The sequence below is a fragment of the Rutidosis leptorrhynchoides genome, chromosome 7, assembly GCF_046630445.1.
Source record: "Rutidosis leptorrhynchoides isolate AG116_Rl617_1_P2 chromosome 7, CSIRO_AGI_Rlap_v1, whole genome shotgun sequence".
Lineage (NCBI taxonomy): Eukaryota > Viridiplantae > Streptophyta > Magnoliopsida > Asterales > Asteraceae > Rutidosis > Rutidosis leptorrhynchoides.
In genome coordinates, this window is record NC_092339.1 from 142,787,188 (window position 1) to 142,859,276 (window position 72,089).

The following is a 72,089-nucleotide window of genomic DNA, read 5'->3' on the forward strand; positions in this document are numbered from 1 at the left end:
GTTCTATAACTTGTATCTTCATGTAATCTTGGTTACTTCCATCTTTTGTTTGATGAAGAACCAAGAACAAGAATCTAAACTTGTTAGTTTATGGTTCTACACTTAAATGTTATAAGATTTAAAGTTCATAAACTTTAAAATCATACTTGTGTTCATGTTTTGTAAACTTAAATTCTTAAGATCCAAGCTTGACTTGAATCTTCTTAAGTATGAAACAAACATGAACATAATACTTGTAACTTTAGTTTATTTCTTTCTTTTGTAAGTACTTTAAGTTGTGATGTTGTTAAATTTGGTCAAGTATTACTAGTTAAGCTTGATCTCATATTTCTTGAAACTAAAGTTAACTTTATAAGTTCAAGAACATGGAAGCATAACTTTTTAGTTATAACTTCATACACTTGTGTTGGATCTAAGTTTCTATAGCTTATGGTTGATAATGCTAAAAACGAACATATATTTCATAGCATTATCCCTCAAGAAAGACAAGCTTTTAGTTGCAATTGTTCTATTTACAAGGGATATTCGTTTAAATAATAAAAGGTGAAGACAAAAGACAGATTCGACGATTTGAAGACGCAAATGATCAAAAAGCTAAAAAGTACAAAGTACAATCAAAGTGGTTCCAATTGTTGATAAGAAACGTCTAAAAATTACAAGAGTACGAGCCGCAAAACGCAAAGTACAAGATATTAAATAGTATGAAAGGACGTTCGAAAATCTGGAACCGGGACATGAACCAACTATCAACGCGCGACGCAACGGAGCTAAAATTACAAATCAACTATGCACATGAATATAATATAATATATATATAATTATATAAAATTATATATATATACATATATATATATATTATATATATTAAATAAATATGTCGACAAGCTAGGAGCCAAAAAGTATGTGACCAGGAAATGATGGCCATGCGATCGCATGGCCAGAAAGCACAAAACTCATGCGACCGCATGAGTTACTGTAGCAGGCCACATTCTTTAAATACAACGAATTCTGGCTGAATTTTTACTCATAATTTTTCAATCTCTCTTACTCTCAATATATATATTTATATTTATAATTTTAAATTTTAATATTAAGATTAATAACAATAAGGTTATGTTAGCAAATGTTTTAAGTTTGTAAGTAGAAATTCTGCCCGTGTAACGCTACGCTATTATTAATCATTGTAAGTTATGTTCAACCTTTTTAAATTAATGTCTCGTAGCTAAGTTATTATTATGCTTATTTAAACCGAAGTAATCGTGATGTTGGGCTAAATATTAAAGACGGGGTTATTGGGCTTTGTACCATAATTGAGGTTTGGACAAAAGAACGACACTTGTGGAAATTAGACTATGGGCTATTAATGGGCTTTATATTAACTAAATGATACCTCGTTAATTTAATATATAGACTTATAATTTGACATATTTATATATAACCACATACGCTTGACTGGGTACAGTGGGTGGGATATCTATAAATACCAATAATTATTCATTTGACCGGACACGGGAATAGATTAATAATCAATAGACTCGTTGAAACAGGGGTGAATTACATACAAGGGTAATTGGTGTAATTGTTAACAAAGTAGTAAAACCTTGGATTACACGCAGTCGATAACCTGGTGTATTCATTAAACAAAGTATTAAGACCTTGTTATAGTTCGAATCCCCAATTAGTTGGAATATTTGACTTCGGGTATAAGGATAATTTGACGAAGACTTTCGCACTTTATATTTATGACTGATGGACTATTATGGACAAAACCGTGTGGATATATCGAATAATCCAGGACAAAGGACAATTAACCCATGGTAATAAATTAAAATCAACACGCCAAACATCATGATTACGGAAGTTTAAATAAGCATAATTCCTTTATTTTATATCTCATCGTCATTTTATTTATCGTCATTTTAATTATCATACTTTTTAATTATCGCAATTTTATTTACTGTCATTTTATTTATCGCACTTTTAATTATCGCACTTTAATTTATCGCACTTTTATTATCGTTATTTACTTTACGCTTTAAATTAAGTTATATTTATTTTTAATATTTTACATTAGGTTTTAACTGCGACTAAAGTTTTAAAATTGACAAACCGGTCATTAAACGGTAAAAACCCCCTTTTATAATAATAATACTACTTATATATATATATATATATATATATATATATATATATATATATATATATATATATATATATATATATATATATATATATATATATATATATATATATATATATATATATACAAATATAGTTTTAAAAATATAGCGTTAAACTTGGCTAGTTCCCTGTGGACGAACCGGACTTACTAAAAACTACACTACTGTACGATTAGGTACACTGCCTATAAGTGTTGTAGCAAGGTTTAGGTATATCCACTCTATAAATAAATAAATAACTTGTGTAAAATTGTATCGTATTTAATAGTATTTCGTAGTAAAAATATAACTATTTCATATACACCTCTACGCACATCAAGTATTTTTGGCGCCGCTGCCGGGGAAATTCATCAACGCCGAAAGCGAAACGCTATTTAAAAAAATATATTAGTTTTTAAGTTATTTTTGTAAAAATATAATTTTATATAAGTTTTAAAATACAAAAATATAAAAGAAAAATATATTTCTATTTAAATTAAAAAGTCTATATTTTTGTTTTTCTTTTGTTAAAAATTAAAACTAATAAGTATTTTTTTTTAAATATAAGTTTTTATTTATTTTATATACATACTTTATATAATATAAATCAGGAAAAAAATATATGAAACTTTAAACGGGTCGTACTGTAGCAGCCCAAGATCAGAGCTGGATCCAGAAGTCATGCGATCGCATGACCCGTATGCATAAAACTCATGCGACCGCATGAGGGTTGCTGACAGGTCTGATCCCAGCATTAATTATGCGTAGGGTTTTAATTAAATTATAATATTAATTAGGGTTTAATTATAATATTAATTAGTTTAGTTTTTAGTTTTAATTTGTAATTTATGTTATAATTAGTTTTTTTAAATATATAAATTAATACTTTTATAAAATAAATAATATAAAAATAATATTTTTATAAAAAAATTGTATTTTTATAACATTAACCCTATTTTTATATTTTGTATATTTTTAATCGTTAAAGCGTAATTTTTCGTTCGTAATTAGTTCGTAACTTAGTATTTTGCCGTAGTTATTTTTATTTCTAGATTTTTAGGCTTTGCCGTAAAATCCCTTAAGTGCTTTTTCTTTAGATTAAGACTTAGGCGCTTTAGAATTTTGCGACGCCATTTTAAGATTTTAGTACTTTTTAAGTTATTGCCGTTTTAGATATAGAATTCTTTTTAAGCTTTAGTACCTTTAGACGCAACTTTTAATTCTTAGTTTTTAGACTTTTAAGTTTCGACGCGCTACGTTCTTTTTATTATTTTTCGACCTTTTATTTTTTCGACATTTTTCGTCGCGCTCTTTTTCTTTCTCATTTCTCGACGCTCTAGTGTTTAGGACATAGAATTTTCTATTTTTTCTCTAAAATTTCTTTAAACTTCGACGAAAAATTATTTTAAGCGGTTAAATTGATAGACATCCTAAATTTTCTGATTCGTAGTAATAGTTGGATTTGTTAGTGGCGAGTTGTGGGCTTCCGATTTAAAGGGTCCTGGCTACCTACTGCATCTATTGGCTATTCGAAACGTGGGCAAAATCAGAAAAGTCTATTAATTTGACAGCTTATATAATTTTTATCTTTTATAACTAATAGGATATTCAGTGAATGCACCGAGCAAAACGTTCACCACCTTTTATACGTTCACCACCTGTAACTCGATCAAGACATCTAGCCTCTTTAGAATCGTCATCTAGTCGACCAAGTACTCCAATTCAAATTTCCGATAATCCATTTTTTGAACCCGACCTCACAATTGAGAATCCGGAGGATATTCAGGGACAATTCAGAGATCCTGAACCACTAATCATTCCTCCTGAACCACAAATCACTCATTCAGAGATTGTCGAGGAAGAAACCATTAAGTCAGAATCCTTTAGTGATTCAGATTCAACAAATTCAATCATGGAAAATCTGGAACCTCTAAGTATGGAAGACCGAATGAGAGCTAAACGCACTGGCCAAGGTCACGCAAAACGAGCAATCAAACAAACTAAAGCGCTAACGTTATATTACTTAGTAAAGCAACCTTTCGCGCTAGGCGCTCACTCATGCTCCTTTTGGGTTCTTTAAATTCCGTAGGCGGAGTAGCTACCGAGATCAATGCAGTCAATTATGTGTCTCCTAGAAGTTGGTTATATGAAATCAAAGGACAAATCCTACACATGGTAACTAATCAATGCCAATTTAGTGGTGCGCCGAAGGAAGATCCAAACGAACATCTTCGTACCTTTAATAGGATCTGTACTCTATTTAAAATCCGAGAAGTGGAGGATGAACAGATATATTTCATGTTATTTCCCTGGACTTTAAAGGGAGAAGCCAAAGATTGGTTAGAATCGTTACCTGAAGGGGCGATTGATACATGGGATGTCTTAGTTGAAAATTTTCTTAAACAATTCTTTCCGGCATCTAAAGCCGTGAGACTTCAAGGAGAAATAGTTACGTTCACGCAAAAGCCAAATGAAACTCTATATGAGGCGTGGACAAGATTTGGAAAGTTGTTAAGAGGATGTCCGCAACATGGTTTAGACACTTATCAAATAGTACAAATATTCTACCAAGGATGCGACATCACTATAAGAAAAGACATCGACATAGTAGCTGGTGGTTCCATTATGAAGAAAACCGCAACTGAAGCTTACAAAATTATTGATAACACTGCTTCCCACTCACATGAGTGGCATCAAGAAAAAGATATCGTTAGATCATCTAAAGCAGATAGAGGTGATTCTAGCCATGACTTTGATTCCATTTCTGCAAAGATAGATGCTGTCGAGAGACGAATGGAAAAGATGACTAAGGATATTCACTCAATAGGAATTAGTTGTGAGCAGTGTGGAGGACCACATTTGACAAAAGATTGTCTCAGTATTGAACAAACAATGGAACAAAGAGAGAATGTTTCATACATTAACCAAAGGCCTGGAAATAATTATCAGAATAATTATCAATCGCCAAGACCAATCTACAATCAAAACCAAAATTATAACCGAAATGTTCCATAAAACAATCAACAAGGTCCTAGCAATCAACAAATATCTAACAATACTTACAATCAGCAAAGACCTATTTTTCAAAACAAACCACCACAAACCGATGATAAAAAGCCAAATTTAGAAGATATGATGTCGAAGCTAGTTGAATCTCAAACTCAATTTTACACATCTCAGAAACAAACCAATGAACAAAATGCTCAAGCATTTAGAAATCAACAAGCTTCTATTCAAAATCTGGAACAAGAAGTAAGCAACCTAGCAAGGTTGATAGGTGAAAGAAAACCGGGAAGTCTACCTAGCGATACAAATGCTAACCCTCGGAATGAAACAGCTAAAGCCATTACCACAAGAAGTGGTATTACACTTAAACCACCTGAAATACCTGTAATTTCTGATGATTCTATTCCTACTCCACAAGAATCACAGCCTGAGCAAGAGAAGGAAACAGAACCGGTAGTTGAAAAGGTTAATGAAGATAACACAGTTAAGGCTAAACCTTATGTTAAACCATACCAACCACCACTTCCTTACCCGAGTAAAATGAGAAAAGAAAGACTTGAAGTCGAGCAATCCAAATTCTTGGATATGTTTAAACAAATAAATGTAAATCTTCCTTTCATTGATGTGATTTCAGGAATGCCTAGATATGCTAAATTCTTGAAAGATCTAATCACAAATAGAAAGAAAATGGAAGAACTTTCGGCTGTAACTATGAATGCTAATTGTTCTGCAGTGCTGTTGAATAAGATACTAGAAAAATTATCTGATCCAGGAAGTTTCACAATTTCATGTTTTCTGGGTAGTCTTAGTTCAATAGAAGCATTGGCAGATTTAGGTGCTAGTATAAATTTAATGCCGCATTCATTATACGCTAAACTAGACCTCAGAGAATTGAAACCAACACGAATAAGCATACAACTAGCCGATCGATCAGTAAAATATCCTAGAGGGATAATGGAGAACATGCTAGTTAAAGTTGGTACTTTAGTATTTCCAGTAGATTTTGTTATTCTGGATATGGAAGAAGATTCTCGAGTTCCTCTCATATTAGGAAGACCATTCTTAAACACGGCTAAAGCAATAATAGACGTGTTTGGTAAGAAACTAACCCTAAGTGTAGAGGACGAGAGTGTTACCTTTTCTGTTGATAGAGCCATGCAACAACCGCAATCTGCAGATGATACATGTTATTATATTCAAACTATAGATTCACATGCAGAATTGTTAGAAGAATTTCCAGAATTACAAGGAACAGGAGAATGTTCTTTAGGAGAAGGAACTGAACCAATTGATGAAGCTGAAATGTTAGCCGCACTCATGGCTAATGGATATGAACCAACAACAGAAGAAATTCAAATGTTAAAAGAAGAAGACAGATATCGATATAAATTATCGATAGAAGAACCACCGACATTAGAGTTAAAACCACTTCCAAACCATTTGGAATACGTTTATTTACATGGTGAATCTGAATTACGTGTAATAATATCGTCTTCTCTTACGAAAAATGAAAAATCTCGACTCATTTCTGTGCTAAAAGCTCATAAACCAGCTATTGCATGGAAGATTCATAACATTAAAGGTATAAGTCCTTCGTATTGCACACATAAAATCCTTATGGAAGAAGGTCATAAAACGTATGTGCAACGCCCACGAAGACTAAATCCTAATATGCAAGATGTTGTTAAGAAAGAAATTATTAAACTGTTAGATGCAGGTTTAATTTATCCAATCTCTGATAGTCCATGGGTAAGCCCAGTTCAATGCGTACCTAAGAAGGGTGGCATGACTGTCATCACAAATGAGAAAAATGAGCTTATTCCTACTAGGACTGTAACAGGATGGCGTGTCTGTATTAATTATAGAAAATTAAATGACGCCACCAGAAAAGATCACTTTCCCTTACCTTTCATTGATCAAATGTTGGAAAGATTAGCCGGAAATAGTTACTATTGTTTTCTTGATGGTTTCTCCGGATATTTTCAAATCCCAATAGCACCCGAGGACCAAGAAAAAACCACATTCACGTGCCCTTATTGTACTTTTTCTTACAAACGCATGCCATTTGGACTTTGCAACGCCCCTGCAACCTTTCAAAGGTGCATGATGGCGATTTTTCACGACATGATAGAAGAATGCATGGAAGTTTTCATGGATGACTTTTCAATCTTCGGCGATACATTTGAATCATGTCTAGTTAATCTTGAACGAATGCTTATTAGATGCGAACAATCAAATCTAGTTCTTAATTGGGAAAAATGTCATTTCATGGTTAAAGAAGGCATCGTTCTTGGTCATAAAATTTTAAAGGAAGGAATTGAAGTGGATAGAGCTAAAGTAGATGTAATTGCTAAACTTCCACATCCCACCAATGTTAGAGGAGTTAGGAGTTTTCTAGGGCATGTCGGTTTTTACCGACGTTTCATAAAAGATTTTTCTAAAATTGCCACTCCTATGAATAAACTCCTAGAAAAGGATGCTCCATTCATATTTTCAGATGAATGAATCAAATCTTTTAATATTCTTAAAGAAAAACTCACAAATGCGCCGATCATGATAACTTCAAATTGGAATCTACCGTTTGAACTCATGTGCGATGCAAGTGATTTTGCAATGGGAGCCGTTTTAGGACAAAGGATTGAAAAACGATTTCAACCTATTTATTACGCTAGTAAGACGTTACAAGGAGCACAAACGAACTACACAACTACTGAAAAAGAACTCCTTGCTATTGTCTTTGCTTTTGACAAATTTCGTTCATATCTCGTTCTAGCAAAAACGGTAGTCTATATGACCATTCTGCTCTTAGATACCTATTTTCGAAACAAGATGCCAAACCACGATTAATCCGTTGGATCTTACTCTTACAAGAGTTCGATATTGAAATCCGAGACAAAAAGGGAGCAGAAAATCTCGCCGCTGATCATCTTTCTCGTCTTGAAAATCCCGAATTAGATGTTCTAAATGAATCGGCCATACAAGATAACTTTTCTGATGAATATCTATTAAAGATAGATTATAATGAAATTCCATGGTTTGTAGACTATGCAAACTATTTAGTATGTGGATTCCTTGAAAAAGGGTTATCGTACCAAAAACGAAAGAAATTCTTTAGTGATATAAAACACTATTTCTGGGAAGATCCACATTTGTTTAAAAGTTGTCCAGATAGAATAATACGCCGATGTGTATTCGGGGATGAAGCCAGTCAAATCTTAAATCATTGTCACACCGGACCAACAGGAGGGCATTATGGGCCTCAACTCACAGCAAGAAAAGTCTATGACGCTGGATTCTATTGGCCTACAATTTTCAAAGACGCACACCTTCTTTGTAAATCCTGTGATGCTTGTCAAAGGGCCGGAAAAATAAGTCAACGTGATGAAATGCCACAAAATGTCATTCAAGTATGTAAAGTATTTGACGTTTGGGGTATTGACTTTATGGGTCCATTTCCAAAATCTCATAATAATCTCTACATTCTCGTTGCCATTGATTATGTATCTAAATAGGCGGAAGCACAAGCTCTCCCAACTAATGATGCACGAGTTGTAGTCAACTTTTTAAAACATCTTTTTGCAAGGTTTGGAACACCGAAAGCTTTAATAAGTGATCGGGGCACTCATTTTTGTAATAATCAACTTGAGAAAGTTCTCAAAAGATATGGAGTAACTCATAAAATCTCAACCGCTTATCATCCACAAACAAGTGGACAAGTTGAAAATACCAACCGAGCTTTAAAACGTATTCTAGAGAAAACCGTAGGATCAAATCCGAAGGAATGGTCCATGAAATTGGAGGATGCACTCTGGGCTTTTAGAACAGCCTACAAAACTCCAATTGGAACCACACCTTTTAGACTCGTTTACGGAAAAGCATGTCACCTTCCAGTAGAAATTGAGCACAAAGCATTTTGAGCTTTGAAGACATGTAATCTTGATTTACATGAAGCCGGACGTCTACGGTTAAGTCAACTAAACGAATTAGAAGAATTAAGACATGAAGCATACGAAAATTCATTAATCTATAAAGAACGAACGAATAAATGGCATGATAAAAGAATCAGAAGTTCAAAAGAATTTAAAGAAGGAGACAGAGTTCTTCTTTTCAATTCACGATTCAAGCTATTTCCTGGAAAATTGAAATCAAGATGGTCTGGACCATTCATAGTCAAAAGAGTTTTCCCATATGGAACAATAGGGTTAATAAATTCAAATGGGATTGAATTTAAAGTTAATGGTCACAGATTTAAATACTACATACATGATCCAATGGAAGTTGACAACGAAGTTAATCACAATTTCGACACCACAGCTAACTAAGTGTGGGGAGAATCAAGTCTTTTTAAGGGTAATAAGTATTTCTGTGAGAGTTAGATATTCTGTTTTCGTGTAGTTCTCGAGAATGGAATCCGAATGGTCTTTCCCTAGCAGACCCTAAAGAACTAGTCTTCTCCCTCCATTCTGAATTTTTATTTTTATTTTTAGGTTTTACGAGATGAAGAATTCCTTTGATTTGAACCATGGTCTAATGCTACACGCTTTGATTACTAAACGTAATAATGACACACTCCCGAGTGACCTGGTGTCAGTAATAAGAGGCAGATGTGACAAATTAAGGAAAGAACTCAGGAAAGATCATCATAACACATATTTTGGTAAAGGAAAATCAAAATCCGCAACAAAAAGAAGAGCACGACACCTTGAAAGATGTCATAAATGCGGAAAATGGTCACAAGAAGGTAAATGTTCAAAAAATCAAACATATTCAAATACCGAATTTGTTACTCTATGCAGAGATGGACCGTTCATATATTTAGAAGAAAAGATATTGAAGAATCGAGGTTACACTTATGTAGCTATGGAAAACTAAATCACACGACTCTCCTATGAGTCGGCTAAAGCAGGTCTCTGAGAATTCTATCTCACAGGTAAGTATGTACAGTTTTTATTTTTGTTTTTATTTATTGCTTTTAACCTTTTGATAATAAACGCTGAATCGTTCGCTATAAAGTATTAAATTGGTTTTCAATAAAATTAGGTATGCGTAACCGAATTTATTGATATCATACAAAAATTTATTACATCACTGCGAAATTTACCGTTTATTCTTAAGGTATAAATATTTTTAATCAATCAATCCAAAAATATTTCAGAAATTCGTCAGGAGTAAAACTAGGTTATGGAACCGAAATTACTTTACCGAAAAGAGGGGCGTATATTTTTGATAATATTTGATTGATTAAAGTGGAATAAAAGATCAAAAAGATTTTTAATTTTAATTTTTACCTTGTTTTTAAAATTAATATATAAATATAAAATTATTAATGTAAATTTTTAAAATTAATATATTTAAGTTTTTAAATATTTTAAAAATTAATATTTTTAATATAAGTTTGTAAAATTAATGTATATAAAAATTAATGATATTTATATGAATTTTTAATTTTATGCATTTTAAATTTAAGTTTGGTGTGAATTTAAAAACAAAATTTTACTTTATTTCATTAAATTAAAAATATGATTTCTAAAATTCGTCGTGAGTTGAAAACTAGGTCGTTGAACAGAAATTACTTTACCCAAGGGAGGGACGAGAAATTTTATTATCATTATTTTTAATCTTATTGATCTAAAGTATGCCAAAAACATTAAAAAAACCCAAAAATCTTTGCTTTTAAAACAACGCTTTAAAATGACAAATTTTAAAATTTTTGTCGAGGGACGGACTAGGTAAACGTACCGAAACAACCTCGTCCTAAATAAAAAGGAAAACAAAATTTTAAATTTAATAAATTGTTTTAATAAATAAAGATTTTATATAAAAAAATAATAATAATAAAAATATTATGTATGTTTGTAGTTTATCTCATGTACAAAACAGGATAAAACAGCGCACTTTCAAAGACTGGCATTAAGTTCAGCAAAAGCTATTAATTTTGACGACAAAATGAAAAACAAGTGTGATGTAACAACAGACGTAATGAACAAATGATGTGCACCATTTATCATTCAACACAAACAACAATATGTTTGGAAACTTTGGTAAAATTTAATCATTTTTCTACGCTAATCACCCTCAATATTTTAAATTGTACTGATTTCTTGCAAATGAGGGCATTGCAAGATCTTAAGTGTGGGAAGGGGTTAAATTCTTTCGGATTTTTAAATTTTTTAACTTAAACACTTGGTTACCATTAAAAAATACTAGTAACGCAGTAGTTGTATTAGAATCTAGTGCTCTCTGATAATAAAGAACAGCCCTAATCTTATATACTGACTACCCAATTCTAGTAAAAATTTTCAAAATTTTCAAATAAATGAATTCAAAATCATGTTTATACAAATTTATGAACGATAAAACTATGTGTTAACACCGAAATTATTGTTACCTCGGAGGAAAGGACATAAATTGAGAAACAACGCAAAATGTTAGAATTCATTTAAAATGGAATAGAGAAAAATAAAAAGGCAAAGAAAGGAAAATAAAAGCCAAGTGTGGAAAAAATTTACCAAGTTATTTAGAACATATATCACATATTTTTGTACAAATAATTAAAGATACATTTGTTTTGGACGATATTAATCAGTTTTATCCAGTTTATTGTAATATAAATAGAATTTATAAGGAAGTAAAGTCTTCCGAGAGAAAAAGACACGCTCTTCTTGATTTAGGTCAGGAAGTTGTCATCCAGACCAGTTGTAGAGTCTACGAAAAACCTTGAAAAGTTTTCTCGAAAATCAGCTAGAAATCCACGAAACTCAGCATCAAACAGGGTCGCCATGTGGTCAGAATTATCCTAACCATGAGAGGATCTGTCTCGCACAATGGGGGGCACCGTAAAAATTAGCTTATAAGACTAATGAATCAGATCCCCAGAAAGGATAATCTCCTTAAAGATCAAAAATCAGCTTTTAAGACTGATATTACTCAATCCTTGGGATTGACCTTAAAGATTGAGAATTACAAACCCATGGAATTCGATGATATCTAAACTAGAGCTTGAACGAGAAAATATTTTAATCAAAATTACAAACCGATTTGTTTTCTGAAAACCTATTTTTAATGCGTTCATTACCATTGAACGTAAAATCCTAGGAATTCACCTGGAATTCATTAGGTCACCTGAACCAAATCGGGTGTCAACCGTAAGAACGGTGGTTGCATAGCATGGTCGAAGAAAGGACCTTGTGCCAGACCGAAAAACTATAGGGTGATCTTTACTATTGCTCCTACAAAGGATAGTAATTGCATCCGACACGATATAGACCATAATCAAAAGCATGTCACGGAACATTGCCTCAACAGTTGCTTGTTCAACGCTTTCCTTTACAACCGGCCGGTAGTTTACCAAAAGGTAATATACGGAGCAAGTAAACTGGACGTGTTGCTTTTCCAATACAAGGTTAGCAAGTGGGTGACACAAAACCGCAAGTTTTAAGCTAAAATTTTCAAATCTCAAACCCACAAAACCCACAAACATTTTGCAAACACCGGTGAAGGGTTATTCTGGAAAACTTATCTAGGGTAAAAGCTAGATTGAATTTTAAAAAGATCAAATATTTTCATAAAGATCCAATTTTCTAAAGGATCTAAATTTTCATAGTCATGTGGGACTGTAAACCACAACGTTACTATCATTGTTCATACCGCCGTATTAAAATCACTGATGTACAAAGTGTGAAGAATAAAGAAGTGATTCTAGTATTTTTATTTCAAAACTATATTGCTTGAGGACAAGCAACGCTCAAGTGTGGGAATATTTGATAATGCTAAAAACGAACATATATTTCATAGCATTATCTCTCAAGAAAGACAAGCTTTCAGTTGCAATTGTTCTATTTACAAGTGATATTCGTTTAAATAATAAAAGGTGAAGACAAAAGACATATTCGACGATTTAAAGACGCAAATGACCAAAAAGCTAAAAAGTACAAAGTACAATCAAAGTGGTTCCAATTGTTGATAAGAAACGTCTAAAAATTACAAGAGTACGAGCCGCAAAACGCAAAGTACAAGATATTAAATAGTACGAAAGGACGTTTGAAAATCCGGAACCGGGACATGAACCAACTATCAACGCGCGACGCAACAGAGCTAAAATTACAAATCAACTATGCACATGAATATAATATAATATATATAATTATATAAAATTATATATATATATATTATATATATTAAATAAATATGTCGACAAGCTAGGAGCAAAAAAGTATGTGACCAGGAAATGACGGCCATGCGATCGCATGTCCAGAAGGCACAAAACTCATGCGACCGCATGAGTTACTGTAGCAGGCCACATTCTTTAAATACAACGAATTCTGGCCGAAGTTTTACTCATAATTTTTCAATCTCTCTTACTCTCAATATATATATATATTTATATTTATAATTTTAAATTTTAATATTAAGATTAATAATAATAAGGTTATGTTAGCAAATGTTTTAAGTTTGTAAGTCGAAATTCTGCCCGTGTAACACTATGCTATTATTAATCATTGTAAGTTATGTTCAACCTTTTTAAATTAATGTCTCGTAGCTAAGTTATTATTATGCTTATTTAAACCGAAGTAATCATGATGTTGGGCTAAATATTAAAGACGGGGTTATTGGGCTTTGTACCATAATTGGGGTTTGGACAAAAGAACGATACTTGTGGAAATTAGACTATAGGCTATTAATGGGCTTTATATTAACTAAATGATACCTCGTTAATTTAATATATAGACTTATAATTTGACGTATTTATATATAACCACATACGCTTGACTGGGTACGGTGGGCGGGATATCTATAAATACCAATAATTATTCATTTGACCGGACACAGGAATTGATTAATAATCAATAGACTCGTTGAAATAGGGGTGAATTACATACAAGGGTAATTGGTGTAATTGTTAACAAAGTAGTAAAACCTTGGATTACACGCAGTCGATAACCTGGTGTATTCATTAAACAAAGTATTAAGACCTTGTTATAGTTCGAATCCCCAATTAGTTGGAATATTTGACTTCGGGTATAAGGATAATTTGACGAAGACTTTCGCACTTTATATTTATGACTGATGGACTATTATGGACAAAACCGTGTGGATATATCGAATAATCCAGGACAAAGGACAATTAACCCATGGTAATAAATTAAAATCAACACGCCAAACATCATGATTACGGAAGTTTAAATAAGCATAATTCCTTTATTTTATATCTCATCGTCATTTTATTTATCGTCATTTTAATTATCGTACTTTTTAATTATCGCAATTTTATTTACTGTCATTTTATTTATCGCACTTTTAATTATCGCACTTTAATTTATCGCACTTTTATTATCGTTATTTACTTTACGCTTTAAATTAAGTTATATTTATTTTTAATATTTTACATTAGGTTTTAACTGCGACTAAAGTTTTAAAATCGACAAACCGGTCATTAAACGGTAAAAACCCCCTTTTATAATAATAATACTACTTATATATATATATATATATATATATATATATATATATATATATATATATATATATACAAATATAGTTTTAAAAATATAGCGTTAAACTTGGCTAGTTCCCTGTGGACGAACCGAACTTACTAAAAACTACACTACTGTGCGATTAGGTACACTGCCTATAATTGTTGTAGCAAGGTTTAGGTATATCCACTCTATAAATAAATAAATAACTTGTGTAAAATTGTATCGTATTTAATAGTATTTCGTAGTAAAAATATAACTATTTCGTATAAACCTCTACGCACATCAATGGTCTTCCAAATTTGTTGTAAACCAGAGCTTATAAGCTTATATACATTTTACAAGTTGAAAATCTAAGTTTCATAACTTTTGGTTTCATTAAAGTGAAGATCCAAGTTCTATAACTTAGGATCTAACTTAAGAACACTAGATCTAGACTTTCTAGTCTAGGATCTTTAAGATCTAACTAAGATCTAAGTTCTACCACTTAAGATCTCGTTTATTTAGTTTACTATCAAGTTTGTAGCTTAATATTACTAGTAGAACTCATGTATGTGTCGAATCTAAGATCTTGATGTAACTTTGGTTCATCAAACTACTTACAACCCTTAATTGAGTTGTGCTACATATCTTAGACTTACACTAGTGTTATGATGGTCAAAATTTGGTTAGGATGATGCAAACACATCAACAAGTTATACACTTGAAGCTATAAGCATCAAGGATGAGAACCGTGATGAACATCAAGCACCAAGAACCCACCGGAACACCTTACTTAGTATTTTCTGGAGCTGATCAGTAACCTAGGCTACTGGAAAAGTTTATTTCCAGCTAGTTCGGTTCGAGTAGATGATTTTCTGTTTAGACCTCGTCTTAATTCGAGTTACGGTTTAGGATTTATGGCCATCCGAAAGTCACTACACCCTTTTAACGTTGTGCGGAAATTTCTGACCTACTCGCACTTAAACTGTCGCCACGGTCAAAAGAAAACGAGTTTGGTTCTGGAAATTGGTCAACATCTAGGGGACTCATATACGGAGCGATGGTCACTGGTCTCACCTCATTTCAGTTTGTATAGAGGTCGTGGCGACTGAATGAAGTCAGCCTTTATTTCAAACTCTATTCTCGATTAAAACTTACTTTACACTTTTTGATTAATAATGAATGATGATGATACTTAAGATCTAATTTACATACTTTTAAACCTTTGGGAAATATTTACTGACTTAGTAACTTTTGACTTAGGTTGAGGACCTTCCGGACCAACCACTTGCTTACTATTTCCCGCGTATCGACTTTACTACTTTTCACTGTGAGTTATAGCATCCTTTTTTACTTTAACTATTTTTGAGACTGAGAATACATGCGCTTTTTATGTTTTTATTTACTAGGCACGAGTAATTAAACTTTATATATGTCTGGGTGATATAACGGCATAAACTTTCCCCTTAGCTCGGTAACGTTTAGTCATTGGTTTTTGAACCAGTGAACGCGAATCTTAGATATGGATCCATAGCGTTTGAAATCCCCACTCGAGCTAGTCGCGCTAGCATTTAACAGGTGTTTAATACTTCGTAAACTTTCGCACTCGCCAAGTGTACTTTTAGGGGGTGTTATTTACGTTAAGTTAGTTACCAAGTGCCCACGGTTATACATATACTTTTCATACTGTTTTGAAACACTGAAATCTCGTGGCCTACCTTACATTACTGTTATACTTAAACTATAGCTCACCAACCTTTGTGTTGACGTTTTTAAGCATGTTTTTCTCCGGTGCTTAAGGTTTGATTGCTTCCGCTGTAGTTGCCATGCTTTGTAGACTCCCGCTGCGCTTATTAGAGATGTCTTCGCATGAAACGTTTATTTTGCATTCAAACTATGTTACTTTTGAAACAATGAATTTGTAACGACCATTGGGTCACGTACTATTATTATCGCCTTCTATTCGTAGAGACACCTTATCGTATGTTAAACATTTGGCGTTGGTTATGACGTCACCTTTTCTTATGAATGCAAACTTATTTTAAAACAGCATATAGTGTTTGACCTTGTAATGATCCTGTTGTTGATGATCCGTACACGATGGTTTTGTACGGGGCGTCACATGTATGAACCTTTTCATGCTATGTGTTACAAGTTGGAGTTTCATCAACTCGTATTTGGACTACTTCAATATATGCTTATGATACTTGGTCAATGCTTAATATGTCATAATCTAGTAATCTTAAAAGATAATGAATCATTGACACACATAGGTTTGCTTAAGTCTAAAATCAAGTTTATGAATGGATTTGACTTGATTTAACTTGATGTCCTACAACATGCTTAATTGTTATTACTTCCTTAAATTGTTAAGACATCACTAAGTCACTTAATTAATTCACAAACAAGTTTAAATTTGAATACTAGCATGCTTTGTGATTAAAGTAGGTTGTTGTGATCAATGACATGTTGACCAACCAATAGGGGTTTAGCAAATGTGTTAATTACAAACAAAAGATTATGACAAAACTGAGATTACCTCAAATGATTATCATGACTTGTATCCAAGAATGTTAGATTTTTCACTTTGAGCATGACAAGTCACTATCAAGGCAATACATCCAAGATAAATGAACATTTAATGCATATAGTACTTGTATTGGATGTTGGATATCTTATGCAGGTGTTAAATGAAGTAAAAAGTCCAAAAATTAATGTTCAAAGCTGATTCAAACGGCTATAAAATGGATAGGTGTTTTGGACTGGATCGCGTGCGGTCGACCCACGATCGACCGTGGTCCAAGCCGCAGCAACGACTAATTTTTTGTCTCTCCATATAAATAGCAAGACTTGGAGAACTTTGAAGACATGGACTTCTTGCATGCTACAACTCAACATCATCAGAGAATCACAAGAACATAACACTTATACATATGTTTGTGATTAGCAAGAGAAGTTCTATAATCTCATAGATAATAAAAGGGGTTGTGTAAACTTACTTTCAAATCACTATCTTTGTGAGTTTACATAGTGTTGTATTAATCCTTAGAATTATCATAGGATTTTCATCACTAGAAAGGGTGAGTCTTTGTACTTTGTAATTAGAAGCATATGCTAGCTTAGCTATCATCTTCCTTAAAGGGAACTAGGGAGTTGATAAATCCCATTGGGGCTTAATACTTGTCCAAGGTGGAGACAAGTTGATCTAAGTTGGAGGTAATCTTTCAAAGGGATAGAAGGATTAGATTTGTTGTCTAAAGAAGAAGTACAAGGCTTGTAAATCGAATCTCCACCAGATTTGGAGAAAAGTGCTTAGTGAAGCAAAACTCCCGATTAGTGAATCGGGGAGTGAATTAAGGTGGATTAGTTAACATCCACTCGAACAATTATGAATCCTTGTGTTTATGTTCTTTACTTTATATTCCGCATTACTACAAACATAAACACATCACACATTGGTTTGAGTTGATTAAAGCGATCAAGGATTGTTCAAATCTTGTTGATCATCGAAAAAGTTTTAAAAATCGTATTAAGTAACTATTCACCCCCCTCTAGTTACTTACACACTGAAAAAGTGGGACCCGTGTACTCTTATTTTGTAATTTGCATATAATTAGTTGTGGATTTTATATTTTAGGAGTATATTTGTAGGTATTATTACTGATAGATTGTGAGATTTTGGCGAACGGGTATTGAAGGAAATGTTTCAAGGTTGGTGCTGATGTGACGCTGATGTGAAGTAGAGAAATTTAGTTAAAAAAGATTACGATATAGAATGGCCTAAGTCACTCCTTGGGATTTGCGCACCCTTTATCTTGGTGGTGTGTATCTTTGTTAAAAGATGGCTAGCATCAACTCTACCACTTTAACGTGGATAGGGAGTGACCCAAGTGTATTAAGTCAAAACAAAATATGACATCATTCTTATTGGTTCGAGTTCAACTCAGGTTGGAACTCGACTTAAAATTTGAATTGTCTCCTAATTTAAATTTAATGTGGTATCTTAGCTAGCTGTAAATTTTACAACTTTGAGTTCAACTCATAGTCAACTAGTTTACTTATATACTTCTTCCGTTCTAAAATAACATTCTGTTTGACTCTTTAAAGTCTTTTTTTATTTTAATTTTAACTTAAAATATTTTTATTTATGTTATATAGTATTTAATAAAAATTATATGATGAGTTGCATCTTAAAATATGTTTTCATTAACTTTCAACAAACATTATATAACATGAATTTTGGGACGCTAGAGTATTATATTATATGTTGCAAATTATAGTGATAATGAACAAAGAGAGTCTACGCGTTAATGGGGTAAAGTTATTGTAGTATTCATTTTGAGCGGTTTAGGGAGGTTCATATAATTATAATTATATTATATAATTAAATTATATATATCGTATTAGATATTTATTTAAAATAATGTAACATAGTTTTTCATATATAATCGATTATTTTAGTAGACAACATGATTGATTATGCAGGTGTTTAGATAGTTCATTTTAGAACATTCATATATATATATATATATATATATATATATATATATATATATATATATATATATATATATATATATATATATATATATATATATATATATATATATATATATATATATATATATATATATATATATATATATATATATATATATATATATATATATATATATATATATATATATAACCCCCCATAATCAACAACCTCCCAATTAATATTTTTAGTAACGTTTAACTCAAAATTGCAACACTAAAATGTAATTAACTAGAATTTGGTCCATCGCGCGAAGCTGCGATACCCGTGTACTTTATTCATGCTATGTGCAGTAATCATCTCTAAGCCAATATGTACATATAACATATAGTACAAAAGATTGCTGTTTGATATACTAACAACAAAAGATATGATTGCCTTGTATATATCATTTTATAAAGGTCATATAATTAATACATGATACATAGATATATACAGTAAATGCCCCTACAGGAAGCTTAAGAATTAAGTTACAGTGATCAATGATATATGCAGGAAGGGTACATGATAATGCTAAAAATGAACATATATTTCATAGCATTATTCCTCAAGAAAGACAAGCTTTTAGTTGCAATTGTCCTATTTACAAGTGATATTCGTTTAAATAATAAAAGGTGAAGACAAAAGACAGATTCGACGAATTGAAGACGCAAACGACCAAAAAGCTCAAAAGTACAAAATACAATCAAAGAGGTTCCAATTATTGATAAGAAACGTCTCGAAATTACAAGAGTACAAGATTCAAAACGCAAAGTACAAGATATTAAATTGTACGCAAGGACGTTCGAAAATCCGAAACCGGGACCAGAGTTAACTCTTAACGGTCGACGCAACGGACTAAAAATTACAAGTCAACTATGCACATAAATATAATATAATATTTAAATAATTCTTATAATTATTTATATATTATATTTATTTAATTAAAACGTCGACAAACAAGAAAACAAGAATTTTGAGCTGTCACCTACCACCATGCGATCGTATGGCCTGGAGGCACAAAAGCCATGCGATCGCATGGCCAACTTTTTCAGTTCACAAGGCCTATAAAACACGAGCTCTGGTGTACCATATATCAATATCTTTCTCTCTATCTCGTAAACATATATATATATATATATATATATATATATATATATATATATATATATATATATATATATATATATATATATATATATATTATAATTTTAATTTTAATTTTAATTTTAATTCTAATAATAAGGGTATTTTAACGAATGTTGTAAGGGTGTAAGTCGAAATTCTGTCCGTGTAACGCTACGCTATTTTTAATCATTGTAAGTTATGTTCAACCTTTTTAATTTAATGTCTCGTAGCTAAGTTATTATTATGCTTATTTAATCCGAAGTAATCATGATGTTGGGCTAAAAATATTAAAATTGGGTAATTGGGCTTTGTACCATAATTGGAGTTTGGACAAAAGAACGACACTTGTGGAAATTAGACTATGGGCTATTAATGGGCTTTATATTTGTTTAACTAAATGATAATTTGTTAATTTTAATATAAAGATTTACAATTGGATGTCCCTATAAATAACCATATACACTCGATCGGACACGATGGGCGGGGTATTTATATGTACGAATAATCGTTCATTTAACCGGACACGGGAATGGATTAATAGTCACTAGAATTATTAAAACAGGGGTGAAATTATGTACAAGGACACTTGGCATAATTGATAACAAAGTATTAAAACCTTGGGTTACACGCAGTCGATAACCTGGTGTAATTATTAAACAAAGTATTAAAATCTTGTTACAGTTTAAGTCCCCAATTAGTTGGAATATTTAACTTCGGGTATAAGGATAATTTGACGAGGACACTCGCACTTTATATTTATGACTGATGGACTGTTATGGACAAAAACCAGACGGACATATTAAATAATCCAGGACAAAGGACAATTAACCCATGGGCATAAAACTAAAATCAACACGTCAAACATCAGGATTACGGAAGTTTAAATAAGCATAATTCTTTTATTTCATATTTAATTTCCTTTATTTTATATTTAATTGCACTTCTAATTATCGTACTTTTATTTATTGTTATTGTATTTAATTGCACTTTTAATTATCGTACTTTTTAATTATCGCAATTTTATTTTATCGCACTTTTATTTATTGCAATTTCATTATCGTTATTTATTTTACGCTTTAAATTAAGTCTTGTATTTATTTTTAATATTTTACATTTGGTTTTAACTGCGACTTAAGTTTTTCAAATCGACAAACCGGTCATTAAACGGTAAAAACCCCCCTTTATAATAATAATATTACTTATATATATATATATATATATATATATATATATATATATATATATATATATATATATATATATATATATATATATATATATATATATATATATATATATATATTTGTATTTTTAAAACTAATATAGCGTTAAGCTTTGTTTAAAGATTTTTCCCTGTGGAACGAACCGGACTTACTAAAAACTACACTACTGTACGATTAGGTACACTGCCTATAAGTGTTGTAGCAAGGTTTAAGTATATCCATTCTATAAATAAATAAATATCTTGTGTAAAATTGTATCATATTTAATAGTATTTTCTTGTAAAATTTAATAGTATTTTATACCCCTTAGCGAAAACATCAAGTATTTTTGGCGCCGCTGCCGGGGAACAAAATCTAGCTTAAAAGCCGGAAGCGCAACGCTAAATATAAAAAAAAAAGATTTTTATTTTTAGTTTACTTTTATAAAAAAAATACACTTTTATAAAAATACGTTTTAAATATTCGAAAATATAAAAAGAAAAACAAAAATATAAATATTTTTAAGAGTTTGTAAGTTATATAAAAATTTTCTTTATCTTTATTTTATAAAAAAATAAGTTTTATTTAATTTATATAAATATATTACATAATTTTTTATTAAAACAGCAAAACAGAAAAAAAAAAAAAAAAAAACACTCGAGTCCAAGTACTGTAGCTGCCTAGTGTCTGGCCCGAAACCCTAGCCCATGCGATCGCATGGCCGGGTAACTTAGAACTCATGCGATCGCATGAGCTCTGCAGACACGCCAGAATTGACTGAAATCAGCATTTATTACGGATAATAATTATTATTATTTAACTTAAAACCCTAATTAGGGTTGTATTTTTTTATTATTTAGTTTTAGTTTTTATATTTAATTTGTATTATTTAGTTTAATTAGTTTAATTAGTTTATAAAATTAATAGTTTTATAAAATAAATAATATAAAAATAATATTTTTATAAAAATTGTAATTTTTTACAACTTTTAATATATTTTTATATTTTGTATCTTTTTAATTGTTTTAGCGTAATTTTTTTATTTTTCGCTCGTATTTAGTTTTAAGATATAATTTTTGCCATAGTTATTTTTATATCTAGAATTTTAGGCTTTGCCGTAAAATCCCTTAAGTGCTTTTTCTTTAGACTAAGATTTAGGTGCTTTAGAATTTTGCGACGCCTTTTTAAGTTTTAGTTTCTTTTTAAGTTATTGCCATTTGGGATATAGTTTTACTTGTAAGCTTTAATATTTTTAGACGCAACTTTTAGTTTTTAGTTTTTAGTTCCTTTTTAAGTTTCAACGCGCTAGTTTCTTATTTTTATTTTTCGATCTTTTACCTATGTATCAATTATCACTCCAATTAGTAATCTCAATTTGCAATTTTAATTTTAAGTTAGTGATAGTAATAAGGTTGGGTTAGTCGAGTGTTTAAAAATTTTATAAGTCGCTCTTTTTCTTTTCTTTTTCGACGCGCTCTTTTTCTTTCTTATTTCTCGCTATTCTAGTTTTTAGGACTTAGAATTTTCTCTACTTCTTATCTAAATTTCTTAAAATTACGAAAATTTATTTAAGTGGTTAAATTGATAGACATCAAAATTTTCTGGTTCGTAGTTATAGTTGGATTTGTACGTGGACCGGGTTATTGGAGCCAAACAGTACTCAATTATATTGAGACCAAACGAATCCTACCCCTCTGCTGCATCTTTTGGCTATTCGAAACGTGGGCAAAATCAGAAAAATCTATTAATTGGATAACTTATATAATTTTTCTTTCCTTTTAAAAACTAATAGGATTTTCAGTGAATGCACCGAGCAAGACGTTCACCACCTTTTGTACGTTCACCACCTGTAACCAGATCAAGACATCTAGCAAATATTTTCGCCGTTGATTTTTCTTTAGAATCGTCATCCATTCAACCAAGTACTCCAATTCAAATTTCCGATAATCCATTTTTTGAACCCAACCTCACAATTGAGAATCCGGAGAATATTCAGGGACGATTCATAGATCCTGAACCATTAATTTTTCCTCCGGAACCACCAATCATTCAAACAGAGATTGTTGAGGAACGAACCATTAAATCAGAATCCTCTAGTAATTCGGATTCAACAAATTCAATTATGGAAAATCTGGAACCTTTAAGCATGGAAGACCGAATGAGAGCTAAACGCACTGGCCAAGGTCACGCAATTACTCATCCTGACATTAATGCGCCAGATTATAAAATCAAAGGACAAATTCTACATATGGTGACTAATCAATGCCAATTTAGTGGTGCGCCGAAAGAAGATCCAAATGAACATCTTCGTACCTTTAATAGGATCTGCACACTATTTAAAATAAGAGAAGTTGAAGATGAACAGATATATCTCATGTTATTTCCCTGGACTTTAAAGGGAGAAGCCAAAGATTGATTGGAATCGTTACCTGAAGGGGCGATTGATACATGGGACGTTTTAGTTGAAAAATTTCTTAAACAATTCTTTTCGGCATCTAAAGCCGTAAGACTTCAAGGAGAAATTATTACGTTCACACAGAAACCGAATGAAACTCTATATAAGGCGTGGACAAGATTTGAAAAGTTATTAAGAGGATGTCCGCAACATGGCTTAGACACATGTCAAATAGTACAAATATTCTACCAAGGATGCGACATCACTACAAGGAAAGACATCGATATAGCAGCTGGTGGTTCTATTATGAAGAAAACTGAAACTGATGCTTACAAAATTATTGATAACACTGCTTCCCACTCACATGAGTGGCACCAAGAAAAAGATATCGTTAGATCATCTAAAGCAGCTAGAGCCGATTCTAGCCATGACTTAAATTCCATTTCAGCAAAGATAGATGATGTCGAGAGACGAATGGAAAAGATGACTAAAGATATCCACTCAATACGAATTAGTTGTGAGCAGTGTGGAGGACCACATTTGACAAAAGATTGTCTTAGTATTGAGCTAACGATGGAACAAAGAGAGAATATTTCATACATAAACCAAAGGCCTGGAATTAATTATCAGAATAATTATCAACCGCCAAGACCGATTTACAATCAAAACCAGAATTATAATCGAAATGTTCCATACAACAACCAACAAGGTCCTAGTAATCAACAAGTATCCAATAATACTTTCAATAAGCAAAGACCTAATTTTCAAAACAAACCACCACAAACGGATGATAAAAAGCCGAATTTAGAAGATATGATGACAAAGCTAGTTGAAACTCAAACGCAGTTTTTCACATCTCAGAAACAAACTAATGTACAAAATGCTCAAGCATTTAGAAATCAACAAGCTTCTATTCAAAATTTGGAACAAGAAGTAAGTAACCTAGCAAGGTTAATAGGTGAAAGAAAACCGGGAAGTTTACCTAGTGATACAAATGCAAACCCCCGAAATGAAACAGCTAAAGCCATTACCACAAGAAGTGGTACAACACTTAAACCACCTGAAATACTTGTAACTTCTGATGAAACTATTCCTACTCCACAAGAACCACAACCTGATCAAGATAAGGAAAAAGAACCAGTAGTTGAAAAGGTTAATGAAGATAACAGAGTTAAGGCTAAACCTTATGTTAAACCATACCAACCACCACTTCCTTACCCGAGTAAAATGAAAAAAGAGAAACTTGAAGCCGAGCAATCCAAATTCTTGGATATGTTTAAACAAATAAATGTCAATCTTCCTTTCATTGATGTGATTTCAGGAATGCCTAGATATGCTAAATTCTTGAAAGATCTGATCACAAATAGAAAGAAAATGGAAGAACTCTCGGCTGTTACTATAAATGCTAATTGTTCAGCAGTGCTGTTGAATAAGATACCAGAAAAACTATCTGATCCAGGAAGTTTCACAATTCCATGTTTTCTGGGTAGTCTTAGTTCAATAGAAGCATTAGCAGACTTAGGTGCTAGTATAAATTTAATGCCGTATTCACTATACACTAAACTAGACCTTGGAGAATTGAAACCAACAAGAATAAGTATACAACTAGCTGATAGATCAATAAAATATCCTAGAGGGATAATGGAGAACATGCTAGTTAAAGTTGGTACTTTAGTATTTCCAGTAGATTTTGTTGTTCTGGACATGGGAGAAGATTCTCAAGTTCCTCTCATATTAGGAAGACCATTCTTAAACATGGCTAAAGCAATGATAGACGTGTTTGGTAAGAAATTGACCCTAAGTATAGAGGACGAGAGTGTTACCTTTTCAGTTGATAGAGCAATGCAACAACCGCAATCTGCAGATGATACATGTTATTATATTCAAACTATAGATTCACATGCAGAATTGTTAGAAGAATTTCCAGAATTACAAGGAACAGGAGAATGTTCTTTAGGAGAAGGAACTGAACCAATTGATGAAGCTGAAATGTTAGCCGCACTCATGGCTAATGGATATGAACCAATCGATAGAAGAACCTCCGACATTAGAGTTAAAGCCACTTCCAAACCATTTGGAATACGCTTATTTACATGGTGAATCTGAATTACCTGTAATAATATCGTCTTCTCTTACTAAAAATGAAAAATCTCAACTCATTTCTATGTTGAAAGCTCATAAACCAGCCATTGCATGGAAGATTCATGATATTAAAGGAGTAAGTCCTTCGTATTGCACACATAAAATCCTTATGGAAGAAGGTCATAAAACGTATGTGCAACGCCAACGAAGACTAAATCCTAATATGCAAGGTGTTGTTAAAAAAGAAATAATTAAACTGCTAGATGCCGGTTTAATTTATCCAATTTCTGATAGTCCATGGGTAAGCCCAGTTCAATGCGTGCCTAAGAAGGGTGGCATGACTGTCATTACAAATGAGAAAAATGAACTTATTCCTACTAGGACTGTAACAGGATGGCGTGTATGTATTGATTATAGAAAATTAAATGACACCACCAGAAAAGATCACTTTCCCTTACCTTTCATTGATCAAATGTTGCAAAGATTAGCCAGAAATAGTTACTATTGTTTTCTAGATGGTTTTTCTGGATATTTTCAAATTCCAATAGCACCCGAAGACCAAGAGAAAACCACATTCACGTGCCCTTATGGTACTTTTTCTTACAAACGCATGCCATTTGGACTTTGCAACGCCCCTGCAACCTTTCAAAGATGCATGATGGCGATTTTTCACGACATGATAGAAGAATGCATGGAAGTTTTCATGGATGACTTTTCAGTCTTCGGTGATACTTTTGAATCATGTCTAGTTAATCTGGAACGAATGCTTATTAGATGCGAACAATCAAATCTAGTACTTAATTGGGAGAAATGCCATTTCATGGTTAAAGAAGGCATCGTTCTTGGTCATAAAATTTCAAAGGAAGGAATTGAAGTGGATAGAGCTAAAGTAGATGTAATTGCTAAACTTCCACATCCCACCAATGTTAGAGGAGTTAGGAGTTTTCTAGGGCATGCCGGTTTTTACCGACGTTTCATAAAAGATTTTTCTAAAATTGCCACTCCTATGAATAAACTCCTAGAAAATGATGCTCCACTCATCTTTTCAGAGGAATGTATCAAATCTTTTAATATTCTTAAACAGAAACTCACTAATGCGCCGATCATGATAACACCAAATTGGAATCTACCGTTTGAACTTATGTGCGATGCAAGTGATTTTGCAATGGGAGCCGTTTTAGGTCAAAGGATTGAAAAACGATTTCAACCTATATATTATGCTAGTAAGACGTTACAAGGAGCACAAACAAATTACACAACTACTGAAAAAGAACTCCTTGCTATTGTCTTTGCTTTTGACAAATTTCATTCATATCTCGTTCTAGCAAAAACGGTGGTCTATACCGACCATTCTGCTCTTAGATACCTATTTTCGAAACAAGATGCCAAACCAAGATTAATCTGTTGGATCTTACTCTTACAAGAGTTCGATATTGAAATCTGAGATAAAAGAGGAGCAGAAAATCTCGCCGCTGATTATCTTTCTCGTCTTGAAAATCCCGACTTAGAAGTTCTAAATGAATCGGCCATACAAGACAACTTTCCTGATGAATATCTATTTAAGATAGATTATAATGAAATTTCATGGTTTGCAGACTATGCAAACTATTTAGTATGTGGATTCCTTGAAAAAGGATTATCGTACCAAAAACGAAAGAAATTCTTCAGTGATATAAAACACTATTTCTGGGAAGATTCACATTTGTTTAAAAGTTGTCTAGATGGAATAATACGCCGATGCGTATTCGGAGATGAAGCCAATCAAATCTTAAACCATTGTCACACAGGACCAACAGGAGGGCATTATGGGCCTCAACTAACAGCAAGAAAAGTTTATGATGCTGGATTCTATTGGCCTACAATTTTCAAAGACGCACACCTTCTTTGCAAATCGTGTGATGCTTGTCAAAGGGCCGGAAAAATAAGTCAACGTGATGAAATGCCACAAAATGTCATTCAAGTATGTGAAGTATTTGACATTTGGGGTATTGACTTTATGGGTCCATTTTCAAAATCTCAAAATAATCTCTATATTCTCGTAGCCATTGATTATGTATCTAAATGGGCGAAAGCACAAGCTCTCCCAACTAACGATGCACGAGTTGTAGTCAATTTTTTAAAACGTCTTTTTGCAAGGTTTGGAACACCGAAAGCTTTAATAAGTGATCGGGGTACTCATTTCTGTAATAATCAACTTGAGAAAGTTCTCAAAAGATATGGAGTAACTCATAAAATCTCCACTGCATATCATCCACAAACAAGTGGACAAGTTGAAAATACCAACCGAGCTTTAAAACGTATTTTAGAGAAAACCGTAGGATCAAATCCGAAGGAATGGTCCATTAAATTGGAGGATGCACTCTGGGCTTTTAGAACAGCCTACAAAACTCCAATTGGAACCACACCTTTTAAACTCGTTTACGGAAAAGCATGTCATCTTCCAGTAGAAATTGAACACAAAGCATTTTGGGCTTTGAAGACATGTAATCTTGATTTACATGAAGCTGGACGTCTACGGTTAAGTCAATTAAACGAATTAGAAGAATTAAGACAAGAAGCATACGAAAATTCGTTAATCTATAAGGAAAGAACGAAGAAATGGCATGATAAAAGAATCAGAAGTTCAAAAGAATTCAAAGAAGGAGACAGATTTCTTCTTTTCAATTCACGATTCAAGCTATTTCCTAGAAAATTGAAATCAAGATGGTCTGGACCATTCATAGTCAAAAGAGTTTTCCCATACGGAACAGTAGAATTAATAAATTCAAATGGGATTGAATTTAAAGTTAATGGTCACAGAGTTAAACATTACATAGATAGTCCGATGGAAGTCGACAACGAAGTTAATCACAATTTCGATACCACAGTTAACTAAGTGTGGGGAGAATCAAATCTTTAAAGGATAATATGCATTTATGTTAGAGTTAGATTTTCTGTTTTCGTGTAGTTCTCGAAAATGAAACCCGAATGGTCTTTCCCTAGCAGACCCTAAAGAACTAGTCTTCTCCCCCCATTCTGAATTTTTATTTTTTTAGGTTTTTACGAAATGAAGACTTCCTGTGAACTAAACCATGGTCTAATGCTACACGCTTTGATCACTAAACGTAATAATGACACACTTCCAAGTGAACTAGTATCAGTAATCAGAGAAAGATTGGACGGAGTAAGAAAAGAATCCAGATGCAAAGATAATAAGTTACAATTTGGTAAAGGAAAATCAAAATCCGCAGCGAAAAGAAGAGCACGACACCTAGAAAGATGTCACAATTGCGGGAAATGGTCACATGGAGGTAAATGTTTAAATAATCAAACCTATTCAAACACCGAATTTGTTACTTTATGCAGAGACGGACCGTTCATATGTTTAGAAGAAAAAACACTGAATGCTCGAGGTTACGCCTATGTAGCTATGGAAAACCAATTAAACCGACTATCTTATGAGTGGGATAGATCGTATCACTAAGATTACTATCTCACAGGTAAGTCTGTACAGTTTTTATTTTTTTTATTTTTATTTTTAACCTTTTGATAATAAACGCTAATTTGTTCGCTATAAAGTATTAAATTGATATTCGATGAAATTAGGTTTGGCGACCGAAATTATTGATATCATTCAAAAATTTATTACATCACAGCGAAATTTAACGTTTATTCTTAAGGTATAAATATTTTAATCAATCAACACAAAATATTTCAAAAATTCGTCATGAGTTAAATTAGGTCATGGAACCGAAATTACTTTACCGAAAAGAGGGGCGTATATTTTTGATAATATTTGATTGATTAAAGTGGGATAAAAGCCAAAAAGATTTTTAATTTTATTTTTACCATGTTTTTACAATTAATATATAATTATTAATTTAATATTGTAAACTTATTTAAAATTTTAAATATTTGAAAAATTAATATTTTTAATATAAGTTTGTATGTATAAAAACAAAAATATAATTTAAGTTTGGTGTGAATTTTTTTTTTTTAATTTTAAGCATTTTAAATTTAAGTTTGGTGTGAATTTAAAAACAAAAATTTACTTTATTTTGCTAAGTTAAAAATATGATTTTTAAAATTCGTTGTGAGTTGAAGACTAGGTCGTTGAACCGAAATTGTTTTACCCGAGGGAGGGACGAGAACTTTTATTATCATTATTTTTAATCTTATTGAACTAAAGTATGCCAAAAACATTAAAAAACCCAAAAATCTTTACTTTTAAAACCGCGCTTTGATTTGACAAATTTTAAAATTTTGTCGAGGGACAGACTAGGACAACGATCCGAAACGCCCTCGCTCCTAAAGGAAAACAAATTTTTTAGAATTTTATTAATTATATATTTTTTAAAGTATAAGGTTTTACATAAAAGAAAAAAAAAAGCTGAAAGTACTGTAGCCGGCACCCCATGCGATCGCATGGGGTTTACACTTGGAACCCATGCGATCGCATGGGGACCAAATGCAGGCCAGAAACAAATAGCTCAGAGGGCCGAGTTCTTCACACCACACACACACAAACATACGAAAATACACCCAAATCACCTCTAAAATTCGCCATTTTTCACCGTAATTCGTTATTTTTCTTGCTCTAATCATGCCTAGATTCTCATTCTTCAGCAAAATGGTAAAAATTACACCCCTAAACTCTATAAATTCCTAGTTTTTGTGATAATTACCAATTTTTTACCTAATGCAATTTTGTTAATTTCTAGTGTAATTATTGTTAAATTGTTAGTATTTTATGCATGTATAACCTAGATTGATGCTATTTAACATGATTTGAAGCCAAAAACTTCAAAAATTTTAGAAATCTAGGGTTTGTGTTCTTGAGCAATTTGGGGCTTTTTGATATAAATAGGTTATGGCCAATTTTTGTCATGAATTATTGCTAAATTGAGTAGTGTAACATGTTTAGGTAGTTAAATGATCCAAACATTGATCCTAAACATGATTTTTAGAGATTAAAATGGACTTTTTAAATCCAAAATTCATGAACTTGATTAATTTGATGTAATTGCCATTTGAGACTTGTTTAATTATTAGTAATGACTATTTTGACTTGTTATTTGAGTTAAATGCTTATGAACTTTGTATACATTTTCATATGTGCTCATTTGAAAAAGTGTAGAATTGTGAAAAATTGTGAAAATGTGTATAAGTTTAATTTTGATTTAACATGTTATAGTGATTGTTTTAAGTTGTTATTTTGCTAACACTAATGCATATTTGGATGCACAAAATTTGTGTTTAATGTGTTTTGCAGAAAGCTGATACGGGAGGTTCAGGAGCATCATCATCTAGACGACCGGCACCAGCACCAGAACCAAAAATGCAACACGAACAAGAACCACAACAAGAACCACAACAACAGCCTGATCAGCACATACCTTATTATGATCCGGTACAGTTTGTTGATGAATTCATAGTATTCACAATGAGGCCGCCAGTAGAATTCCCAACGATTCCTGAGCACACTCTGCATCCTAATCTGAGATTTGATAGGAGATGGAGAGATTACGAGACATATCAAAGGAACAAATTCAAATTGGTAACAAAAAATGTAGAGGTGCCAAGGGTAATCGATTGAGTTCCTTTGGAAACGGTCCATCTTGCTGACCGTGTAAGACAGCTTTTAGTTCAAAGGTATGGCAGTTCTTCTTTTACAGATTGGGAACGTCTTTTCACCATTCGTAGACCTGTATATAAGGAATGGTGTGTTGAGTTGATGAGTACTGTATCACTTGATACAAATATAGTTAGAATAGATGATATAAGATTTCTTAGGTTTATCCTTGGCGGTAGGATGTACAGAATGTCCATGCTGGACATGGCCAGGGCTTTACAGATATATACTCCTGGTGAGTTGCTACTACCCGATTGTACAAACTTGATTCATTATGGTGAAAGGGTAGATAGCAACTTTGACGCTGACGCCATTTGGAGGCGTATGTCACATTTTGATGTTTTTACACGAGCAGGAGGACACTCCTATACACATATTGACAGAGCCGAGCTTCGTATTATTCATAGATTTTTGGCTAACTCGATTACACAGAGAGGTCATAATAAAGAAAAAATTACCTTACATGATTTATTCTACCAAAAGTGTATTCGGGATCCTAGAAGCTTTGTCAATATCCCTTACTGTGTTGCTTTTTATTTATCTAAAATGGTAGAGGGAATGCAGGACGAGAGTATAATAGGAGGAGGTATTTTTGTTACTCTCATTGGAGAGTATTTAGGTGCTGATAGGAACCAAGGGGGTCCATTACAGCTTTGTAGAGAACAGGTTGAGCCCTTAGGATTGAAAGTTTATGTGGGTGCTAAGGTATTGAAAAGTAGACGTAACCAGGCAGTACCCTATGAGGGACCTCATCCTCAGGTAGAGAGAGGCTCAGACGAGGAAATGGAGGAGGCGGAAGACATTAGGGATGTCTTTCGAGATGCTATTCTTGACATCCACGTTCGTATAGATGAGGAAGGAATGACGAGCGCGGCCATACATAGTATGTACGAGCAGTGGAACTCCGAGCGAGTATACGAGGATTATAGGCCACGCCAACACGATAGCTGGTTAGTTCATCAGCACCAAATCATGAGCCAGCTATCATATCAGGTACCAAATAACTATGAACCTACTCGACCTGCTTATTTTCCGCCACACAGCCCCGATATCCGACCACCCTTTAACCGGTATGACTATAACCAAGCCTATCAGAACACCTATAACCAACAATGGAACCCACCTGATGAGATGAACTGGAACCCCTATCCAGACTGATTTGGTTCCATTTGGTTATTTTTATGATTGTTATGTTTTTATCTTTTGACTTTTTCATGTTTAAACTTATGTTATTGGATATATTTGTGTAATTTTTATCATTTTTATTATTATTGTGTACTAATATTTCACATTTAGGATTTGAAAGTGGGATATTAAGTCCTATTTCAAATTGCCATGCATGTTTATATTTGTATGTATGTATATTGTCGATTGTACAAAACAGGGTAAAACAGCGCATTTTCAAAGACTGGCATTAAGTTCAGCAAAAGCTACTAATTTTGACGACAAGATGACAAATAAATATGATGTAACAACAGACGGAATGAACAAATGATATGCACCATTTATCATTCAGCAAACAAACGCCAATATGTTTGGAAACTTTGGTAAAATTTAATCATTTCTACGCTAATCACCCTTAATAATTTAAATTGTTAATGATTTCTTGCAAATGAGGGCATTGCAAGATCTTAAGTGTGGGAAGGGGTTAAATTCTTTCGGATTTTAAAATTTTTACTTTATACACTTGGTTACCATTAGAAATACTAGTAAAGCAGTAATTGTATTAGAATCTAGTGCTCTCTGATAATAAAGAACAGCCCTAGTCTTATATACTGACTACCCAATTCTAGTAAAATTTTTCAAAATTTTCAATTAAATGATTTCAAAATCATGTTTATACATATTTATGAACGATAAAATTAGGTATTAACACCGAAATTATTGTTACCTCGGAAAGGACATAAATTGAGAAACAAACCAAAATGTTAAAATTCATTTAAAATGGAATAGAGGACAATAAAAAGGAAAATAAAAGCCAAGTATGGGAAAATTTACCAAGTTATTTTAAACATATGTCACATATTTTTGTAACAAATAATTAAAGATACTTTTGCTTTGGACTAAACTAAACAGTTTTACCCGATTTACTTTAAGAAAGATGGATCTACACGATGAATCAATTCCATCATTAAAAGGAAGTAAAGTCTTCCGAAAAAGAAACGCGCTTCTTGATTTAGGTCATGAAGTTGTCGTCCAGACCAGCTGTAGGTTGATAAAAAATCTAGAAAAGTCATCTCTTAAATCAGCAGGAAATCCACGGACCTCAGCATAAAACAGGGTCGCCAAGTGGTCAGATTTATCCTAACCATGAGAAGGATTTATCTCGTACAATAGGGGGCACCGTGCAAATTAGCTTGATAAGACTAATAAATCAGATCCTCAGAAAGGATAATCTCCTTTAAAGATCAAAAATCAACTTTTAAGACTGATATTACTCAATCCTAGAGATTGACCTTAAAGATTGAGAATTACAAACTCATGGAATTCAATAATATCTAAACTCGAGCTTGAACGAGAAAATATTTTGATCAAATTATAAACCGATTTGTTTTCTGAATACCCATTTTCAATGCCTTCATTACCATTGAACGTAAAATCCTAGGAATTCACCTGGAATTCATTAGGTCATCTGAACCAAATCGGGTGTCAACCGTAAGAACGGTGGTTGCATAGCATGGTCAAAGACAGGACCTTGTGCCAGACCGAAAAAATTATAAGGGTGAGCTTTACTATTGCTCCTACAAAGGATAGTAATTGCGTCCGACACGTTATATACCATAATTAAAAGCATGTCAGGGGACATTGCCTTAACAGTTGCTTGTTCAACGCTTTCCTTTACAACCGGACGGTAGTTTACCGAAAGGTAATATTCGGAACAAGTAAACTGGACGTGTTGCTTTCCCAATACAAGGTTAGCAAGAGTGTGACACAAACCCGCAAGTTTTGAGCTAAAATTTTCAAATCTGAAACCCACCAAACCCACAAAAATATTTTGCAAACACCGGTGAAGGGTTATTCCGGAAAACTTATCTAGGGTAAAAGCTAGATTTAATTTTCAAAAAGATCAAATGTTTTCATAAAGATCCAATTTCCTTAATGGATCTAAATTTTATAGTCACGTGGGACTGTAAACCACATCGTTACTACCATTATTTATACCGCCGTAAAGAAATCACTGATGTACAAAGTGTGAAGAATAAAGAAGTGATTCTAGTATTTCAAGACTATATTGCTTGAGGACAAGCAACGCTCAAGTGTGGGAATATTTGATAATGCTAAAAACGAACATATATTTCATAGCATTATTCCTCAAGAAAGACAAGCTTTTAGTTGCAATTGTCCTATTTACAAGTGATATTCGTTTAAATAATAAAAGGTGAAGACAAAAGACAGATTCGATGAATTGAAGACGCAAACGACCAAAAAGCTCAAAAGTACAAAATACAATCAAAGAGGTTCCAATTATTGATAAGAAACGTCTCGAAATTACAAGAGTACAAGATTCAAAACAATAAGTACAAGATATTAAATTGTACGCAAGGACGTTCGAAAATCCGGAACCGGGACCAGAGTCAACTCTCAACGCTCGACGCAACGGACTAAAAATTACAAGTCAACTATGCACATAAATATAATATAATATTTAAATAATTCTTATAATTATTTATATATTATATTTATTTAATTAAAACGTCGACAAACAAGAAAACAAGAATTTTGAGCTGTCACATACCACCATGCGATCGTATGGCCTGGAGGCACAAAAGCCATGCGATCGCATGGCCAACTTTTTCAGTTCACAAGGCCTATAAAGCACGAGCTCTGGTGTACCATATATCAATATCTTTCTCTCTATCTCGTAAACATATATATATATATATATATATATATATATATATATATATATATATATATATATATATATATATATATATATATATATATATATATATATATATATATTATAAACATATATATATATTATAATTTTAATTTTAATTTTAATTTTAATTCTAATAATAAGGGTATGTTAACGAATGTTGTAAGGGTGTAAGTCGAAATTCTGTCCGTGTAACGCTACGCTATTTTTAATCATTGTAAGTTATGTTCAACCTTTTTAATTTAATGTCTCGTAGCTAAGTTATTATTATGCTTATTTAATCCGAAGTAATCATGATGTTGGGCTAAAAATATTAAAATTGGGTAATTGGGCTTTGTACCATAATTGGGGTTTGGACAAAAGAACGACACTTGTGGAAATTAGACTATGGGCTATTAATGGGCTTTATATTTGTTTAACTAAATGATAATTTGTTAATTTTAATATAAAGATTTACAATTGGATGTCCCTATAAATAACCATATACACTCGATCGAACACGATGGGCGGGGTATTTATATGTACGAATAATCGTTCATTTAACCGGACACGGGAATGGATTAATAGTCACTAGAATTATTAAAACAGGGGTGAAATTATGTACAAGGACACTTGACATAATTGATAACAAAGTATTAAAACCTTGGGTTACACGCAGTCGATAACCTGGTGTAATTATTAAACAAAGTATTAAAATCTTGTTACAGTTTAAGTCCCCAATTAGTTGGAATATTTAACTTCGGGTATAAGGATAAATTGACGAGGACACTCGCACTTTATATTTATGACTGATGGACTGTTATGGACAAAAACCAGACGGACATATTAAATAATCCAGGACAAAGGACAATTAACCCATGGGCATAAAACTAAAATCAACACGTCAAACATCATGATTACGGAAGTTTAAATAAGCATAATTCTTTTATTTCATATTTAATTTCCTTTATTTTATATTTAATTGCACTTCTAATTATCGTACTTTTATTTATTGTTATTGTATTTAATTGCACTTTTAATTATCGTACTTTTTAATTATCGCAATTTTATTTTATTGCACTTTTATTTATTGCAATTTCATTATCGTTATTTATTTTACGCTTTAAATTAAGTCTTGTATTTATTTTTAATATTTTACATTTGGTTTTAGCTGCGACTTAAGTTTTTAAAATCGACAAACCGGTCATTAAACGGTAAAAACCCCCCTTTATAATAATAATATTACTTATATATATATATTTGTATTTTTAAAACTAATATAGCGTTAAGCTTTGTTTAAAGATTTTTCCCTGTGGAACGAACCGGACTTACTAAAAACTACACTACTGTACGATTAGGTACATTGCCTATAAGTGTTGTAGCAAGGTTTAAGTATATCCATTCTATAAATAAATAAATATCTTGTGTAAAATTGTAGCATATTTAATAGTATTTCCTTGTAAAATTTAATAGTATTTTATACCCCTTAGCGAAAACATCAGTACATGACACTTACATTAGCACCATTGTTGTAAAGATACATACCTATGTGCTATAAGTCCCTGCATGAAATTTAAAAATAATCTTGTAGTGGTCAATGATATATGCTGTAATCTGTTCGCCTACATGTGTAAGCATCAATCTTGCTACCTCTATAGAATAACACCTTTGTATGAAGAAAAATAAGCTGCTCCTGAGGTACAGTTTATCATGGATGGCCTCATCAATTCCTTCAAGCATTATTTTCCATATACTATATGTTTGAGACCATCAAGACACTGCATTGAAAATACTGTTATCAGCAACCGTTGACCTAATATGTAAATAACTACAATTTGGAAATAAAATAAATATTATATGTATACATTATACATCTATATCTATATCTATCTATCTATCTATACTATACATTAAAAGAAAAGAAAAATTGAGTTATACTTTTTTAGTATTATTAAATTTGGACCCTTGGATCAAAAAAATGAACTCCATTACCCTTGCTTGATAACCATTGGATCAACCTATAACCTTATAATTATTTGCATTCTCACAAGACTTCCCATAATACCCTTGATAGATAAAATTACGGGAGTATTGCATCTGAAAAGGGTCACGCTGTTCTCATCCATTTACGCCTTCACCCCATTATTATCAACCCTAATCTACTCCTGAACTACCCCTAAATCAACACGCGGCACACAAAAATCAGACATCAATCAATACGATCAAAACCATTAGAATACATAAGGCTACTTGGGTCAGGTGTCTACCTGGGTCAGGCCAGGTCGTATGGGCTGATGCATTTACACTTTTTCATCCATTTTGTTAAAGGCTAGCAAAAGGATAGCAAGCTAAACAATTAGAATACATAAATTATTACTACAATAAATCAAGAAGGACTCAAGAGTCTCATGATGACAACGACAACAACGATGAAGATAATGATGTGTCATCATAGAGTTGAATGCTAAAGGTGGGAGTGATAATGGAAGTGGTACTCAGGTAATTTATCATTATTTTAGATGAAAGATAAGTGCCAACTTTTCATTAGTGTGGTGTACTACTCACCTTTGAGTTATAAGTAAATTGATTAAAGTTACCACATCTATATTCTTAAGCACAATTTAATACACGATAACCGTTGATGACAGAATATTACTTCGAATGAGAATTATGCTGATTTTTTTATAAGATAATGTGTATATGTATATAATAATAATTCTATTAAATAAGTTTCTGTTATTGTTATATTTGTGTTATTTAGAGTTCTTGGCCAAATAGGGTTGTAGAAGTTGATAGCTTCCAAGCAAAGTCTCCGTGGGATAACTTACCAAATTCTCGTGAAATCACCTATGGTCGATCAACGGTTGCCAATTGTGTCATTATATGTTCAATTATTGTAAATTGAGTTATCTATAAATATGTTCCAGCTACCAACCGTAGTATAATTTGTGCTAAACATTCATACCATCATTCGTTAAAACTGCCAAATATCATGATTGTGTTTTTGATCACGAATCTCATCTTTGATCATATCGGATGCCTTCCTAATCCTGCTCCTATGCATTTAAATTCTGGTCATTTAAACATATTTTTTTTTACAATATGCTTATTTTTGATGTCATTTGAAGTCAGGTATTTACCGTCACTACACTTCTACAAATGTGCATAAACGGGTGTTTCACTTTTACGTGAGTCCATAATTTGTTAAATTATCAGCTTTGAGCAAATAAGAGACTGGTTGGAAATTTTGCTTTTATTTTATAATCTTCGTTTTATTTGATTTTTCAGAATTCTGGCAATCAACCACTCATCTCTTTTGGGTAGGGTTAAAAAGTCAAAGCGTATCTTCTTAACCGGGATCTTGATATTGGACAGTTGACTGAATTGCAACTTCTGTAAGTTATATGCTTAATCAGTAGATTTCTATTTGCTTTGTATATCTGATATTTTATGGTTCTGTTTTTGACTCTCCGTATCTAGAGAACCAAGGAGTATCTTACAAGAAATGTTTGACCTTGTTATACTCAACAACAAATCTGCAATAACATCACTTGCCTACTTAAAGCATCAATGTTGATGTAACTCTTTGTGATTCAGATCCCATCCACCATAAGGTACCTTATCTTTTAGACCATCTTCTTTTTCTTTGGTTTGTTGGTGTGTTTTTTTTATTTTATTTCTTATTGCATTGTGTTCTTAATGTTTGACATTTGCTTCTGCAGGTTGTTACTGGGTGAAGAAGAAATATTTTGACTTAACTTGAGTTGAAGGTACTTTATATTTAGCTCTATCTTCTTTGTGTATGAAATTATTTTAATGCTTGAATCTTAGGAAAGAAGGTTACGTTTGATCTGAAATTATGGGTTCTGCAAGTTATGGTCACTACATTTGATTGTTAAGAAATATTTGCATTAAATCTTATATATGTGCTGCGAATCTAATATTGTTTCCTTCAGGTGTTTTATAAATTCAACAATCCATAATTTTTACATAATGAAACTGATGAGCTGATTCTTTTATTTTTTTAAATTTTTTTTTTTGTTTCTGTAGGTTCTACCGCGCTGTGTAGATCTTCAGAATATGGTTATGTAATCAATGATTCAGCCCTGTATAAGATAGTAGGTATTGTAGATTATGGTTATGTAATCAATGATTCAGCCCTGTATAAGATAGTAGGTATTGTAGGTTGTCAGATAAAATATCGTTAATGTGACATCTATATTTTTGCTTTAGTTAAATGTCTTGAAAGAATTACTCAAGCATTGAAAATATGTAAAAGTATAATATAATTTGTTTGTTTTATACTTGCTTTGTAATTGTTGAGCTTCAACTTTTGATTGTAGTAAGAAGTTCCTTAGTTCATTGTTCAATTGTTATTATTATTTATTTACTCTCATCTCGGAGTTATATATGTAGCATAGATCTTGGACCTATAATACCAAGATTTTGTTGGAGAAGCTAACTGTGTTATGTCTAAAGTACGTTTACTTACCGTTCTTGATTTTCGTGTCACACGCACAACTTTATTGTGTTGGCGTTGGACTCGAAAGACTGCGAATCTATAATCTTTCTCATAAATATCCTCTCCGCAGGCAGTGCTTCTTATAGACTTCATAACAAATGTGTTTTAATCTTGAAAAATTATTACCATGATCTTTTAAATAGCAGCCGTCCCAAATGGGCAGAACCGTGCCAATGTTATTTCGTTAACGGGTTTATCAACACATCCAAATGGGACAAGTGAGCTAAATCCTGTAAAAAGTCACTACAGTTAAGATGTTTGGGCTGTTTTTGACATTGCCCAATTAGACCCATAACCCATTACCCAACCTGCCAACTTTTCCACCTGTGTGTGATGATTTAACATTGTAAGCATTTACCTCATATAGTTGAGCTTTAAACCTTTGTTTATTCCATTTCTTTTTTAATATTGGCGGATCATGACTCACCGAAGCCAAAGTATTACCCTAAAACTTCATGGTAGAAATGGGCGTTATGCTAGAAATGTTGGTTGTATAACTGTTCATGCATGAGGTAATAGTCGTTTATTAACCAAATGTTTTATTTAGATACCACTGTTAGCAAAATTCTTAATGAAACAAATTGGTCAAACGATTATAGGTTGAACCGGTTAGGTTGTTGTGAGTTAGAAACCTACAGGGTTATGTTGGATTGATGTGAAAACCTTATTTTGAAATTAATTATTCATAGAATGTTTATAATTTGTGGATTGACAAAATGTTTATAAAATGTGGATTGACTTGTCATTGCAGATTTGCAGGATTCAGTTGACATTTAGGACTTTCAGATGATATTGTGAAAATTGCATCTGGCTATTATCACTCAATGTGAGCGTTTCTCTTCCAACTATTATAGGTTTGTACATCTTGATAGGTGAAGGTTTCGAGTTTCCATACATAATTTAAGAGATATGAAACTTTAAAAGTGTAACGACCCTGACTTTTCCTTCTTTAATTAATAATGGTTATTATTAATACTTGTGATTAAACGAACGTATGTTATTACATTTATTTGTTGCTATGATTAATCATACATGACTTTTGAATGCCCGAAATGTCTTTGTGACACACGAAACTTTCACGAATAATATTTTTAGAATATTATTTACATTCATGATTGATTTATTAATCATTTTAATTAACTAAGGTTATAGTTGATTACTTGGGCCTTTATTAGTGTTAATGGACTTTTACTTGGATTATTACTTAGACTTGGGCTTTTATTAAGGTTAATGGACTTAAGAGCCCACCCTACTTCTTTAGTGGACTCATTAGCCCAACTTAACATGTAAGTATTACATTTAGAGATTAACTAGATAGTTTAATACTTGAAGGAATCTAGTTACCACCTTATCCCCATGAAACCCCATCTAATAACCAACTTTGTAAGACTTTACATGCAAGAACCTAGTGAGTAAACTCCTCCTCCCTCTCCCCTTTGATACCGTCGGTTTAGGAGTAATACAAGGGGAGTTCAATTTTTTTTTTTCATTACTTACTTACTAGCATTACTTTTTCATTTACACACACACAAAACTACTTGCAAGTTCTCTCAACTTTCTCTCTTTTCTTTCTAATTCTTGTAAGCAACTTGAGACTCTTTTCTTCTCTTCCTCCTTTGATTAAAATCGTAGCCTAAGCTACAAAATCATCATCATCTTTTGTTACTTGTTGTTGTTTACTTGATTATTGTTTACTTACTTACTAGTTGTTGTTTGTTACTTACTTACATGTTACAAGAATCAAACTCTTTAGTTTGATTCTCCATTTATCTTGTATTTACAAGAACACACAAGAACTTAACTTACTAGTTATGATTCTACATTTAATATGTTAAAAGATTGTAAGTTCATGGTTGTAAAATCTTACTTGTGATTCATGAGGTAAACTTTAAAGTTTACTTCCTTAAAGATCAAGACTTAGGCTTGAATCTTTAAAGTATGAAGCCCATGAACTTATTAGTTTGTTTACTTAGTTTATTTTCTCATATTATGCACTTTAAATTCATGATTGTTGGTTTGAATGGTCAAGTGTTACTAGTTAACTTTGATCTCATTAATCTTGAACTAAAAGTTAACTTGAAAGTTCAAGAACATGTAAGTAAGCTTTCTTTAATTATGACTTTGTACAATTATGTTAGATCTAGACTTTTAGGTCCAGGATCTTCAAGATCTAACTAAGAACCATGTTCTACAACTTAAGATCTTGATTTCATAAGTTTACTTTCAAGTTTGTAACTTATTATTAGTTTTAAAGTTCATGTATGTGTTAAATCTAAGACCTTGATGTAAATTTGGTTCATCAAACTTCATACAACTCTTAAGTGAGTTGTGCTACATGTCTTAGACTTACACTTGTGTCATAATAGTCAAAACTTGGTTAATATTACTTTTATAGTTCATGTGTGTGTCGGATCTAAGACTTTGATGTAACTTTGGTTCATCAAACTACATACAACACTTAATTGAGTTGTGCTACATGTCTTAGACTTAGACAAGTGTTATGATGGTGAAACCTTGGTTAAGATGATGTAACCACATCAACGAGTTGTACACTTGAAGCTATATGCATCAAGGATGAGAACCGTGATAAGCATCGAACACCAAGAACTCACCGGACCTACTGTTTTACTGTTTCTGTGTCTGACCCGTACGACCTGGGCTACTGTAAATATGATTTTCAGATATCTCTGTTCGAATAGTTAACTTTTCATTTAGGACTCGTCTTAATCCTAGTTACGGTTTAGGATTTATGGCCCTCCGATCATCACTATGTCTTTTAACGTTGTGCTGAATATTCTGACCTACTCGCACTTAGACCGTCGCCACGGTCAAAGGAAGACGAGTTTACTTCTGGGATTTTTATCACAACTAAAGGACTCATATACGGAGCCATGGCCACTGGTCACACCTTATTTCAGTAGGTATAATGGCCGTGGCGACTGACCGAAGTCAGCCCTGTTTTAAACTCTTTCCTTGAACAAAACTTACTTTATACCTTTCGTTTGATGATGAATGATGATGACCTTTAAGACTTATTTTACATACTTTTAAACCTATCGGGATGATTTACTGACTTAGTGATATTTGACTTAGGTTGAGGACCCGTTTGGACAACCTACATACTTGCTTACTTTTCCCGAGTCATACTTTACCGCTACTTTATCATTGTGAGTTATAGCATTCCCTTTTTACTTTAACTATTTTGAGAACTGAGAATACATGCGCATTTTACATTTTACATACTAGGCACGAGTACTTAAACTTTATATATGTGTGGGTTATACAACGGCATAAACATTCCCTTTAGCTCGGTAACGTTTAGTCATTGGTTTTTGAACCGGTGAACGCGAATCTTAGATATGGATCCATAGGGTTTGACATCCCCACTCGGGCTAGTCGTGCTAGCATTTAACGAGTGTTTAATACTTCGTAAACATACGCCCTTGTCAAGTGTACTTTCAGGGGGTGATATATTATTAAACGTTAAGTTAGTTACCGAGTGCCCACGGTTGAGCATATACTTAAACATACTGATTTGGATTACTGATTTAAACGCTTGTTGAAGCACTGAAATCTCGTAGCCTACATTACCTTACTATTATACTTAAACTATAGCTCACCAACCTTTGTGTTGACGTTTTTAAGCATGTTTTTCTCAGGTGCTTAAGGTTACTTGCTTCCGCTGTTATACTAGTCTTGCTGTAGACACCCGCTGCTCTAGAGTTGTCACTGCATGAACTGTTTATCTCGCATTCATAACTTTACTACTTTTGAACTATGATTTGTAACGACCATTTGGGGTCACATACACTTACTAATTGCTTCTACTTAGTGAAGCATACTTTTGATGTAAAACATTCGACGTTGGTTGCGACGTCACTTTTATTATGAATGCAAACTCTTTTTGAAATCGCATATAGTACTTAACCTTGTAATGATCCTGTTGTTGATGGTACGTACATGATGATTTAGTACGGGGCATCACATTTGGTATCAGAGCATTGGTTGTAGGGAATTAGGTTGCATTAGTGAGTCTAAGATCGACCTGAGTAGGATTCACTAATAGGACTAATCTACAACTTGCTAGTTTACTTGTTTCCTCCGAACTTACTGCATGCTGCTGCTTACTTTTACTGCAATATGCCGTATACTACTACTTGTTTTAGCTACTGCATGCTATTATCTGCTTTCGATTGCATGCTACTGTGTCATATTACTGCATATTACCGTTTACTACTACTGCATGTCACTGCTTACTTCTACTACTGTATGTACTTACTGCATGCTACCGTTTCCTTTTACTGCTATGTAAACTCGCTGTATGCCTTTGTTTACTCTCGTTACTGCATGCTACTATCTGCTTTTAACATGTTACTTCGGTGTGATACTGTTACTATTGCCATGCTACGTACTGTTGTAAACGATCTAGGCTGCTGTAGTTGTTATGCCTGATTACGCGCTTGCCATATGTCTATTATTCGCTGTACCGACGTGGAGAACTTATCCTTCCCAGTTCAGATGTTTTCCTGAACTACTTACTCGCTCGTCTAACCCTAAGAACTAGTAGTGAAATCCACCTGTTACTACTGCCCCACCGTTCCAGAGATCGACACATTACTTCACGCAATCTAGAAGATTATTCAGTTGACACATACCCTGTACGCTTTCATGACCGTCACTTAAATCTTTCATTCTTCACCACTGCTCGACGATCTAACGACACTTCTAGACTTAGGTCCCTACCACTCCTAGACATTGAAAAAGTCGGGAAGGTATTTCCTTTAATGAGGTCATAGTGTCTTCTACTAATGCTCAGCCATACCTAAAGACTTGCGAGTCGCCTCGAGACATATCGTATCACTACTTGCTACACGTACAACCCGATGCGAGACCCAGATTGAATATCTAGAAGGAACCTAACAACGTTACCTGAATCCGAACCTTTGAAGAAACTTCAGGACACTTAGGCATTAATACATCATCTACAGAACCTACGCACCCACATCGAGAAACTGTGAGATTAGTTATGTCGATTCTGTTTTGAGATGGCATAGATAAAGCCCTGTTAGATGAAATTTAGTATAACTGGAAGTGATCAAGTTACATTGACCATATGGAATGATATTGGAATGAACGTACGATTTAGCACAATATAATGACGCCAGGCCAGCGTGATTATATTGAGGTAAATCATGCAGAAGTTCCAATGTTACTACATGAGGAATATGAGGTGATCCAGGGAAACTTTGGCAGGGATCACTTGAGCATACGCATTATAGTCTGTTAAAGGTAGGGAAGGAATAACCTCGTAGCCCAGGTACTGTACAAGAAGGGCCTTGATTGCAGAATTGATAACCCCAAAATTTGTTATAGATATCAACGCCCTGGACATTTAAGGAAAAAGTTCTCAAATAGGAAAAACTTTGTACTGACTTGCGGTAGAGCAATCGTTATCTCAGTTATGGAAACTCGCATGGATCCTGATTTTAGTTAGGGTACATTTTATCACAACTTTTTATTGATTCATACTAGAGCGATAGAAACCTTATATCTAAGAACCTTAGCGTTATGAATAATAAGCCATTAACAACCATGGGAGTTAAGTATTCTATAGGATAAACAAATGGTAAGCTGGCAGAGATAGAGGAATAATTTAAGGTAGTACTTTAAGATTAACAGGTGGGTCACTTGGAGATGACCTCATATTAACTAAACTTGGGAGTTTTAATGTAGTAGTTGAAAAGGATTAGTTACCTACACACAGGCATATGTTATTTGAGAAGATTGATAAAATTTTCACGGCAGTATTGTAGCGACCCGACCAAATCATGTTTGACGGCGCCGTCTACTTAGGTCCCGTTACGTGGTCATAAGTCTTTAAAACAACGTTTGACCAAAAGATATGTCGCATTCATTTCAAATGTAAAGATTGTTCCAAGTTTACAAGAATTGTTCATCCAAAAGTTACGTTACAAAGTTATAAGTACAAATGAAACTTATGCGACACAATTTAAAAGTAGCCAAAAGACGCTCTGTGTATGCATATATACTCGACATCCAATGCAAGTATCAAAATAATGAGCGGAAGCATGTATCATGTATCGTTCAAGGACCTGAGAAAAACATAGAAATCTGTCAACGAAAACGTTGGTGAAATCATAGGTTTAAGTAAGTAAGTACAAGTGAACCACAAGATTTGCATCAATGAATTAATAGTAATACATTCCAAAAGTTTGTTTCACGAGCACCCAATTATCAATGCTTAACATTTCCTTCCATTGAACCCCATCACTTAGTGCTAGAACATACACTGTTTCTCGAAAATATATTTCATTTGTAAACGGTAGCGAACCGTTTGAATGAGGGTTTGTCAAACCCATATGGATCCATACAACATAAGTTCTCGCTTACACCCGGCAAGTGTAACTAATGATAATCGAATTGAGGATTTTTGTTCTAAACTCGTATGTAGAATGTTTGTCTTCCTGTACTTGTGTTCACTTAGTAAAGAAATGTTTATGTTTTCTCATCCCAAATGTAAGTTCAAAAAGAGTAAAAGTGGGACTATGATCTCACCTTGAGTGCACGAGTGGTAAAGTACTTCAACAAGTAAACGTGTGCAAAGAACAATGCTAGTCTTGACCTAAACAATAGGTTGTATCAATAACGGTAAACACGATAGTTCAAAGATGTTCAATTAGTCCTATGGCTCGTTAAGACTCGATCATAATAGCATGTGAATCAAATTGTCATGTTTCATGCAAGGTACAAGTATAAAAGCATGTTAGAACGATTGCACAAACAATTGGTTAAGTTTGATTAAAAGTCAACTTGGTCGGGTCAAAGTCAACAAAAAAGTCAACATGTTCGGGTCGGGTCCCGAACTATTTTTCTGAGGTTTTTAATCATATATGAGCATGTTAGAACAAGTTTCATGTGAATCGGAGGTCCGTAGCTAGTCAAACATTTCACGTGAAATGGGACAAAGAGGTCAGAATCTGACCAGGCCAATCCGCGCGCCGCGCGGGGATGGGGCGCGCTGCACCACCATCTGGGCAGAGAATTCTGGTCAGTTTTTCAAAGTATGCACGAACCAAAACCTTTTCCAACCCAACTCTTGACCCGCAAACACTTATAATGCCTATCATATATCGTTGGAAAGGTATTTTGACGAGGAATACAACTAAGCACTTATGGTCCAACAATAACATCATTTACAATAGTCGAAATCTCATCAAGCGAACAATAAAAGTCCATTTTCTAAGTTTCAAGTTCATCAATTGCATTTTGAGTTTCGGGAAACCAATTCACACATATGATATGCCGTTTTGAAGGTAATGAAGCATACATTACTACTAAACACTAACAATTAACATTCCATGACATTCAAGCATCCAAAAATTCATGTCAAGAACTATCAAACCCTAGTCAAACATCTCAAAATCAATAATCATGTTTTTGAAGTTTTCTTAATCAACCTACACATCAATTTGAAGCTAATCATGCTAGTAACACATTTAATACATGAACTTTAACAATTAAACAACTTTTAATCATCCAAAATCAAAGATTAAGCAAGCAATTTTCATATTCAAGCTAGTTACACCAAAAACAACAAATCGAGCATACAAATTACATACACGACATCACAATGAGCCATAGACACTAATTAACAACTTTATAACTCAAAAATCTCAAGAACACATAAAATTAGTGATTTTAGAAAGTTACCCAAATGAGATGAAGTTGGTATCAAATTGAAGAGGATGAAGAGAGGATTCCAAATATGTAGTTTATTTTGTTGTAAGCCTCCTAGATCGAATTTAGATGATGATTGAATGAATTTGGAAATTGGGTGTGTTCTTGCTAGAGAGAAAGAGAGAGAGTGTGAGAGATGGTTGAATGGTGGTGATTGGGGTAGACTAGGTGACCTAGTCAACTAGTTTGCCCCGTGTCAATTTTAGTCCCTCGAGTTTGTAGTCGGGTGCGGAAAATACCTAAACGGAATATTTTAAAACGCGTATTAACGGGAGATGTTATAAACATATAACGGAGTTTAAATTAGTATAACGGAAAAGAAAACGGAAAAAGGTGGGATGTTACATTACCTACTCCTTAAAGAAATTTCGTCCCGAAATTTAAGTAGGCGTAGTAGTCGTTGTTTCTTCCTCGAGATCTTGCGTTTCTAAATTCACAAATAGATGAGGATACTTCCTTTGCATTTGATCTTGTCTTTCCCAAGTAAACTCGGGTCCTCTTTTGGCATCCCAACGAACCTTGACAATCGGGATTCGGCTTTGTTTCAATGTCTTGACGGAGGTGTCCACAATTTCAACCGGTTCCTCCACAAAATGAAGTTTGTCATCCATAGTAAGTTCTTCGAGAGGGATGACGATATCGGGTTCAGCAAGACACTTTTTCAAGTTAGATACATGGAAGGTAGGATGAACGGAGTTCAATTGAGGCGGAAGATCTAAACGATAAGCAACGGTTCCAATACGCTCCAAGATTTCGAAAGGACCAATATACCACGGATTTAGCTTCCCGCGTTTCCCAAAACGGATTACACCCTTCCAAGGTGCGACTTTTAACATTACTCGGTCACCGACTTGAAATTCAAGATCGTTGCGTCGTTTGTCGGTATAGCTCTTTTGACGACTTCGGGCCGTCCTAAGCCTATCTCAGATTTGAACGATTTTCTCGGTGGTTTCGTGAATGAGTTCGGGTCCGGTGATTTGCACGTCGCCTACCTCGGCCCAACAAAGAGGTGAACGACATTTGCGGCCATATAGCGCTTCAAAAGGTGCGGCTTTAATACTCGCGTGATAACTATTGTTGTAAGAGAACTCGGCGAGAGGTAAGTGCTTGTCCCAAGCTTTTCCGAAATCAACCACGCAAGCTCGTAACATGTCCTCTAAGGTTTGAATTGTACGTTCGCTTTGTCCATCGGTTTGAGGATGATATGCGGTGCTCATGTCTAAATGCGTTCCCAACGCTTCTTGCAATGTACGCCAAAATCTAGAAACGAAACGGCCATCTCGGTCGGAGATAATCGATAAAGGTACACCGTGTCGGGCTACGATCTCCTTAATGTAAAGTTGAGCAAGTTTCTCCATTTTGTCCGTTTCCTTCATGGCAAGGAAGTGTGCGGATTTGGTGAGGCGGTCAACAATAACCCAAATGGTATCATAACCGCCCGTCGTTTTTGGTAGCTTGGTGATAAAATCCATCGTTATCCTTTCCCACTTCCATTGCGGGATCTCGGGTTGTTGAAGTAGTCCGGATGGTCTTTGGTGTTCGGCTTTGACTTTGGAACATGTCAAACACTTGGAAACATAAGTAGCTACGTCCCTTTTGATGTTCGGCCACCAATATAGTTGTTTAAGGTCGTGGTACATCTTATTGGCACCGGGGTGAATCGAGTATCGTGACTTATGGGCTTCATCTAAAATAAGGCTTCGTAGGTCCCCATAACTAGGCACCCAAATCCTTCCGGCGTAATATCGGAGTCCGGTCTCCCTAATTTCGAATCGAGAGACGAGAATGTTCAAGAGCTCGTGTGAAAGGTTTTCATCCTTGAGAGCCTCATCTTGGGCTACCCGAATTTGGCTATTAAGGTTTGTGTGGATGGTGATGTTTAAGGCTCGGACACGAAGAGGCACCGCTCTTTCTTTTCGACTTAAGGCATCGGCTACTACATTTGCCTTCCCGGGATGGTAACGAAGCTCGCAATCGTAATCGTTTAAGGTTTCAATCCACCTTCGTTGTCTCATGTTTAGTTGCTTTTGATCGAAAATGTGTTGGAGGCTTTTGTGGTCGGTAAAGATAGTACTCTTGGTCCCGTAAAGATAGTGTCTCCACATTTTAAGTGCAAAGACAACGGCTCCGAGTTCGAGATCATGTGTCGTATAGTTTCGTTCATGAATTTTGAGTTGTCGAGAAGCATAAGCAATGACTTTCGTTCATTGCATCAATACACACCCAAAACCATGTTTCGAGGCATCACAATATACAACAAAGTCATCATTGCCTTCGGGAAGTGACAAGATAGGAGCGGTGGTTAGCTTCGTTTTCAAGATTTGGAATGCGGATTCATGTTCGGTCGCCCAGATGAATTTCTTTCCCTTGTGAGTCAATGCGGTTAGAGGACGTGCAACCAAAGAGAAGTTTTCGATGAATCTACGATAGTACCCGGCGAGACCCAAAAATTGACGAATGTGAGTAGGAGTAGTAGGAGTCTCCCATTTACTAATGGCTTCGATTTTCGTTGGATCGACTTTAATACCTTGGTCACTTACAACATGACCAAGAAATTGAACTTCCTTTAACCAAAATTCACACTTGGAGAATTTGGCATAGAGTTGTTCTTGTCTTAAAAGTTCAAGCACAAGTCGGAGATGTTGTTCGTGCTCTTCTTCATTTTTAGAATAGATCAATATGTCATCGATGAACACAATAACGAATTTATCGAGATACGGTTTGCACACGCGGTTCATAAGATCCATGAACACCGCCGGTGCGTTAGTGAGACCAAATGGCATGACAAGGAATTCATAACTACCGTAACGAGTCCGGAAAGCGGTTTTGGAGACATCTTCCCCCTTAACCCTTAATTGATGATAACCCGAGCGGAGATCGATTTTCGAATATACACAAGACCCTTGTAGTTGATCAAAGAGGTCATCGATGCGAGGAAGAGGATATCGGTTCTTAACCGTCAATTTATTTAGTTCACGATAATCAATGCACATTCGTAGGGATCCGTCTTTCTTTTTAACAAACAAAATCGGAGCGCCCCAAGGTGAATGGCTAGGTTGGATAAAACCACGATCAAGTAGTTCTTGAATTTGACTTTGCAATTCTTGCATTTCAGATGGAGCGAGTCTATATGGTGCACGCACTACGGGTGCGGCTCCCGGAATAAGATCGATTTGGAATTCAACCGGTCGATGAGGCGGAAGACCCGGTAATTCGTCGGGAAATACATCGGAATAGTCACTAACAATTGGCACATCATCGATGTGCTTCTCATCGGACTCGACTTTCTTAACGTGAGCAAGGATCGCAAAACAACCCTTACGGAGTAGTTTTCTAACTTTAATACACGAAACGAGGTTGAGTCCGGTGCAACTCTTATCGCCATAGACGATCAAAGGTTCACCATTCTCGATAGGAATTCGGATTGCGTTAAGATCACAAAGAATGTGAGATTTCGTTTTGACTAACCAATTCATACCGATTATTACATCAAAGCTTCCTAGTTCCATGGGTATCAAGTCAATTTCAAATTCCTTACTCAAAATGTTCAAAGTACACCCCCGGTAATATGTGTCGGCACTTAAGAGTTTTCCGTCGGCCACTTCGATGGAATAAGTAGTATCTAAAGGGTGTGGTGGAGTGCAAAGGGTAGGAGCTAAAGTCTTGGACACAAAACATTTATCGGCACCCGAATCGAATAAGCAAGTAACATAAAAGTTGTTGAGAAGAAACGTACCCGTGACTAGTTCATTGTCATCTCGGGCTTCCTCGGTGTTGATGTTAAAGGCTCGGCCTCGGTTGTTGGGGTTGGCTTTCTTCTTTGGGCATGCATTTCTATAATGACCCGTTTGACCACATTCGTAACAAGTGCCCGTCTTTGGTGCATTGGGCCACTTTCGAGCAACGGGAGTGGCACTTTTACAATCGTTGGCCTTATGACCAACTCCTTGGCACCGGTGGCAAATTAACTTGCCACATTCACCAAAGTGATGTTTGTTGCATTTGTTGCAAAGAGGTAGGTTCCCGGCATAACCCCTCTTGCCGTCGTTGTTGAAGGGCTTTTTGGTGAAGGTGTTGTTGTTGTAGTTGGTTGATGGAGTGGCTTCCCATTTCCTTTTGTTGCCACCCGACTTGTCCTCGGCCTTAGGAGCCGGCACTACGATTTCGTCAACCGTTTCAATTAGTTGGCGAGCCATGTTCATAGCGGCTTGATGAGTAGTGGGTTTGGATGACATCACCCCTTGTTTGATGCTTTTTGGAAGACCGAGCATGTAGAGCTCAATCTTTTGAGATTCGGGGTTAACAAGATTAGGACACATCAAGGATAGTTCGGCGAAGCATTGATTATAAGCTTTAAGATCGTTTCCGACCGCTTCCAAAGCTCTTAGTTCTTCCTCAAGCTTTCGGGTTTCTTCGCGCGGAAAATATTCAACAATCATCTTTTCCTTTAGATCGGCCCAAGAGAGGGCATGAGCTTCATCGGTACCCACCGATTGAACATAGGTGTTCCACCATGTTAGAGCAATTCCGGAGAAAGTGTGAGTGGAGTATTTGACCTTGTCTTGATCCCGGCAACCGCTTATGCTAAAGACGGCCTCAGTTTGTTCAAACCAACGAGTAAGCACAACCGGTCCCCCTGTTCCATCATAAGTGTGGGGTTTGCACCCCATGAAAGCTTTATAGGAGCATCCCTCGTTTGAGTTTCCGGCTCCATTGTTGATGTTGTTGTTGTTGTTGTTGTTGTTGTGGTTGTTATTATTATTGTTGTTGGATGAGTGACCGGCCATGGCCGCATCTACGGTGGTGGCTATCATCCGTTCGAGAGCTTGTTCGGGAGTTTCATTGCGGCGTACACGACGAGGAGCCATTGTTCCTTCAAGACACAAGAATATCATTGATTAGTATTCTCAATAATACTAACCGTGATATAGAATAAAGATAAAGAGAAGTTTTTCCTCGACTCGCCTTAAATTCTTTATGTCATAATGTCGGAACGTTCATATGAGTCACCGTAATATAATCCCGGAAATTATATTACCCTGATTCATATGTGCATTCGACATCATTTCATATAGTCAAGGTGGCGCGTCAATCAAATTAAACAACGTGAGATTAAGATGAACTAAGAGTAGATATGAGTAGAAGCGTTCGAGTATAAATGCACAAGTAGTCAAGTAATTCCTACTTCAAGTCTATATGCCGGTTGTAGTCTAGACTCACCAATGTACCCTATGACTCGAGGTTGACACCAATGAACTCTAAATCCCTACAACCAACGCTCTGATACCATCTGTAGCGACCCGACCAAATCATGTTTGACGGCGCCGTCTACTTAGGTCCCGTTACGTGGTCATAAGTCTTTAAAACAACGTTTGACCAAAAGATATGTCGCATTCATTTCAAATGTAAAGATTGTTCCAAGTTTACAAGAATTGTTCATCCAAAAGTTACGTTACAAAGTTATAAGTACAAATGAAACTTATGCGACACAATTTAAAAGTAGCCAAAAGACGCTCTGTGTATGCATATATACTCGACATCCAATGCAAGTATCAAAATAATGAGCGGAAGCATGTATCATGTATCGTTCAAGGACCTGAGAAAAACATAGAAATCTGTCAACGAAAACGTTGGTGAAATCATAGGTTTAAGTAAGTAAGTACAAGTGAACCACAAGATTTGCATCAATGAATTAATAGTAATACATTCCAAAAGTTTGTTTCACGAGCACCCAATTATCAATGCTTAACATTTCCTTCCATTGAACCCCATCACTTAGTGCTAGAACATACACTGTTTCTCGAAAATATATTTCATTCGTAAACGGTAGCGAACCGTTTGAATGAGGGTTTGTCAAACCCATATGGATCCATACAACATAAGTTCTCGCTTACACCCGGCAAGTGTAACTAATGATAATCGAATTGAGGATTTTTGTTCTAAACTCGTATGTAGAATGTTTGTCATCCTGTACTTGTGTTCACTTAGTAAAGAAATGTTTATGTTTTCTCATCCCAAATGTAAGTTCAAAAAGAGTAAAAGTGGGACTATGATCTCACCTTGAGTGCACGAGTGGTAAAGTACTTCAACAAGTAAACGTGTGCAAAGAACAATGCTAGTCTTGACCTAAACAATAGGTTGTATCAATAACGGTAAACACGATAGTTCAAAGATGTTCAATTAGTCCTATGGCTCGTTAAGACTCGATCATAATAGCATGTGAATCAAATTGTCATGTTTCATGCAAGGTACAAGTATAAAAGCATGTTAGAACGATTGCACAAACAATTGGTTAAGTTTGATTAAAAGTCAACTTGGTCGGGTCAAAGTCAACGAAAAAGTCAACATGTTCGGGTCGGGTCCCGAACTATTTTTCTGAGGTTTTTAATCATATATGAGCATGTTAGAACAAGTTTCATGTGAATCGGAGGTCCGTAGCTAGTCAAACATTTCACGTGAAATGGGACAAAGAGGTCAGAATCTGACCAGGCCAATCCGCGCGCCGCGCGGGGATGGGGCGCGCCGCGCCACCATCTGGGCAGAGAATTCTGGTCAGTTTTTCAAAGTATGCACGAACCAAAACCTTTTCCAACTCAACTCTTGACCCGCAAACACTTATAATGCCTATCATATATCGTTGGAAAGGTATTTTGACGAGGAATACAACTAAGCACTTATGGTCCAACAATAACATCATTTACAATAGCCGAAATCTCATCAAGCGAACAATAAAAGTCCATTTTCTAAGTTTCAAGTTCATCAATTGCATTTTGAGTTTCGGGAAACCAATTCACACATATGATATGCCGTTTTGAAGGTAATGAAGCATACATTACTACTAAACACTAACAATTAACATTCCATGACATTCAAGCATCCAAAAATTCATGTCAAGAACTATCAAACCCTAGTCAAACATCTCAAAATCAATAATCATGTTTTTGAAGTTTTCTTAATCAACCTACACATCAATTTGAAGCTAATGATGCTAGTAACACATTTAATACATGAACTTTAACAATTAAACAACTTTTAATCATCCAAAATCAAAGATTAAGCAAGCAATTTTCATATTCAAGCTAGTTACACCAAAAACAACAAATCGAGCATACAAATTACATACACGACATCACAATGAGCCATAGACACTAATTAACAACTTTATAACTCAAAAATCTCAAGAACACATAAAATTAGTGATTTTAGAAAGTTACCCAAATGAGATGAAGTTGGTATCAAATTGAAGAGGATGAAGAGAGGATTCCAAATATGTAGTTTATTTTGTTGTAAGCCTCCTAGATCGAATTTAGATGATGATTGAATGAATTTGGAAATTGGGTGTGTTCTTGCTAGAGAGAAAGAGAGAGAGAGTGAGAGATGGTTGAATGGTGGTGATTGGGGTAGACTAGGTGACCTAGTCAACTAGTTTGCCCCGTGTCAATTTTAGTCCCTCGAGTTTGTAGTCGGGTGCGGAAAATACCTAAACGGAATATTTTAAAACGCGTATTAACGGGAGATGTTATAAACATATAACGGAGTTAAAATTAGTATAACGGAAAAGAAAACGGAAAAAGGTGGGATGTTACAAGTATCATAAGATTGGTTGGAATGAACCTTAAGATTAACCTAACACCCATCAATTTGGGAAATTGGATGCAATAGTTGGAACGAACTGACTTTCAAGGATGAAAGCAAAGGATATTTATAGTGGGAAATTTTTCGTATACCTCGCGAGAATGGCAAGCTAAAATCCGTCTGGGTCATTGTTGATCGCTTCACCAAAACTGCTTACTTTCTAGCCATGAAAGAAACCGGTACAATGAACAAACTTGCACAACGATACTTAAAGGAAATTGTATTCCGTCACTTCAACAATTCAAACTCTATAGTAAAGATTACCCAAGAATCTCATTTGATACTCATTCCTACGCAACTCTAAATCCTAACTCATTACGAGGAATTACTTATTCGATGAAAACCACAACGTCATCCTTCTTACCTCGATATTAGTCAATCCAGTTTGAAATTTTCCTAAAATCAATGAGTGGTTAACTCTCACCCTCATACTCTCCCAATCGTGTCTCACTTATAAGCAACAACTTCACACTTAAACATTTTGGGTGAAAGGACTTATGCTCTACTAATAGTCGTCAATCCCATATAAAAATTCAACGATTTTTATTACCTCAAATATCACTCGAAATCTTCAAAAGCCTTTTACTCGATTCTCATCAATCTTTTCCAACTTGTAACCTCCGAAGTAAGAAATTTTGTTTGCCAAAACCTTACACACATTATTTTACTGTGCTATCCTCTCAAAGTTTTATAAAAATAAATTTATTTTGTTTGCCATTCATGCAAAATTTTGAAATCATACCCGTTATATAAAATGAAGTAAATGATCACTTATTTTTGACAAGTACATATGAAACCTTACTTTCACTTTTACAAATCAAATCTTTCATTCAAAAGATATTATACTTTGAACAGTACGTGTTGTACGAAACCCTAATTTACTAAGAACTTCGTTTCTTCTCTTACATTGTCACCATAAACAATTTCTATAAAACTTTCGTTGCTTATTATATAAAACTCTTCATGTTATTCGTATCCAGGTCATCATAAAGGCTTTATAACAGTCGAAATCGAGAGATTCATGCGTATATGTGTTGAAGACACTTCTGCCACGTCATTCAGAGCCCTTGGGCATCCACTGAGACTTAAGCCATTTAAAAATCACTGCGTTACCCAAGGATCTTATTTGCCATGTCTGTTGGAACATTGCCCTTTCTTACATAACTCTAAGTCCTGACTTATTCCAGGGAATTCTCATTTAGTGGTATTAATACCATCATTATTCCGACTTTAATACTAGTCATAAACTATTTGACACTTTGCAAATTCAAGAAGCAATTAACTTCTCATCCTCGTGCTCTATCCTTCGTACCTCACTTTTAGCAACGGCTTCGCACGTAAATATTTTTGGCCCAAAGGCTTGTGCCCTGATAATTACCAAAACTACATTTATGTCATTAGTTTTCATTACCTAGTAACCGGTCACCCGATGATTCAAGGCTTTTCCATTCAATTTATTTTTTTTCTCGTAATACGAAAAACTATGTTTATCAAAATTTTTGCCCGTTGTTTATTTATGCGGTCCTCACAAGATTTAAAAACTTTTCTGTCACTTATGCGATTTATAAAATCATACATACATAAATTTATACTTACTTATTTTGATACTAAGTTATATCTTCAAATTATTTAAAAACCACTCCTTTACCGAGTTATTCAACTTAAGTCAAATAGTTTTGTGCAAAATGGTACACGTTGTGCCTACTTCTAAATTCACTAGGAACTTCGTTCCATTTATGTTGTCACAACAAACGTTTAAAGGTTTTGTTTATCAAAACTCCCTTAGTTGATATTATCAAAGGTTTTCGTATTAAGACTACACCATGTAGGGATCACACTTTTTCCCGCCCTCTGTTAGAGATGAAACTTACTATTAAGATCTTTGTTAAAAACTCTTGAGCCACTATGGATGGCGGTTTTATAAAATTTGTTAGAAAATATTTGCACCCATAAAATGTTCTTTTTAAAGCTAGACATGACAAAAACGCGGGCCGATAAATCAATTTTTTGAGGTACACTCATTGGTCATTCTATTGTAGGAAAGGTACTAGGTGAGTTACTATTCTCAATACTTCATGGCAAATCACAACCCCCCTCGTAAACCTCATCTCTATGAATCAGTATGTTGAGACACAAGAATCATTTTTAGGAGATTCTTTTCACTCGGAGTAAACCATTCGTTAGGACCAAAGGTTCACGTATCTCCTCATCCACACATTCCCTTAAGTACATGGATAAATTCATAACGAACCACTCGAAGAGTTCACCCTCGTTCAAAGACCACACCTTTCGTGCGACTTTCTTTCGGAAATGTAATATAAGAAACTTTGAGGACCTATGAATCTTGTTATCCCTTGGGAGGGACTGCTTAAAACATTTACGACACTGATGTGGATACTCTATATATTTTCTTCCTTCATTGGTTGCAACTGTATGATGCTCTAGTTAACGTTAACCCTAACTTCAACATATAACTGAAAGGATGAAGTTACATTACGGAACTGTGCTTTTCATTTCATCCAAGGATAGGTTCACCTGCAGTATGGTAAACTAGGTGATATCCCTCATTGTTCGTTCAGACCAATCTGAAGACACTATGAATAATTATGGCTTGCAAGTCTGATTGATCACTTTTAGCTAACTTTCAATTCACTTATTCAAATGAAACGTTCTTAAATATCGGGTTCCTTATGCCTATGGCCTCCTTCCAAAATTAAGGGGTTTAGTAAAATCCGTGGCTATCACTATCCAGACATCAAATCGCATGGTTGTGATCACCATATTTCTCATTCTACTTGTCAGCTTTATATTACGACATACACATTTAACGTTTTAGATGAGCTTAGAATCATTCATGATGCATTTCACGCATCCAATTTACCGAAGATGCCTGTAAGGCTAAACACACCATCTTTCCTTTTATGGATGTACATTCAGATGACATACTCATGTTAAGCAGAAACTAAATCGATTTGTTGATCTCTTAGGACAAGAGACTTAAATTAATGGCATGTACCCATTCTTACTTTCATACACCGAAATACCTTTCAGAGTAAATAACTTACTTCTGAGCCCTCGGGTCTCACGGAACTTTGATACACCCCTTCTTATTCGAATACGGTACCATTGTTTGATCACTCCTTAAATTTCGGGACGAAATTTTCTTTAACAGGTGGGTAATGTAACGATCCTGACTTTTCCATCTTTAATTAATAATGGTTATTATTAATACTTGTGATTAAACGAACGTATGTTATTAAATTTACTTGTTGCCATGATTAATCATACATGACTTTTGAATGCCCGAAACGTCTTTGTGACAAACGAAACTTTCACGAATAATATTTTTAGAATATTATTTACATTCATGATTGATTTATTAATCATTTTAATTAACTAAGGTTATTAGTTGATTATTTGGGCCTTTATTAGTGTTAATGGACTTTTACTTGGATTATTACTTAGACTTGGGCTTTTATTAAGGTTAATGGACTTAAGAGCCCACCCTACTTCTTTAGTGGACTCATTAGCCCAACTTAACATGTAAGTATTACATTTAGAGATTAACTAGATAGTTTAATACTTGAAGGAATCTAGTTACCACCTTATCCCCATGAAACCCTGATAAGGCTAAAAAGGAACATATATTTCATAGCAATATCCCTCCTAAATAATAAGTTTTCATTTGTAATTGTATTATATTTTCATTGTAATTGTTTAAATAAATAAATGCGAAGACAAAAGGCGAAAACGAAGATTTGAAGACACAAAGGTCCAAAAAGTTCAAAAGTACAAAATACAATTAAAAAGGTTCAAATTATTGATGAAGAACGTCTAAAAATGACAAGAGTACAAGTTACAAAACGCGAAGTACAAGATATTAAATTGTACGCAAGGACGTTCGAAAATCCGGAACCGGGACATAAGTCAACTATCAACGCCCGACGCAATGGACTAAAAATTACAAGTCTACTATGCAAAAGAATATAATATAATATATAAATAATTATATTAATTATTTATATTTTATATTTATATATTTATTATGTCGACAAGCTAGGAGCCAGAAGTTTGTGAGCTGGATTTTCAAACTCCACGACTCGCGGAGTTTGAAGGCCAAAAACTCCACGACTCGCGGAGCAGCCAGATTCCAAAATGCCTATAAAAGGCCACGAGCTTCTGCAGTTTTAAAAATATATAATAAATAATAATAATAATACTCTGTAATAAATAAATAAATAAATATATATATAATATATATAGTATAGGGTAGTTTTATATTAGATTAGTTCGGGTTATGTAAAAGTTATTTTTACGGGTTTTTGAAGTCGAAATTCTGTCCGTGTAACACTACGCGATAAATACTCAATGTAAGTTATGTTCTCCTTTTTAAATTAATGTCTCGTACTTAAGTTATTATTATGCTTATTTGAGCCAAAGTAATCATGATATTGGACTAAATATTAAAGACGGGGTAATTGGGCTTTGTACCATAATTGGGGTTTGGACAAAAGAACGACACTTGTGGAAATTAGACTATGGGCTATTAATGGTCTTTATATTTGTTTAACTAAATGATAGTTTGTTAATTTTAATATAAAGATTTACAATTGGACGTACCTATAAATAACCTCATACACTCGATCGGACACGATGGGCGGGATATTTATATGTACGAATAATCGTTCCTTTAACCGGATACGGGAATGGATTAATAGTCTATGGAATTATTAAAATAGAGGTGAAATTATGTACAAGGACACTTGGCATAATTGATAACAAAGTATTAAAACCTTGGGTTACACGCAGTCGATAACCTGGTGTAATTATTAAACAAAGTATTAAAACCTTGTTACAGTTTAATTCCCCAATTAGTTGGAATATTTGACTTCGGGTATAAGGATAATTTGACGAGGACACTCGCACTTTATATTTATGACTGATGGACTGTTATGGACAAAAACCATACGAACATATTAAATAATCCAGGACAAAGGATAATTAACCCATGGGCATAAAACTAAAATCAACACGTCAACCATCATGATTACGGAAGTTTAAATAAGCATAATATACTTTATTTCATATTTCCTCGTACTTTTATTTATTGTCATTTTAATTATTGTTATTTATTTTATATTGTTAGTTAAATATCGTCATTTACTTTACGCTTCGCTTAAAATATAAAATCGACAAACCGGTCATTAAACGGTAAAACCCCCTTTTATATATTATTAATATAATATATTTTGTACAAATATAATTGTTTAAAAATATAGTGTGCAATAAGCCCGCTCCCTGTGGAACGAACCGGACTTACTAAAAACTATACTACTCTACGATTAGGTACACTGCCTATAGTGTTGTAGCAAGGTTTAGGTATATCCCATCTGTAAATAAATAATTAAAACTTGTGTAATCTGTATCGCTTTTCGTATCAAAAATATATAGTATTTCACGTACACCTCGCACGACATCAAGTTTTTGGCGCCGCTGCCGGGGAACTTGGCGAAACGCTAGATTTTTAATTTATTTTTGTATAAATATATTTATATATCATTTTAGAAAAACAATATAAAATTATAAAAAAAAAAACCGAAAATGCAAACTCCACGATTCGCGGAGTTTGCAGGCTTAAAACTCCACGACTCGCGGTGCCACCCTGACAGACCACCCAGAACCCTAATTTGGCATTTATTACGAGTATAACTTAATTATTATTATTAAAACTTAATTAGGTTTATATTTAATATTAATATTTAGTTTTAGTTTTTAAATTAATTTGTATTTTAAATATTAATTAGTATTATTAAATATATATATAAATTAATACTTTTATAAAATAAATAATATAAAAATAATATTTTTATAAAAATAAATAATTTTTATAACTTTAAGTTTATTTTTATATTTTGTATCTTTTCATTTGTTTTAGCGTAATATTTGTATATTTTTCGTTCGTAGCTAGTTTTAAGACATAGTTTTTGCCGTAGCTTATTTTTATTTTCTAGATTTTTAAGCTTTGCCGTAAAATCCCTTAAGTGCTTTTTCTTTAGACTAAGATTTAGGTGCTTTAGAATTTTGCGACGCCGTTTTTCGCTTTAGTTTTAAATAGATTTTAGTGCCTTTAAGTAATTGCCGTTTTCTGAATAAAATTGCATTTACCTTTAGACCTTTAGGCGCAACTTTGTAGATATAATTTTTAGACTTTTAAGTTACGACGCGCTATTTTTTTATTTTTATTTTTCGACGTTTTTCGACGCGCATTCTTTTTCTTTCTTATTTCTCGACGCTTTAGTTTTTAGGACTTAGAAATTTTCTCTATTTCTTATCTAATATCTCAAACGGAGAGAAAAATTATTTAAGTGGTTAAATTAGTGGACGTTGACAATTTTCTGCTTCGTAGTAATAGTTGGATTTGTTAGTGGCTGAGTTGTGAGCTTCCGATTTAAAGGGTTCTGGCTCCCTGCTGCATCTTTTAGCTATTCGAAACGTGGGCAAAAGCAGAAAAGTCTATTAATTGGACAACTTATATAAGTTTTTCTATTTTTATAACTAATAGGATAATTAGTAAATGCACCACATTGTAGCTAAAATTTGGCCATCGCAATAAAATGGAAAATTTTGAAAACAATGCTATGGAAACTCTTTTTGATATCCAAAATCAATTAAATCAATACTCTCAAACGGGTGTTGATGACAATTCGTTCGGTCAATCTTGGATCACGAATGACGAAACAATAACTGGTTGTGAAATCTGTGGAGATTATCACTTAACATGGGAATGTTATTATTACGTTCCTATGGAAAATTACGCACCCACAGAACCTGAATGGAATGATTATGAAGAATACAATTCAAATTGGGATTATTCCCAAGAATATATCCAAACTCAACAACCAGTAGACGAGGAAAATTACGTGTCTAAAAATTTATTAGACAATATGAAAATCAAACTCGAAGAACTCAATGCTCAAAATGAACAAATGAGAGAGTTTGTAAACCGGCAAGCTGAAACTCTATCAGACTACACACCTGTTGATCTGAGGAGTATTGTGCAAGAAAATCTCATATCATCGAATTTTGATGAATTCGAGAGCTCCGAAATTACCAACTATCCCGATGATACTTTTTATTCAGTCTTACCAATTTCACAACATATCGACACATTAGCCTCTACCGACGAAATCATCGATCCATCAATGGATAAAGAAGAAGTAAGGGTGACAAATTGGTACTCTTGGGAAAAAGATAACGTTGAAAATTTTACCCCCGAGACCAAAATGGTGAGACCAATAAGTACCGTTAATGAAGAAGAATCTACTCCAATCCCGAAATTCACCATTCCACAACCTTCCAACCCAATATTCTCAATAGACGAGTCATCTACCGAAGATGAACTACGAGCTTTAATAGATAATGACACCTCGAATTTCACCCAATCTGGTAATAGAGGTGAAAACCTTGATCCCGAGAATGAACGAAAGGAAATGTTAGGAATTGTCCACCCTATAGAAATATGTATGTCGGTGTATATCGATCCATTTGACCAAGAACCAGAAAAGAGACGTATCCATTTTCTAAAAGCTACACTTAAAAAAGAATTAAGTAGTGACGATCGAATGGTTCTAAACTTTAAACCCATTGATATATTATACACCACCCGGGATGTAAATAACTGGCTCACTATTCTAATTCGTGGAACTTATTCTACCGATTTCACATGTCGTCAGCTAAGTGTGGGGAAGTCTAACCATACTTAACGTTAAATTAGGGGTTCGGGTTAGTGCATAACTCGTTAATAAAAATGCATGATTAGGGTAAAATACACTTTTTCAAATATTAGTAAACAGTTCAGAAAAGCAGCCATTTTTGAAAAGAAAAAAAAAGCATGTGTGATAAAACAAGAAGGAATGAACGATGAGGCGCGACATCTATCATTCGACGAGCTTTGTAATTACAAACTGGGTATTTTCAATCACTTTTCTACACTAATCACCCTCATGAATTTATAATTAGAGTCTGATTTCATGCAAATGAGGGCATTGCATGATCTCAAGTGTGGGGAAGGGTTATAAATTCTCTCGGGTTTATACTTGGTTTATTTGCCAAATTTTATGAAAATTTGAAAAATTTTCAACTAAATGAATTTAAAATCATGTTTATATATATTTATGAACGGTGAAATCTAGGTGTTAATACCGAAATTATCGTTACCTCGGAAAGGACATAAATTGAGAAACAACCCAAAACGCTTGAATTCATTTAAAATGGAATATAAGAGAATAAAAAGGCAAAGAACATAATAAATAAAAGCCAAGTGTGGGGAGAATATACCAAGTTATTCAATAAAAAATTATCTATCACATGTTTCCGTAAAGTTATTGCAGGTGCTTTTGTTTTGGACTAAATTAACTGTTTTACCCGATGAAAGAAAAGAAAAAATGGATCTACACGATGAATCAATTCCATCATTAAGAGGAAGTAAAGTCTTCCGAAAAAGACACGCGCTTCTTGATTTAGGTCATGAAGTTGTCGTCCAGACCAGCTGTAGGTTGACGAAAAATCTAGAAAAGTCATCTCTAAAATCAGCAGGAAATCCACGGACCTCAGCATAAAACAGGGTCGCCAAGTGGTCAGATTTATCCTAACCATGAGAAGGATTTATCTCGTACAATGGGGGGCACCGTGCAAATTAGCTTGATAAGACTAATGAATCAGATCCCCAGAAAGGATAATCTCCTTAAAAGATCAAAAATCAGCTTTTAAGCCTGATATTACTCAATCCTTGAGATTGACCTTAAAGATTGAGAATTCAAACTCATGGAATTCAATGATATCTAAACTCGAGCTTGAACGAGAAAATATTTTGATCAAAATTAAAACCGATTTGTTTTCTGAAAACCTATTTTCAATGCGTTCATTACCATTGAACATAAAATCCTAGGAATTCACCTGGAATTCATTAGGTCACCTGAACCAAATCGGGTGTCAACCGTAAGAACGGTGGTTGCATAGCATGGTCAAAGACAGGACCTTGTGCCAGACCGAAAAATCATAGGATGATCTTTACTATTGCTCCTACAAAGGATAGTACTAGCATCCGACACGTTTATAGACCATAATCAAAAGCATGTCACGGGACATTGCCTTAACAGTTGCTTGTTCATCGCTTTCCTTTACAACCGGACGGTAGTTTACCGAAAGGTAATATACGGGACAAGTAAACTGGACGTGTTGCTTTCCTAATACAAGGTTAGCAAGTGGGTAACACAAAACCACAAGTGTTGAGCTAAAATTTTCAAATCTGAAACCCACACAACCCACAAAAATATTTTGCAAACACCGGTGAAGGGTTATTCCGGAAAACTTATCTAGGGTAAAAGCTAGATTGAATTTTTAAAAGATCAAATGTTTTCATAAAGATCCAATTTCCTTAAGGATCTAAATTTTCATAGTCATGTGGGACTGTAAACCGCCTTTCAAATGTGCACTTTGCTTTGGAAACCGAAAGTAAATCGGCTATTTGATTGCAAGTGTCGTTGACCTAAACCCGAGGCAACTGTGGATGACACACCCACCTTTAACCATGGTTCTATCGTTACTATCATTGTTTATACCACCATATCAAAATCACTGATGTACAAAGTGTGATGAATAAAAAAGTGATTCATGTATGTTTTTATTTCAAGTTCTGTATTGCTTGAGGACAAGCAACGCTCAAGTGTGGGGATATTTGATAAGGCTAAAAAGGAACATATATTTCATAGCAATATCCCTCCTAAATAATAAGTTTTCATTTGTAATTGTATTATATTTTCATTGTAATTGTTTAAATAAATAAGTGCGAAGACAAAAGGCGAAAACGAAGATTTGAAGACACAAAGGTCCAAAAAGTTCAAAAGTACAAAATACAATTAAAAAGGTTCAAATTATTGATGAAGAACGTCTAAAAATGACAAGAGTACAAGTTACAAAACGCAAAGTACAAGATATTAAATTGTACGCAAGGACGTTCGAAAATCCGGAACCGGGACATAAGTCAACTATCAACGCCCGACGTAATGGACTAAAAATTACAAGTCTACTATGCACAAGAATATAATATAATATATAAATAATTATATTAATTATTTATATTTTATATTTATATATTTATTATGTCGACAAGCTAGGAGCCAGAAGTTTGTGAGCTGGATTTTCAAACTCCACGACTCGCGGAGTTTGAAGGCCAAAAACTCCACGACTCACGGAACAGCCAGATTCCAAAATGCCTATAAAAGGCCATGAGCTTCTGCAGTTTTAAAAATATATAATAAATAATAATAATAATACTCTGTAATAAATAAATAAATAAATAAATATATATATAATATATATAGTATAGGGTAGTTTTATATTAGATTAGTTCGGGTTATGTAAAAGTTATTTTTACGGGTTTTTGAAGTCGAAATTCTGTCCGTGTAACACTACGCGATAAATACTCAATGTAAGTTATGTTCTCCTTTTTAAATTAATGTCTCGTACTTAAGTTATTATTATGCTTATTTGAGCCAAAATAATCATGATGTTGGACTAAATATTAAAGACGGGGTAATTGGGCTTTGTACCATAATTGGGGTTTGGACAAAAGAACGACACTTGTGGAAATTAGACTATGAGCTATTAATGGGCTTTATATTTGTTTAACTAAATGATAGTTTGTTAATTTTAATATAAAGATTTACAATTGGACGTACCTATAAATAACCACATACACTCGATCGGACACGATGGGCGGGATATTTATATGTACGAATAATCGTTCCTTTAACCGGATACGGGAATGGATTAATAGTCTACGGAATTATTAAAACAGAGGTGAAATTATGTACAAGGACACTTGGCATAATTGATAACAAAGTATTAAAACCTTGGGTTACACGCAGTCGATAACCTGGTGTAATTATTAAACAAAGTATTAAAACCTTGTTACAGTTTAAGTCCCCAATTAGTTGGAATATTTGACTTCGGGTATAAGGATAATTTGACGAGGACACTCGCACTTTATATTTATGACTGATGGACTGTTATGGACAAAAACTAGACGAACATATTAAATAATCCAGGACAAAGGATAATTAACCCATGGGCATAAAACTAAAATCAACACGTCAACCATCATGGTTATGGAAGTTTAAATAAGCATAATATATTTTATTTCATATTTCCTCGTACTTTTATTTATTGTCATTTTAATTATTGTTATTTATTTTATATTGTTAGTTAAATATCGTCATTTACTTTACGCTTCGCTTAAAATATAAAATCGACAAACCGGTCATTAAACGGTAAAACCCCCTTTTATATATTATTAATATAATATATTTTGTACAAATATAATTGTTTAAAAATATAGTGTGCAATAAGCCCGCTCCCTGTGGAACGAACCGGACTTACTAAAAACTATACTACTCTACGATTAGGTACACTGCCTATAGTGTTGTAGCAAGGTTTAGGTATATCCCATCTGTAAATAAATAATTAAAACTTGTGTAATCTGTATCGCTTTTCGTATCAAAAATATATAGTATTTCACGTACACCTCGCACGATATCAAACCCCATCTAATAACCAACTTTGTAAGACTTTACATGCAAGAACCTAGTGAGTAAACTCCTCCTCCCTCTCCCCTTTGATACCGTCGGTTTAGGAGTAATACAAGGGGAGTTCAAATTTTTTTTTTCATTACTTACTTACTAGCATTACTTTTTCATTTACACACACACAAAACTACTTGCAAGTTCTCTCAACTTTCTCTCTTTTCTTTCTAATTCTTGTAAGCAACTTGAGACTCTTTTCTTCTCTTCCTCCTTTGATTAAAACCGTAGCCTAAGCTACAAAATCATCATCATCTTTTGTTACTTGTTGTTGTTTACTTGATTATTGTTTACTTAATTACTAGTTGTTGTTTGTTACTTACTTACATGTTACAAGAATCAAACTCTTTAGTTTGATTCTCCATTTATCTTGTATTTACAAGAACACAAAAGAACTTAACTTACTAGTTATGATTCTACATTTAATATGTTAAAAGATTGTAAGTTCATGGTTGTAAAATCTTACTTGTGATTCATGAGGTAAACTTTAAAGTTTACTTCCTTAAAGATCAAGACTTAGGCTTGAATCTTTAAAGTATGAAACCCATGAACTTATTAGTTTGTTTACTTAGTTTATTTTCTCATATTATGCACTTTAAATTCATGATTGTTGGTTTGAATGGTCAAGTGTTACTAGTTAACTTTGATCTCATTAATCTTGAACTAAAAGTTAACTTGAAAGTTCAAGAACATGTAAGTAAGCTTTCTTTAATTATGACTTTGTACAATTATGTTAGATCTAGACTTTTGGGTCTAGGATCTTCAAGATCTAACTAAGAACCATGTTCTACAACTTAAGATCTTGATTTCATAAGTTTACATTCAAGTTTGTAACTTATTATTAGTTTTAAAGTTCATGTATGTGTTAAATCTAAGACCTTGATGTAACTTTGTTTCATCAAACTTCATACAACTCTTAAGTGAGTTGTGCTACATGTCTTAGACATACACTTGTGTAATAATAGTCAAAACTTGGTTAATATTACTTTTATAGTTCATGTGTGTGTCGGATCTAAGACTTTGATGTAACTTTGGTTCATCAAACTACATACAACACTTAATTGAGTTGTGCTACATGTCTTAGACTTACACAAGTGTTATGATGGTGAAACCTTGGTTAAGATGATGTAACCACATTAACGAGTTGTACACTTGAAGCTATATGCATCAAGGATGAGAACCGTGATAAGCATCGAACACCAAGAACTCACCGGACCTATTGTTTTACTGTTTATGTGTCTGACCCGTACAACCTGGGCTACTGTAAAGATGATTTTCAGATATCTCTGTTCGAATAGATAACTTTTCATTTAGGATTCATCTTAATCCGAGTTACGGTTTAGGATTTATGGCCCTCCGATCGTCACTATGTCTTTTAACGTTGTGCTGAAAATTCTGACCTACTCGCACTTAGACCGTCGCCACGGTCAAAGGAAGTCGATTTTGCTTCTGGGATTTTTACCACAACTAAAGGACTCATATACGGAGCCATGGCCACTGGTCTCACCTTATTTCAGTAGGTATAGAGGCCGTGGCGACTGACCGAAGTCAGCCCTTGTTTTTAACTCTTTCCTTGAACAAAACTTACTTTATACCTTTCGTTTGATGATGAATGATGATGACCTTTAAGACTTATTTTACATAATTTTAAACCTATTGGGACGATTTACTGACTTAGTGATATTTGACTTAGGTTGAGGACCCATTTGGACAACCTACATACTTGCTTACTTTTCCCGAGTCATACTTTACCGCTACTTTATCATTGTGAGTTATAGCATTCCCTTTTTACTTTAACTATTTTGGGAACTGAGAATACATGCGCATTTTACGTTTTACATACTAGGCACGAGTACTTAAACTTTATATATGTGTGGGTTATACAACGGCATAAACATTCCCTTTAGCTCGATAACGTTTAGTCATTGGTTTTTGAACCGGTGAACGCGAATCTTAGATATGGATCCATAGGGTTTGACATCCCCACTCGGGCTAGTCGCGCTAGCATTTAACGAGTGTTTAATACTTCGTAAACATACGCACTTGCCAAGTGTACTTTCAGGGGGTGATATATTATTAAACGTTAAGTTAGTTACCGAGTGCCCACGGTTGAACATATACTTAAACATACTGATTTGGATTACTGATTTAAACGCTTGTTGAAGCACTGAAATCTCGTAGCCTACATTACCTTACTATTATACTTAAACTATAGCTCACCAACCTTTGTGTTGACGTTTTTAAGCATGTTTTTCTCAGGTGCTTAAGGTTACTTGCTTCCGCTGTTGTACTAGTCTTGCTGTAGAGACCCGCTGCTCTAGAGTTGTCACTGCATGAACTGTTTATCTCGCATTCATAACTTTAGTACTTTTGAACTATGATTTGTAACGACCATTTGGGGTCACATACACTTACTAATTGCTTCTACTTAGTGAAGCATACTTTTGATGTAAAACATTCGACGTTGGTTACGACGTCACTTTTATTATGAATGCAAACACTTTTTGAAATCGCATATAGTACTTAACCTTGTAATGATCCTGTTGTTGATGGTCCGTACATGATGATTTAGTATGGGGCATCACAAAAAGAGCATTGGATCAATGGATATAGGTTTAATAAATCATTTTATTGTACATTAATTACAATTCTAAAACAACATCAGACCTAAAATAACTGTTTATACGAACCATATTCGTTACTTCAAATAGCAAATCTTGCAAGTCTTAGACAAGATCCACAAATTCAACCCGTTTATTTATTGATCCATCGGTTGTATACGAAATTAAGGATTTATTGGATGAAAAAAAACTTTGATTAAACAATTTTGGTTAAATCCTTTGATTGAACTTATACGATTGAAGTTATAATTGGTAGCAGAACTACAGATGAACCTACATATAAGGTGATCTTGATGGTGCTGCTGTAAAAGAGACATCATTTTGAAAACTCATAAAAGAGATTTACAACGTACAAGTAAGCTACATTGTTCTTATATCGCACTTCAATATGCCTTATTATAATTGTATGCGGAAGATGGATACATGATAGACGTTTTGCATAAATGTGTAGATATAGAAGATGACGTTGGACACATTTGTCTCACTATACGTAACTTTTGAACCCTTCAAGTAATGGGGTGACCTTATACATGAACTATTTGATAGATAGGGTGTATTAGGCTGAATTGAAATGATCCATTTAAACACTTCAACCAAAATATCTACAATTTTGTTTATATCGTTGAAGGGTGTAATGTGCTTAACGATATGATTTAGTCTACACATAATTAATTTATATCTACAATTGTTTTCAACTTCCTACTTTCTACTTTGACTTAGTTTGTTTCTTACACACAACTTTTGTCGATTTAATTGACGTGCTCACAAATAATATATTTTATTCGTAATATTTATTGACGAAACCTGCGAATTCGCGGGTCTTAAGCTAGTTTTATTTATAGAATACGAATATACATCATAAGTCTACTCATCTTAACTATCAATACCAATACTAATACTAATAATAAACATTTTTTTTATCAGAGGTCTTATTTCTTAAAGGAGCATATTTCAGCGATACACTAATGTAAAATTAAATGTATTTAATATTTCTAAATACATGGAGGAAATATAACAATACTGTAATCTCGACAAAACCTGTTTAACCTGTTTAGCTAAATGGCTCATGGCCTAGAGTTGTAATTCTCAACTCATTTAATTTTCATGTATTGAAATATCAACACGAAACTCTGCAGGCTTGAGGAACAGCTGTTAGACTAGCTATTATTAGCCCATAAGTTAGCCCATGTTCTTTGGCTTAGCCCATCTTCTATCATAGGGTTTATGCCTATATATACGTGCTTTGTATGAACATTTGATCATCGAGAAATAATAGATATCGCCTTCTAACGTGGTAATCAGAGCCTATTAGGGTATTTCAACCCCTACGCCTCATCCCAATCGTTCTAAAAAAAAAACAGAAAGAAAAAAAACAACAGAGAAATCAGTCGCTGCTCCTTGCTTCTTCTTTGGTTCTTTCGATCCCGTTTTCAAAACCGTAGCCATTGTTGAAACCGTAAATTGGCAGCCGTTTTTTGCCTACTTCCTATCAAATAGTGCACATCCACCACAAATTATAATTTAGTTTTGTGGAAGGTTTGTTCGACATCAATACAAGGTACAGAATATTCAATATTTATGGTGGGTTTCAATACAAGTCAAATTAGTTGACTATTATATTTAAAAGAAAGCTTCAAATATCACCATGGACAACTCATTGGAGACGTACCTTTTACAGCTTATACAAGCTCAACAAAACCTAATAAATCAAAATGGGATGCAACATCATTTTAATACAGTTTAATGTTGAACTCGTGATTGCAAAATGCCAAAGAAGAAGGATGCAGCTTACTACAAGAAGAAAATGTTGATGGCAAAGGTTATGGAAACTGGGGGAGAAATTAAATCAGTTGATGATACTTGATTCAATTGGACGGATGATTCAGAATCCGAGGAGGAACATGCTAATGTCTGCAAGGTGATCAAGCTAATCAAAGCTAAGGAAGCAAAGGAGACTCTGACTCAACATCTGATGATGATGAGGTACTCTTAACTAAAATACCACCTGATTTTATCATAGTGCAAAATGACATGATTAAGAACTTAGTCTCAATGTCAAAAGAGATAAAAGGTTTGAAAATTGAAAAAAGAACTTTAAAAGATAAAATCAAACTAAATGAGACTAAATCTTCATCATCCAAATCACAACTCAGCTCCATGGACACTGAGTTGGAAGAACTTAAAAAATCAATACTTCCGATTAAGATTGAAAGAACGGATTATCGTTTGAAATCCGAAGGTCTTGCAGAGAAAGTTCAATTTTTAGAAAAAGATCTTTTCGATCTTAAAGAACAACATGAACGCACGATTTCCATGTTAAACAAGAAAATTATTCAATTGGAAGAAACCATAATTAAAAAGAAATATGAAATTTCACTATTCACTAAAGATTCTCTTCAAATGAAAGCTCAACTTGCACGATATGAGGAAAAACTCTATCGAACAGAGCAATTAAAAGCTATCATTAACATGGAACTTTCAAAGCAAAAAATCTTTAT